At 44.1% G+C, this 72,089-nt stretch overlaps 2 protein-coding genes across 2 annotated transcripts; one reads left to right on the plus strand and one right to left on the minus strand.

Annotated features, from left to right (window-relative positions):
- Positions 1-11,467: 11,467 nt before the first annotated feature.
- On the plus strand, positions 11,468-14,482 carry LOC127334364 (uncharacterized). Its single transcript, XM_051360808.2, has 6 exons — positions 11,468-11,800; positions 12,888-12,991; positions 13,447-13,560; positions 13,794-13,877; positions 13,996-14,079; positions 14,191-14,482. Exons 1-5 carry the CDS (start codon positions 11,596-11,598, stop codon positions 14,050-14,052), a joined length of 564 nt encoding a protein of 187 aa, XP_051216768.1. The 5' UTR covers positions 11,468-11,595; the 3' UTR covers positions 14,053-14,079; positions 14,191-14,482.
- A 215-nt stretch (positions 14,483-14,697) lies between these two features.
- Positions 14,698-24,129, minus strand: LOC127334363 (uncharacterized). Its single transcript, XM_051360807.2, has 6 exons — positions 23,863-24,129; positions 22,861-23,072; positions 22,002-22,283; positions 16,212-16,334; positions 15,107-15,257; positions 14,698-14,973 (listed from the first exon to the last, which is right to left on the minus strand). Exons 1-6 carry the CDS (start codon positions 24,047-24,049, stop codon positions 14,963-14,965), a joined length of 966 nt encoding a protein of 321 aa, XP_051216767.1. The 5' UTR covers positions 24,050-24,129; the 3' UTR covers positions 14,698-14,962.
- Between the last annotated feature and the right edge of the window lie 47,960 nt (positions 24,130-72,089).

Raw genomic sequence — 72,089 nt, forward strand, 5'->3', positions numbered from 1 at the left:
GTCTTACAATGTTGCAGGAGGAAGTTTTCCTTTTCATCGCACGAAAAATCCATTTTCCATTTTCGAGGTGCCGAAAAGGGGGTGTTTTGTGAAGGAACCACAAAATTAAAGTTTCACATTGGTACCAACACATTTTTCAATAATACTAGACCACCTAAGATGGATAATTTCCCAACATGTTTATCTGGAACCTTCCCGTCCACCCCTCGTGAAAAAGACAAATTCCTGCCGAATCGGTAGTAGGCCGGCCAGATTTGAACTGCAGGAACATGATATAATGCTCAAGATTTTTTGTAAAAATATTTATTGGGTTCACAACATGCTATTTCATCAGAGATACACTGAAAGTTTAGCGAAACTCCGCCCCGAGCGAAGGATCTTCATGCCCCGCCGTTTTGAATATAGTTTGAAACGAGCATAAAAAATACAAAAATGATCCAAACAACGCGAAACCTTCGTGTGTTGTCATATTATGTGTCATACTTGCAAGAAAAAATAACAAACTTGGGTAATTGCACACATAACAAAAAAATCCTTCACAATATGGGCTATCGTGTTGGAGGTTTCATGGCATTTAGGTCAAACGACCAATGTTACTGATAGAATCGCCACATAGTTTGTGATAATGTATCCATATTGTGCACACATGTGTATCTTGGGATGTCTTACAATGTTGCAGGAGGAAGTTTTCCTTTTCATCGCACGAAAAATCCATTTTCCATTTTCGAGGTGCCGAAAAGGGGGTGTTTTGTGAAGGAACCACAAAATTAAAGTTTCACATTGATACCAACACATTTTAAAAAAAATAGTAGACCACCTAAGATGGATAATTTCCCAACCTGTGTATCTGGAACCTTCCCGTCCACCCCTCGTGAAAAATAAAAATTCCTGCCGAATCGGGAGGAGCCCGGCCAGATTTGAACTACAGGCACATGATATAATGCTCAATTTTTTTGTAAAAATATTTATTGGGTTCACAACATGCTATTTTATCAGAGATCCAGTGAAAGTTTAGCAAAACTCCGCCCCGAGCGAAGGATATCATGCCCGTCGTTTTGAATATAGTTTGAAACGGGCATCAAAAATTCAAAAATGATCCAAACAACGCGAAAACTTCGCGTGCTGTCATATTATGTGTCATACTTGCAATGAAAAATAATAAACTTGGATAATTTGCACACATCACAAAAATCCTTCACAATATGGGCTATCGTGTTCGAGGTTTCATGGCATTTAGGTCAAACGACCAATGTTACTGATAGAATCGCCACAAATGCTTCACAGTACATGATAATAATACATTATGATCGCTTCGACCGTAACCATGGAGCATCTTCAGCATTTAACACGATGGTTGGGTCAATGTTCACTATGAACGGCGGAATTTCAGCAAACTTATTATAATCTTCTGACATGTCTGTCTTGTCCTCGACTCCCACGATGGTTCTTTTACCTGAAAGAACTATGTGACGCTTTGGCTCATCGGATGAGCTCATTTCCTTATGTTTTCTTTTCTTCGGTCTGGAGGACATGTCCTTCACATAGAAAACCTGAGCCACATCATTGGCTAGGACGAATGGTTCGTCTCTATAACCAAGATTGTTGAGATCCACTGTTGTCATTCCGTACAGCTGGTCTACCTTTACCCCTTTTCCATCCAGCTTGAACCATTTGCACCAAAATAAAGGGACCTTAAAAGAAGGTCCATAGTCAAGTTCCCATATCTCCTCTATGTAACCATAATATGTGTCCTTTTCCCCACTGTTAGTGTTTGTTGCATCAATGCGGACACCACTGTTTGGTTGGTGCTCTTTTTATCTTGGGCGAATGTGTAGAAGATATTTCCATTTATCGCGTACCCCTGGAAAGTCAGTACAGTCGAAGATGGTGACCCGGACAACAAGTACAACTGATCTCCAATATCGTTGTTATTAATGAGATGTGCTCGGAGCCAACCGCCGAATGTCTGCGTATGTTTATGTGTAATCCAGTCTTCAGACTGCCCCGGATATTGGGAGCGTACAATATTCTTGTGTTCAGTGATATACGGGGCCACCAAGATGGAACTTGTAGAACTGTGTAGTGTGCTTGAGTGAAAGAAATCATGTCCCTACATATCATTGATTTCCTTCCTAGCGTGCCTTTTCCACTTAGTCGACCCTCATGTCGCGATTCAGGAACACCAATCGACTTAAGGTCAGGAATAAAGTCAACACAGAACTCAATGACCTCCTCTGTTCCATAGCCCTTGGAGATGCTTCCTTCTGGCCTAGCACGGTTATGAACATATTTCTTTAAGACCCCCATGAACCTCTCGAAGGGGAACATATTGTGTAGAAAGATAGGACCGAGGATGGCAATCTCTTCGACAAGGTGAACCAGGAGATGCGTCATAATATTGAAGAAAGATGGTGGAAACACCAACTCAAAACTAACAAGACATTGCACCACATCCTTCTGTAACCTTGGAAGACTAGCTGGATCGATTACCTTCTGAGATATTGCATTAAGGAATGCACATAGCTTCACAATGGGTATTCGAACATTTTCCGGCAGAAGCCCCCTCAGTGCAACCGGAAGCAACTGCGTCATAATAATGTGGTAGTCATGCGACTTCAGGTTTTGGAATTTTTTCTCCGTCATATTTATAATTCCCTTTATATTTGATGAGAATCCAGACGGCACCTTGATATTGTAAAGAACTTCAAAAAAGATATCCTTCTCTGCTTTGGTAAGAGCGTAGCTGGTAGGACTTAAGCGACTCCCTGTATCCGTCCTGTAATTCTGTTCTTGCTTGTTATTTGGGACATTCATACGATATTGTCCTCCCGTGCTTCTGGTGTATCTTTTGTCTTCCCATACATGCCTAAGAAGCACAGGTTCACGCAAAGATTCTTCGTCATGTGCATCACGTCGATTGAAGAGCGGACCTCTAGGACTTTCCAATAGGGTAGATCCCAAAATAGAGATTTTTTCTTTCACATGGGTGTGTGTCCGGTAACGATGTTATTCGGAACAGATTGACCGCTAGGACCCTTTCCAAAGATTACTTTTATGTCCTTGACCATATCAAGTAAAGCATCACCGGTACGGAGTTCAGGCTTCACCCGGTGATCTGCCTCACCTCCAAAATGATTGCCTTTCTTTCTGACGGGGTGCCTCTTTGGAAGAAATCGACGATGCCCCAGGTACACAACCTTCTTACATTTATTCCAATAGGCACCTTTGGTCTCATCTAAATAGTGCGTGCATGCATTGTATCCCTTGTTTGTCTGTCCTGAAAGGTTACTAAGAGCAGGCCAATCATTGATGGTCACGAAAAGCAACGCTCGTAGGTTAAATGACTCATGTTTGTACTCATCCCATGCATGTACATCTGGTTTGCTCCACAACTGTAAGAGTTCTTCAAATAATGGCCGTAGGTACACATCAATGTCGTTGCCGGGTTGCTTTGGGCCTTTGATGAGCACTGGCATCATAATGAACTTCCGCTTCATGCACAACCAAGGCGGAAGGTTATAGATACATAGAGTTACAGGCCAGGTGCTATGACTGCAGCTCTGCTCCCCAAAAGGATTCATTCCATCTGTACTTAGGCCAAACCTTAAGTTCCTCGCGTCATCTGCAAAATCCGGGAACTCTCTATCGATTGTCCTCCACTGCGACCCATCAGCGGGGTGTCTCAGCATCTCGTCTTTCTTACGGTCTTCTTTGTGCCACCGCAACAACCTGGCATGCTCTTTATTTCTGAACAGACGTTTCAACCGTGGTATTATAGGAGCATACCACATAACCTTGGCAGGAACCCTCTTCCTAGGGGGCTCGCCCTCAACATCACCAGGGTCATCTCGCCTGATCATATACCGCAGTGCAGTGCATACCGGCCATTTTTTCAAATTTTCGTACTCAGCGCGGTAGAGGATGCAGTCATTAATGCATGCATTTATCTTCAGCACCTCTAATCCTAGAGGGCAGAGAACCTTCTTTGTTTCGTACGTACTGTCAGGCAATTCGTTATCCTTGGGAAACCTCCTCTTCATTATTTTCAGTAACTTCTCAAATGGCTTGTCACATATACCAGCCTCTGCCTTCCATTGCAGCATCTCCAGTGTGGCACCGAGCTTTGTGTTGCCATCTTCGCAATTTGGGTATAACTTCTTTTTGTGATCATCTAACATGCCCTTTAACTTTCGCTTCACGTTTTCTGTTTCTGTATCTCTGTGTGCATCAGCGATGGCCTGACGAAGATCATCATCAACGGGCTCATCTGGTGCCTCTTCATCTTCACCTCCTCATGCATCTTCATCTTCATCATGCCATGTTGCAGTATCACCGTAGTTAGGGTACATATCATCATCCTCTTCTTCTTCATCGTCGTCTTCCATCATAACCCCTCTTTCTCCATGCTTGGTCCAACAATTATAGCTGGGCATGAAACCTTTCCAAAGCAGGTGGGAGTGAATGACTTGCCATTCAGGGTATTGCTTTAAGTTCCGGCAATCAACACATGGACAACACATAAAACCATTCGCCTATGGGTTTTCCTGAGCCACACAGATAAATTCTTTCAGGCCCGAAGTAAACTCGGGTAGACGTCGGTCAACGTACATCCATTGCCGCCGGTTCATCTACATTAAATAATTAATTAAGTTTATCAAAAAACTATTACTAAACATCATAATATTTATAAATAGTGGAAATTAGCACCGTACAAATGAAAGGGTAAAGTTGCTTAACCTTGATCGAGGAAAGAAAGAGGAGAAAGCTTAAGTGTCGCTCCGGCACCTCATATAATTTTTGTTTTGTGTAAAATCAAGCGTCATCATTCTCTCAGACATTTCATCGAGCACCTTATGTGCATACCAAAGAGAAGCAAGGTAGCACTCAACACACACACCTTTCTCCTAGAAAAAATGAAGTGAGTTGGCTGGTTGGGGGTGAGCTGAATATATAGGGCAAAGGGTCCTTTTGCACCGGTTCATATTACGAACCGGTGCAAAAGATAGCTCATTTGCACCGGTTCGTAATACGAACCGGTGCAAAAGGTCCCGCGGCTGGCACGTGCCTAGCGACGAACCTTTAGCACCGGTTCGTGTTACGAACCGGTGCAAAATATAGCTCATTTGCACCGGTTCGTAACACGAACCGGTGCTAAAGGTCCCTCGAACGTCCAAAGGGCACGAACCGGTGCTAATGACCCCCTTTAGCACCGGTTCGTGCCAAAATCGGTGCAAAAGCTCTTTGGGGCAAAAAAACGGAAGCCCTAGTTTCTACTAGTGCATACAACCGTGGGTATTTAGTATGTTTAAATAGACATTCGTCAATACCAAATTAACGGTTTGGGGCATTTGCTGAATGACCTAGGTACTTTTTTTCAGAAGTTTGTGCTACCCTACTTTTTAGACTTAAGCATATGTGAAGTTTCAAGTCAAGTCATGTACTCATGTACTACCTCTATTCCTATTTATCGACGGTGAACACCAGCTAACTACACTCATGCGTGTTGTGTCAACTTAATAAGAATGGAGGGAATACACCGTTATACTTTGGGTGCTCATTAAGCACTTAAAATTAATACTCTTAAGGAGGCATATGCTTTGCCCAAACTGGCAGAAATTACATTGCCCCAAGCTGTTAACTCAGTCGCTCACTCACTCACACTCAGAGTCAGCTAGCTTTGCATCGATCAAAGTGGCAAAAATTGACCCCTCGCAGGGCAGAGAAGCAGAGAGGCAGAGCACAAAAGACGCATGATTTTGATGTTTCCTGGGGATCTCTGCTCCGCTGGCGCTGGGCTTGCGTTCTCCTAGAGAAACAAACCATAGTGGCGAGAAAAGATGGGAGCTAGTACTACCCTACGTGGTGAGAGTGAAGTGACCCGGCCGAAAGAATCACCAGCTCCAGCTAACGGCATGAGGAGGAGATGATCGCGTCGCCCGCCCGCGCAAAGGCCTAAAGCTGCATGCCCGCTTTTGGGAGGAGATGACATCACCATGTCAGTGGTGGGATATCTGGGGAGATCCTAATGTTAGGAGCCATGCGCGCACCGCACGTGTTCGTCCCAGAGGATGGGCGGCTCACAGGCCACCTCCATGCATGCATGCTTCAGCCTTCTTCCTTTCGTCGCGTGTCAACGTTTGCATGCGGTAACAAAGGACCTTTTGATGCCTAGGATTTTCAAACAATGAGAGCATCTCCAGCGTCGCGACGCAAACGGATGCTGAGCCACCGTTTTCGTCCGCCGTGACCGGAAATGTGTCGTGCATCATCTCCAGCGGCGCGACGCAAAGTGACCGGGCCGTCCGCGGAGACGCAAATCTGGCCCAAATATGCGCCAGGTTTGCGTATTCACGGACGCTCGGCGGTCGCTTGGAGCGTTCTTCATTTCTTACCCGGTCCCGCATGTCAGGGACAGCGAAATCGACCGCTTCGATTTGCTTCTTGTTCCCCTTCTTTCCTGCCCTAGTGCCGCCCCCACCCCTAGCGCCGCCGTCCGGCCGTAGCGCCGCAGTAGTCGCCGTCGGCTCCGTTCTTGCCGCGCGGGAGAGCAGGAGCGTGCTCCGCCGCGTACCTGCCGGCTGTTTTCGGGTGAAACGCTCCCGGTTGCGCCGCCCTTCGCGCCGCCCACGACTTGTTCGGTAAATTGCGTCGGTAGGTTTCTTACTCGTGTTTTCGGCGCTATCGTGCGCGGCCATTGATCCGCAGTTTGTACCCACGCAGATGGACATGTGGCAGATGTTGGACAAGTTCCGCGCGGAGGTCGTCGACTCCTCTTCCGACGAAGAGTCCAATGAGTCGACGCAAACTTTGGCAACAACTGCGGCCTCCATGATCCACGAGTTCACCTCTAACCCGGGGCCGCAGCACCGGGGATCTGTGAAGGGGCGCTCGAAAAACCTGCCGCGCAACAGAGTGGAAGGGCAGGCCCGCCTCCACAAGGACTACTTTCACCTCACCAATCCGATCTTCCCGGAAAAACTGTTCCGGCGCCGATACAGAATGTCAAGGGACCTGTTCTTGGTCATTCTACGGGCCGTCAGAAACTACTACCCCTACTTTCAATGCAGGCGCGATGCAACAGGTGCGTTAGGCTTCACCTCCTACCAAAAATGCTCCGCGGCTATTCGCATGCTCTCATATGGAATGGCTGCGGATATATTCGATGAGTATCTTCGAATGGGTGAGAGCACCTGCCTTGAGGCCATGTACAGGTTTTGCCGAGCCGTGATTGCCGTGTTCGGAGAGTATTACTGTAGGGAGCCAACTGTTGAGGATACAAAGCGCCTCCTGTCTATCAACGAGTCTAGAGGCTTCCCAGGAATGATTGGCAGCATAGATTGCATGCACTGGCAGTGAAAAAACTGTCCATTTGGATGGCAGGGTGCGTACAGCGGGCATGAGGAGGGAAGAACTGTCATTCTTGAAGCTGTCATATCTCAAGATTTATGGATTTGGCATTCATTTTTTGGCATGGCCGGTTCCAATAATGACATCAATGTGTTGCACCGATCACCGGTTTTCAACCGGCTCATGCAAGGCAAAGCTCCCCTGGTGAGCTATGAGATCAATGGAAATGCATATGACAAGCCATATTATCTTGCTGATGGCATCTACCCTGACTGGGCCACATTGGTGAAGACTGTCCGTAATCCAAACTCCGAGAAGACGAGGCTTGCAGGAAAGATGTGGAGCGCGGATTTGGTGTGCTCCAAGCTCGGTGGGCAATTGTCCGTCACCCGGCAAGAACATGGTCGCTGAAGACCATGCATGAGGTGATGACATGCTGCGTGATCATGCACAACATGATCGTTGAGAACGAGCGTCCTGATGGCCGCAATGAGAACCAATAGGATTTCCAAGGTGAGCTGGTTGCGCTGGAGCTTCATCTTGGCAGGACTATCTACATAGGAATGTAGAAGTCACTGACGAGAACGTCTCCAAACAGCTGCAAACGGATCTGATTAAGCATCAGTGGACATTCGCTGGCCATGAAGATCATGCCTAGAGAAATACTATCTTATTTTCATGTCGACTTTTAAATGTAATAACTATGACTTTGTTGATTTCCTTATTTTTTTGTTTGGAAACTTCATAAATTGATGCAAACGCGAAAATGCGTCGGCCCGCTGGAGCCAGCCCTAGGTGCAAACGGACGCGCAGACAAAAACGGTCTGTCGAGCGTCCGCCGCACGACGCAAACGGACATTTCGGACGTCCGAAATGCGTCGCGCCGCTGGAGATGCCCTGAAAAGTTTACCCTTTGTAAACTCAGTTGTGCCCATGGTTAGGTTCCTTGTGATCATGTGATGCAACCAGCCCATTCAGATTTAAGTTCTAGACTTGTTATGGGTGTGTTTATATTATCTGAATTTATTTCGAGACTTAGATGGTGCTATTTTTTTAGTGGTAGGAACCGAATTATGATATGTGCATATATAATTCTTTAAATAAAGACAAAAGACACCGTCTTAATTCATTGAATAAGGAGCCAGAAGTACAAATATCGCAAAGACCAACGACCTTGCGGCTAACTTGATCGAGTTGAACGTGATGGTTGGCATGGTGCTTTTGTCTCTAAAGGTCCTTGCTTTCCATTCGTTCCAAATAGTCCACCACACTAACATGTGTAGATCGATGTCATGGCCTTCATTCCACCACTATAGCCAAGGACTAAGTTGATCCACCAACTGTGCACATAAGAATTGTATATGGGTGTGCAAGTACGCATGTGTATGTAAAATGTTTCCGACAAAGGGCAATATATCAATATCAAGAAGATTAGAGTACACCCAACACGAGTATCCAATTGCATTTTTTTCTTTCCAGTAACACATGAATTGCACATAAAATTTGGTAACAAGAATTAAGTTAGTTCCAGTTCGACCGAGAACTAGACGCACACTTAGACACTTGGAGCTAGAGCCCTAGAGGACTCTCAAATTTCTTTGGAAATATTTTGAAATAAAGGGCTCCTAAAACTTCAGTCTTTATGTGGTGTTAGGCTGTTAGCCCGTCTAAGTGCAAGTGCCAGATTATCCCCGCATGTCAACGCACTCAAAGGGAGGACGGGCTGATGGAAACGATCGAAGGTTGCAGGGCCTCGGTCAAGCATCAAGGCATGGCGGCACTGGCACTGCTTGAGGTGATTCAGATCTCGCGTATTTGCTCGTTTTCTTGGCAGTCTTACCTCTAGCGAGCTAGCACTTTTGGCATATCGCACAACACTCTTGCTGACAGCCACATGACTGAACTGAAATTCACTGACCACCAATGGTCCTAACCCAATTAGTTAACCAAGGGGGTACCCTTGGCTGGACAAAGTTATGGGGGATAACTGAGAGTAGCATGCAAAATCAGGCTTTTGCTGCGTCACGGTAAAAAAGATGTAAGTGTATAAAAGAGAGAAAGATGGCACAAGATCCAACAAGTGCATCCAAGTGCTACATGGAGAGTGTGTGGGTTTGCTTTATGCGGGAGAAAAAAAGGCTGGGAGACATGGAGCATGTCAGGGCAGAGGCAGAGGCCTGCCCACCATGTATACATGCATGTAAGCTCTACCTTGGTCAGCTTTTTTGGGTCCTTGTGCTCTCCACTAACTACCACAATACTACTCAAAATCCAAATGATAATGCCGCTATCTAATCATCGGTGTCTCCAGGAATAGCACATTTGGTGGTGAGCTCGGGTCAACATGACAACATGCAAAGACTCTCTCCTTTTGGGCAATGATCTGTGTATGATGCTCATCAGCCATCTTCTTCCAGCAGCAAACCCTAGATAGGAGAAGAGAAAGAGAGCTTTGTTTGGCCACGCCCATGCACGCATGATCAAACTCTTAGGACAAAAAGGGGGTTTGCCCTTCTCCTTTCCTTTTCCTTTCACCTCGCCCCTTTGCTTTTGCCCCTTTCATGGAAATCACTGCTTCAAAGGCACCGCTTTGGACACATCCACAGCAAAATTCCTGTATAGGTTCATGTGGGGTGATGTGTTGTCAATGTTTCAAGGGTTCAGGTTGAGGTACAAATGGAACGATAGAGAGTCGCTGACCTTGCACTGTCTCAAGCTTTTCAGTCTATCTGTCATGTATCAACATAGCTATAGAACTGGGCAATAGCATCTGTCATGTATATGGTTTATCTAATCTTGGTTTGCCGCTTTGGCAGACAGCTTCGGATAAACCGCGGTTGCAGTGCCATACATGATGTGCATCGGCGTGTTGGTTATACTATTTCCTCCATCCCAAAGTATAAGATGTCTTGGTAGTATTTCAAATCGTCTTATATTTTTGGAATGGAAGGGGTACGTATTAAGAGATTAAAACATAACAAATATAGGTTCAGAAAGCAAACGGAAATCAGAACTAACGTCTCTGCGGCACATACTAACAGTATCAAACGATTGTTGTATTCCAGTCAGCCACATGCCCACATGGATGTTAAGCTAGCAACCTCGTGCTACTATAACTTAATTAAGAATATGTTTTGAACTAACCATTGCAACTAAGAATATGAAATAAAATATGCAGCTATGGGAAGCCACATGCATCCATGGTAACTAGAGCCGAAGTCGAGATTATCTAATTCAATTGTCAAGAATGTTGATATGATAGTTTCGATCAAGATAATGTTCTTGCATTTAATTTTATTTTATATATACCACAGAAGACGGGCAATCTGTGCCTACACTGCAACAAAGACAAGAAGATTTTATGACATACCACTATGTGATTATATCTCAATGGAGCAATGATTCCTCATAGGCTAGCTAGCAACTTCATACTTGTAGGAGCGGCATGCTTTGGTGAGCAAGCACAACCAACGAAAAAAATCAACTTCATATACTCTTGGGATACACCATCAGTTCCCTAGGTACCAATGTATGATTGTGCAAACTAATCTCTTGTTGCGAGGAGTTAAGCTTGTTCGGCGCTGACATGTGTAGTGCTCCCCTGCGTCCTCTTTTTTCATGTGCTTCATCCTCCTTTTTGGCCCATTTCCTTTGTCTACCACGAGTCTTCCCTTTCTCCTATGTCCTAACCCTCAAGATTATCTTCACCTTTGAAAAACGGCGCAAAATGTCACCTTCATTGATATTTTCATGGCGCGGCGATGGTCAACGGAATGATTATGCTCTCCGGTGAGTGATAGTCAATGGCATAAACCCTAATGCTGAATCTTTTGAATTGGTCTCCATTGTGAGAAAGGAGAAGACAAGCTAATTGACACTCAAATGTTCTCAAAACATAAATAAACCAGATAAAGAATTTGGGCCAGTCTAGACCTACATGTTTCTCATTTTCAGAAAACTATTCCATCACGTTGTTGTGGGCTGTGCACTAAGACCTAGCCCAATTCGGCCGGGCCATCTTTACTCCAACGAAGATAACAAAAGATAACTGCTGAATTGCTGCTAATGGAGCGAAAAACCGTGCAGAGAAAGAAAGTTTTAACGGCTCGTCGGCCTTCCACGAAGAAAGGAGTCCTCCGAGTCCAGACGCAAACCCAAACCAAGCGAAAAATATCCACCGAATCTCTTCTTTTCCCTGCTCGCGGCCGCGGCGACCGGAGGTAGGCAAGGAAGGAATCCAAGCCGACGATGGCGTGCCGAGCCCTCGCGCTCCGCTCCCTGCTCCTCCCCGACCCCCTCCACCACCTGACCCTCCGCGCCGCCGCGTCGGCTCCGGCGGCGCGGTCTCGCTGTGGGCGCCGCCCCCGCCGCGGCCTCCGCTGCTGCTCCAGTGAGAGCGGGGCTGGGGACCCGGGGCAGCCGCCGCAGGAGGCCGTGCTCGAGGCCATCTCAAGTGAGGACCTCCCCCAACCCTCTCCTCACATTTTTCGTTACTCAGTGTCGGTAATATCTTCTCTTAGCTATTAATGGAATAATGGCTTTGCTGTCTGTGGTCATTTCGGTGCTTGCGGGCTCCTTCTCGGCAGAGTTGGGGTGCCCGGAGATTGCTGGTGCTATACGTTAGCTGTATTTGGATGCTTATCAGATTATTAGTATGGAAATACTCGAAGATTTATATTGTTCCTCATGGAATTGGATGAATGTAAGACTTTGTGTTACGGAAGGGGCAAGATATGCTACTAGCAATTATGCGAACTAGTTTCTCTAGCGGTTTACACGGTGTTTGCTTGCGGCCAGCTTATGGGAATAGGTAGGAGTAGATGGTGGCTCGAGGAAGGAGGATGCTTGAGCAAGAAGGATGCGGCGGCATCTGATAGAGTTGAGTAGAGAGCGGATCAGGAGAGATTTTTTGCTTTGGGCGAGCTCGATTTGGATTGGGTTGTTAGCCTTTCTCGATTTGAGTGGTTTTGAGCCTGCAAGTTTCAGGGATGTGTCAATGGGGTACATGGACTTCGTTATTTCGTTTGGAATTGCTATCCACCGGTACTTGCTGGTGCCATATTGGATACGTCTTGTGACACCGATACTTTGCCGGAGTATCATGTAACACAGATTCTAATCATTGCAGCGATTTAATTATTTGTCACCTCCTGATCTTCGAGAGGATACCTTCATTGTACACAATATGGGAAAAATCCATGACAGCTTGATAGAATAATTACTTAATTCGATATAGAGGCTGACCATGGTTCCCATCTTTATATACAAGTGTAAGGCCATACTTGATACTTGGCACCAAAATGAAATTGTTGGATTGAGATGGTTTTATCTGTGAGTGGTCACATTTTTCAGTTTACATAATAACAGACCATCATGCGTGGGCTACATTGCATCCTTAGACCGTTGAGAAATAGTTTGCCCTTTACTGTTTGCTTCTTAAGGGGTGAATTGCAGTGATTGTGAACCCAAAAGTTATTGTCTTGATTATGCCATTATTGCCTTGTTTCCGTTCATTAATAATTTTCTTTTGTTATGAACAGAGGTGGCAATGTCTAAAGGAAGGGTTGCACTCACCACAAATATGGTGATAGGTGGCACTGTCAAAGATGATTCGGGTGATGAATGGCTTAACCTTGATCAGAAGGTAATCCTCTTAATATCCGACATGTCCTATTGGTCATTGTTTTTTTTTTTTTTGAGAACATCCTATTGGTCATTGTTGTTTTTGTGCAAGATGACTTGCAATAGCTTTACAGGGAACAGCTGTATATGAAATCCGCTGCGTACCAAATTTTGTCCAGAAATGTCCCATATATCATTTTTTATGCCAGTGTTGGATCTCTAGGTTTGCTCCTGGTTTAATGAAATTGTAGATTTGGGGAGGCCATATCAAGTTGTTAATGCATACAATAGCCATGCCAGACGTGCATTTTCTCCATGCGTATATCATTAATGGGTGCTCCATGGCAACGCTAATTATGTAGGTGCATATGCATTGCTTTGGTCTCTCAGTTTTCCACCTAATTTTTGCAAAGAACCATGAAACACTAAAATAACTTACTTTAGGCATCCATAATAATCTACTGTTCTATTTCATAGGTGAATTCATATCCCACGGACAGAGGATTTACAGCAATTGGTATTGGAGGTGAAGATTTTGTTCATGCAATGGTTGATGCTGTTGAATCAGTTCTTCAAGAGCCAATTCCCAAGGTTGGTGTTTGCATTTGTTGAAGAAATTCGTTAAGTACAAGTATTGATTAATGAAAATGTTATGCACCGACCTAGATTCAAACGTTTCTCCTATGGTGAAGTGATATTTGTGGCATACTTTAGGGGCTCTTAAACTTCATTGCTTAGATTGCTTCAACGCTTAAGTTCATTGGATATATCTTTTGTTATTTTTAACCTTTCTCGTAATATGGATCTCAACTTGGTTTGTACAGGGCCAAGTAACTCAGAAAATATCTTCGAGGGGGAAATATGTTTCTGTAAAGATTGGACCAATTCGAGTTGTTTCTAGTGAGCAGGTAACATGTTTCTTTAAGATCATGTATATTGTACTTAGCTACTGAGATGTCCAATTATGGAAATCTATTTTTGTTTCGCATGTACCTGATATATGATGAGGCATTGAATGTTGTTCAGGTCCAAGCTGTCTACCGCGCCATGAGAAGAGATAACAGGATGAAATACTTCTTATGAGCTGCAGTTACGCATTCCTTTACACATGTATGTTCAATGGTTATTTCCTTGTAACACCAGCATCCTGTTACACTTGAGTACTGTGCCAAATGAGAAAATTGTGCTGATTCCTGTTCTTTGATCCGTTGTGACATGAAGTTTCCTCCCTGCTGGCTGGAGCTTCCGTGAACTGAAGAGGAGTGGCAATAACATTTTTGTTACACTTTAGCCCAAAGCAGAATTGCTCCATTCCAGACTCCAGATCATGCATACCCTATGGCGCAACGGAATTTTTTCCATTACAGTGTAGTGACCATGTTTACTTCCTATGTATATTAAAGGTGCATGTTATAATTTTGTAATTTGTGGAAACATGTACTAGGAAATATGTGTCCATGGCAGTTTAATGCTCCCAAATTCTCAATACACGTCATTTGAGTTGCTGCCAGAATGATTGATTCCTCCGTCCAGAAACAAATGACTGTTTTTCTGCATTTGCGTGTATCTACACACTAAAGCGCATCTAGATACACTAAAGCGTGTCTAAGTACATATACAAATCTAGATATCCAAATCTTCTTTCCAGAGGGATGGAGTATCATATTGACATTTTTTAACTCTTCTAATGCAGTTGCTCTATAAATACCGTCCAGAACATTTCTGAACTCCCTCAAAGTTCGTTTATTCATTGAAATTAACACCAGGATTCAGGGTTGTCAAAGCCAAAACAGAATGTTTGTTTACATAGCGTTTCACCACACAGCAACAGTTTTGGTAAAACTGTTTGCTTCAAGATGCGATGCAATTGCTCTACATCACTGCCAGCAGTATTAATCTCACTGCTTTAAAAGCAAATGGGTACTGATTATTCGATGGACACCCGAGTACCATTTCCATCTGCATCCTGAGTGCCGAGCAAAAACCTTTTAATTTATGGCTTACCTGTGAAATGCCAACAGAAATAAACATTATAAGTAATGGATAGTGTATTTCCATGTTTATGCGCTGCTCGCCATTTGGGAGTTAAAGCATGTCTACATTGATCAGGGTAAAGGTAGAAATCAGCATGGCTCACCACTTGGCAACGATGGCTGGGTTTGCGAGACACTATACTGTTTGTCTTCCTCGTAATAGCGGTTGAACCCTAGAGTATCCTTGATCTGCTGAAATGATGGCAGGCTGCTAGGTGGGGGTACACCACCAGATTTTATCGCGAGTAGAGCATCCTGCACATCAGAGATTCATGCTTGACTAATAAATATAGTGCTTCACACTCCAAACTGAACAGCTACCTATGGCAACTACTGGCACTGTTACACAATGTCACGTGAATATCTACATGCATTGAAAGATGTTATGTTCCTCCCTAATGCTGTTCCCCTTGTAGTGCTATAGAAGATTTGCATGCAAGGCATCATGAACACGTCTTACACTAGTGTGCTGTGCAAGCTAAACCTCTAAGTTACCAGATATAACTAGAATATTTGTAAAACCATTGAAAACCCTTCAAGGCATGATTTGAGGGCATTACCATCATGGTACCATGCATTTAAATTCGGCTGAAAGCCTGAATAAAAAAAGTTTTCTCTGCATAAATGAAGCTTGACAATTCCTTCACTAAAATAAATATAACAGACTCATCACCTCCCTTGAATAAGCATGATTTTGTCAGGTTGGCAAGTTTGAGTTAGAAGTAGGAGCGGAAAAGGGGTCAGATATTGGTCTTCTCACACCAGATCCCATATCTTTTCTTGGATCCAGAGACCGGTATCAATGCAAATATGTATTGTTTGGGATACAGACATGAGACATGGGACAAGTACACATCAAGTTTGAATTGGTAACAGATAACTTTGCAACATAACGAGGTAGAGTATTATCTATCATACTTCATGATTAACATACAAACGAGACAACAACTTGGAAATCATAAGAGGATATTGGAGAATATGACCGTGAAAATAGCAAGTACTGAACACAATAAATTCCTAACTGGTATTCCAAGGAATAGGTTGTCTTCAGTAGGAAACAATTTAAACATGCTACAAAACACCGGAATCAAAACTACTGTGTGCTTCTGTTCAATAGGCATGCAAGTGATTTCAAGAACTCGGCAGTTAACAGAATAAGATCAGTAATAGTAAAGCATGGCACACACTTCACGTATATAAACGACAAACCTCCATTGCACGCATTGCTACCCCAATTAGGGATAACGGGTAGACTACAAGGCTAAAACCGATCTCCTCAAGTTCAGCAGGGGTCAATATGGGAGTTTTTCCACCACCTTCTAACATGTTTGCCTGCAGAACAAACCACATGGTATAAAATATCGACTACTTACCGCTAGAGAATATAAGCAAACCCACAGGAAAATTAAATAGAAAACAGAACATACGGAAGCAGCCACCATTTGTGCATAAATATTAGCAACAAAAGTAATCAGAAGTGTATGCAGCCAAAGCAACGCATGACATATCCCTCCCATCTTTGTCTCTCTCGCTCTTTCTAGTTTGTAAGCATTTGCATACTTGATAAATATAAGAAAGTACTAAAATAATGATGATGTGAACAAGCCATTTCACTAGACACAACATCAAAATGTAGCCTTTCGTCTAACTACCTCTCGATCTCACTCACGAACTCAGAGGACAGAGACAAAGGTTTTTGTGCTGCGAACGACTTGCAGCTTTTCTGTTTCGTTCTTCCTTTTATTCATCCAAGGACCGATCTTGCTGATCACACGATGCCCAGAACAGACGTGCCATCCCACGTCCGGGCGATCGAGTCATGCGCAAGGATCAGGTCAAACTACCCTATCTGCAGCTGAAAAATAGCTGAACTGCTAACTGAATTCTAACTGAAAAACTCATGACAGAAAGACTACTAACCTGACGCTACTGATGCTAGTGCATCTTATTCAGAGAAGGAAAAAGCTAGAAGGAAAAGGCTAGATTAACCAACAATCTCCTCCTAATCTAGTTTTCTTTCACCTTGACCATGCCGATGTGCTGGCGCAGTTCCTGGAGACGCACTCGCCCAAGCGCCTTGGTCATGATGTCAGATAGTTGGCCGTCGATGCGAACGAACTGAATGTCGATGTCGCCGTTCTCCACGCACTGACGGATGAAATGGTAGCGGATTTGGATGTCTTTGCTCCGGTCGTGGAAGACCGGGTTCCTGGCCAGCGCGATCGCTGACTTGTTGTCGACGCGCAGCTCGGTGATGCCGCCGTCGCGCCCAAGCAGCTCTCCCAGCAGCCGCTTGAGCCAGATGCCCTGGCACGCCGCACCAGTGGCGGCAACGTACTCCGCCTCACAGGTGGAGAGGACGACGATCTTCTGCTTCGTCGCTTGCCAGGAGATGGGACAGCTGCCGTAGTAGAACAGAATCCCCCTGGTGCTCTTCCGATCGTCGATGTCCCCTGCCCAGTCTGCGTCGTTGTAGCCGACGAGACGAGCCTCCTCATCTTGGCGTGTGTAGACGCAGCCCAGCTTCCTGGTTTCGGCGATGTAGCGAAGCAGGTGCTTCACCGCGCTCCAATGTTCGCTGGTGGGAGCCTCCATGAACTTGCTCAAGTAGCTCACCGCGAAGCAAATGTCGGGGCGCGTTGTGTACCAGGTAGCGCAGCCCGCCGCCAGTGCTGCGGTAGAGGGTGGGATCTACTGCCTTCCCGTTCCCCTTCTTGCTCAGCTTCAGGCGCGCCTCCATTAGCGTGGCAGTGGGGTTGCAGTCGCCCATCGACAATCTGTCGAGCAGCTTGTCTGCGTACGCGGCTTGGCTGAGCTGGATGCGGCCGGGCTCGTGGCTCACCTCGATGCCAAGGTAGTAGGAGAGCAGCCCAAGGTCGCTCATCTTGAAGAGATTCATCATCTCCTTCTTGAAGACGACGATCGCCTGCGCGGCGGTGCCGGTGACGATGAGATCGTCAACGTACACCCCGAGAAGCAGCCGCTCCCCATCCTTCTCCCGCGTGTAGACAGCGTGCTCCGATGGGCATTTGACGAAGCCGAGCGCGATGAGGCTCTGGTCCAGCTTCACGTTCCATGCTCGTGGAGCTTGCCGGAGGCCGTACAGCGCCTTGTTCAAGCGCAATACCTTCCCCTCCGATCCGTGCTTGACGAATCCAGGAGGCTGCATCACGTACACTTCCTCCTTGATCTCGCCGTTGAGGAAGGCCAACTTTACGTCGAGGTGGTGGACCTCCCATCTCTGCTGCGCGGCGACGGCGAGCAGGAGGCGCACGGAGTCGAGGCGGGCGACTGGAGCGAAGACTTCGTCGAAGTCAACCCCCTCCTTCTGTAGGTACCCTTTTGCAACGATCCGGGCCTTGAATTTGACGACGTGGCCTTTCTCGTTCTTCTTGGCCTTGTAAACCCATTTTAGTCCAATGGGCTTGTGGCCTGGTGGGACATCGACGAGAGACCAGGTCTCGTTTTCCTCCACAGCGGTCAGCTCTTCCGCCATTGCCCTGCTCCAGCTCGCCTCCTTCAGTGCCTCTCCCACGCTCGACGGTTCTTCAGCCGTGGTGAGGAGCAGCCGCTCTGCAAGTCCAGGAGCTGTGTTACCTGGACCCAGCAAATCGGACATGCGGCGGTACCGGTGCGGCTCGCCACCGTCGCTGGCATCGAGCTGCTCGGGATCAGGTGCCGCTGGAGGTGTGGCGAACTCGATGGAGCGCTCCTCCGTCGCAGGAGGTGGAGGAGGTGTGCGTGGCGATGTCGTTCCTCCCTGGTCGGAGGTATCCCAGTTCACCTCCTCTTCCGATTCGCGTGCAGGCGCTGGTGGTGGGTGTGCAGTCGAACAATTCGACGGTGTGTCCACCGTGTATTCGACCATGAAGTCCTGGGACGGGCTCGTGCCGCCGTCTTTCTCCTCCCAAGCCCAGCTTGCTGTCTCATCAAAGACGACGTCCCGCGTGACGTGGACGCGGCGAGTCGCTGGGTCGTAGACACGATATGCCTTTGACCCAGGCTCGTAGCCGATGAAGACCACCAGCGTGCTCCGGTCGTCGAGCTTGCGGAGGAAGGGGCGTGCGCTCTTGACATGCGCAATGCATCCGAAGACGCGGAAGTGCTCGACGGAAGGCTTCCTCCCGTGCCAGGCCTCGTACGGTGTCCTGCCATCGACGGAGCGGGTGAAGGTGCGGTTCAGCACGTGCACCGCCGTTGTGACTGCTTCTCCCCAGAAGAAGCTAGGCAACTTCTTGGCCTTCATCATGGACCTGGCCATGCCCACCACGGTCTGGTTGCGGCGCTCGACCACGTCGTTTTGCTGCGGTGAGTACGGCGCCGTCAAGTGCCGCTTGACGCCGGTGTCGGCGAAGTGGGCGACGAGCTCGTTCGACGTGAATTCCCCGCCGCGGTCGGTGCGGAGCGTCCGCAGCGTGCACCGTCCCTTAGTCTGCGCCTCGGCCTGGAAGCGCTTGAGGGCGTCGCCGGCCTCGTCCTTCGTCGTCAACAGGATGAGCCACATGAAGCGGCTGTAGTCGTCGACGAGGAGCAAGAAGTACCTGCGTCCTCCAGGTGTTGGTGGCGCGACTGCACCGCACAGGTCGACGTGCACCAGCTCGAGCGGTTGCTCCGCCCTGTACTTGGCCTGCTGCGGGAACGGTGTGCGCCGCTGCTTCCCCGCGAGGCAGGCCTCACGGAGTTCGCCGATGGGCTCGACTGGTGGCAGTCCGCGCACCATGCCCTCCCTGGCCATCTTCTGCAACGCCTCCAGATGGACATGCCCGAACCGTGCGTGCCAGCGCCATGCCGCTGTGTCGAGGCGCATTGCCAGGCACACTGGCATGGCTGGCTGCATCGTCAGCTGATAGAGACGATTAGGGGAGCGCCTCACCTGGACCAGCAGTTGATCGCGACAATCGCGGATCGTCAGCGTGCCGCGCCTGATGTGGATGTCGCAATCGTGTTCGTCGAGCTGCCCGAGGCTCACGACACTGCTCTTCAGCCTGGGGATGAAGTACACGTTGGTGAACGCACGCTGGTGGCTGCCGCTGATGCTGAACGCGATGTCGCCCTTGCCCTTGATCTGCACCACCGATCCGTCGCCGAAGCGCATGTTGCCGGTGACCGATTCGTCGAGGGTAGTGAATGCGGAACGGTTCCCCGTCATGTGGTTTGACGCGCCCGTGTCAAGGTACCACATGGCATCCATGGGCTCATCCGCGCGTCCTGGCACCACCTTGGCGTTCTCCTCGTTCAGGAGGATGAGGGGACACGCTGGTTCGACGTCACTGGCGATCGTTGCAGGTGTGCTTGGCCCAGCCGCAGTGGACACGTCGTCGAGCATGATCTCGGCGAGGAGCATCGCTGGGTCAGCGTCGCCTTCCTCCTGGACAAGGTGAGCTTGCGCCTCCTCGTCCCTCTTCTTCTTGCGGCAATCGCGGGCCCAATGCCCCTTTTTCCCACAGTAGCGGCACTTGTCGTCCTTGGACGGGCCGCCGCCGCGCACGGCGTCCTTGCCGCGGCCGTTCGGGCGGTTCTTGTTCTGCTTGCCACCTGAGCCGGATCCTTCTGATCCGTGCTAGCGGCTGGCAGCGCGTGCGCACCACTCCTCCGTGAGGAGCAGGTGGCCACCGGCGTCTTGGTCTGGCTCGCCACGTCCCTCGGACGCCACCAGACGCCCGCTTAGCTCCTCGATCGTGAGCTCCTTCAGGTCAAGCAAGGTTTCGATCGAGCAAGCCATCTGAGCGTACCTTTTGGGGACGACGCACAGGATCTTGGACACGCCGTCGAGCTCGGAGGTGGTGTCGCCCAGGGACTGCAGCTCGGTGACGAGGCTGGAGACGCGGATGGAGAAGTCCTCGGCGTTTTCCCCGCTCTTGAACGCCAGGTTGTCGAAGTCCTTGCGGAGCTTCTGGCGACGCGCCTCGCGGACGCGATCGACTCTGACGCGCATCGTCTTTATCGTGTCCCAGGCGACCTTGGCGTTGTCCTTTGCAGCGAGGAGCTGCACCATCTCCAACGGCGCCGAGCTCAGGATGGCGCCAAGCGCCTGCCTTTCCTGCCGCTCAGGTGCGTCGTCCGCGTCGACAGCCTCCCACAGGCCCGCGGCCTGGAGCTTGACGCGCATCAGAATCGCCCACTCCGTGTAGTTGGTCTTGGTGAGTGTCGGCCAGGACGTGGAGCCGCCGCTGCCACCGTCCCACACGATCGTCTCCCGCACAACCACCTCGCCGCCACCACTCCTCCTTCCCCTGCTTCGTCCGCGACTTTGCGATCGCACGCGAAGAGGGCTCCTGGCTGCTGCGGCGCTTGCAGCCGCTGCATCTGCCGGTGCTGGAGGTGCCGGCGGTGGAGTCCCAACCATGAGGCGCAAGCTCTGATACAACTTGTAGCCTTTCGTCTAACTACCTCTCGATCTCACTCACGAACTCAGAGGACAGAGACAAAGGTTTTTGTGCTGCGAACGACTTGCAGCTTTTCTGTTTCGTTCTTCCTTTTATTCATCCAAGGACCGATCGTGCTGATCACACGATGCCCACAACAGACGTGCCATCCCACGTCCGAGCGATCGAGTCATGCGCAAGGATCAGGTCAAACTACCCTATCTGCAGCTGAAAAATAGCTGCTAACTGAATTCTAACTGAAAAACTCCTGACAGAAAGACTACTAAGCTGACGCTACTGATGCTAGTGCATCTTATTCAGAGAAGGAAAAAGCTAGAAGGAAAAGGCTAGATTAACCAACACAAAACTTATGCAAGTTAGCTCATCTTATATTCACAATTTCTGTGCATGAGTGTAAGTCATGGCTTCAATTTAATATCTAAAGAATTGCTGGCCAGGGGCATGTCTTCCTTTTTTAGGTATCGTAGTCAAATTCATGAACATACCAGAATGGATTTAAAGGTTAGCAGAATGACAATAAAAATATTATCCTAGGTAATTTGGATGGATGTGGGTGCAATGATAGTCCTTGAATGATCATGTATCTCGAAAAAGCACAAGTAGAACATCTAACCATCTTTGGTACTCCAGGTGCAACCGCACAGAACGCTTTCATCTCTTCTACTGAAGCTAGGGCATCAATAAATAGAACATCTGCTCCAGCATCAGCGAAAGCTTCTACTCTCCATAATGCTTCATCAAGAGAAACTGCTTGACGAGAATCTGTCCTCGCTACAATAACAATGTCAGAGGCACTCTCCTTCCTAGCGTCTATAGCAGCTTTTATGTGCATGACCGCTTCCTCCCTTGAGATGACTTTCCTTCCTTCAGTGTGCCCACATGCTTTTGGCGCGACCTTCAAAAGGTTATACATCATATCATTAGATGAAAAAGTCAAGAGCAGAAAGATTAATCACACAAGTCTTCTAAGCAAATTTCAAAATAAAATGGAACCTCCTGCTCAGCTTAATATTCATAACTTGATTTCGAACACACAAATTATTAAGACAGTAGTCTTTTGAATTATTTAGCGCTCTATGAATTGAAGATCAGAGCATGGCAGGCACTACTTTCAGCAATAAGAACACCTCTGGTTCATATGATAGATATATATATATATATATATATATATATATATATAGTTCTGTACACCCTACAGGCACAAATTGAATATCTTTTTCAAACAAAAATAATAATCAAAGGATTATGAAATTGCTGGACTTCTGAGGAAGTAACTATATATTTTTCAACATCTAGCAGATTTTTGCTGCGAAAAATAAGATCAGGGTTATTTCAAGTTTAAGTCAAGGCAGTTACTTACTACTAAGAGGGATTCATAAGGTTACCCACCACAACACAAAAACATTACAGGATCTTTCAAAAGTAACAGTAGTAACATTGACAACCACAAATGTGGAAAGATCAATTAGTACCTGATCTTCAAGCATAATTCCAGCCAACCCAGCGTTAATATATCCTTTTATGGTTCTCTTGATGTTCATAGAATTTCCGTAACCATTGTCTCCGTCGCCAATCACTGGGACTGATACTGCTTCAGTGATTAGACGACCTTGATCAACCATTTCTCCATAGGAGATTAGACCAACATCTGGCAATCCAAGCCGTGCGGCGGAAACACAGAAACCTGAATGAAGAACATACATATTAGGACTCCAATGTTGAAGTACCTTCAGCAACCACAAAAGGTTACTCTCACAGAACGCTGGAAAATTTCAGTAAGCAAAATGCAATTGCCATCTGGTAATTTGCATACTCGCTGTTTTCATCAACTAATTAAACATAACAGATTTTTTTTGCCAAAAAAATAAACAGAGGTTAAGTGCATTTTAAGTTTTAGGTTGTAGTTAAACACCACATACTATTGCAGCATCTAACCAGAACAATCCTCCCCGGAATAACATTTGCATTCGGACTTTCTGAGCTAGAATCTTGCTGTAAGATTACTCTTCAAGTCATTTTTAACTGTCCATGTAGTTATGTGCATTGTTTTGTCAAGTGTGAGGACGAAAAAATCTGACAGTTTGCTTATCATTATTGAAGTGCAAGTTATATTCATATCAAATTTAGCTCATACAATTTTTTTAGTGGTGATAATAGAGGGGGATATATGGACTATTCCTCCCTCGAGCCTGCAAATAAATTGTGCAATCAAAAGAACAATTTGCATCTTCCAACAGGAAAATGTCAGACTTTGAGTTTGATTGAAACAGTTGAACTGAAACTGTACCGTGTTGATGAGACTGCTCAAAATGCACTTAGATCTACTTAATCAGTTAAGTCAGCTAGTCACAAACCGATCGTCTCAACTGAACTTAAACCTCGCAAGGGTTTTACTGCCACGGCCGCGCACGAACAGAACCGTAGCTACAGAGACCGCGCGAGAAGCTACAAGAGGGCGCAAGGGCATCACGCACCGCCCATGAAGCAGATCGGGAACCCCGCGCGCTCGACGAGGCGGGCGCCGAGCGCGTCGAAGCAGCAGGGCGCCTGGTGCGCGCCCGGAGACGCCAGGATCCGCCGGAGCGCGGCGGCAGGTGACTCCCCTGGCCTGATGCCCCGGGCGCCTTCTTCCGCGGCGAAGTAAGGGGCGCGGCCCGCCATCGCTGCGCGGCGGCGGAGGATGCTGGCGGTGGGGGTGGGATCGGGTCGAGGAGGCAGAGGGAAGCGCGAGAGGACTGAGTGGAGTTGAGCGCGGCGAGGGGAAGAAGTGGGTGGTTGGTGTGCCTCGTCCGGGTCAGCCTCTGTCAACAAGTGGCGAGGGGAAGGGCGCGAGTACCGTCAATTTCTGTTTTTTGTTTTGTTTTTGTTTTTTGAGTGGCACTTTCTGGTATTTCTGTTTTTCAATTTTGTTTTTGAAGATACTTAACTTTTTTATTTGTATTTTTAGATAGGAAAACGTTTGTATTTTTAGATCGTGTTGCGTCCTCTCGGTCGCTAGCGCGCGGCGCGCCCTTCCTCGTGGCAAAGCGTGAGTGAGAGAGCGGGACCCACCGAACCTTATCCTTCCATTCCCAGCTTCTTCTTCCTCATTGAATCGTTTCTCTCTCGCATCCTTCGACACGCGTGCCCTCCCCCATGCCCGCGCCGGGCGATTTACACAAAAATAACCCTTTTGTGAAAGACTAGGAAATATGCCCGCGCGTTGCGGCGGATTGATTTTTTACATGGGAGCTGTCATCGACGATATTTGAGAATATGTTTTTGTTAATTTTGAGGTGTCTAACAGTGTATGAATATCTTAGTATCCTAAATTGCATATTTGCGTATATGTTATTTGTTAACTATGAGGTGTGACAAGGTATTAACTTGTCAATGCCTACGGGTTGTAGACTAGGGTTTAGTTGGAAGTAGAGGGCAAGTAGATCTCGAAGGTTTCAGCCGAAAAGTACTCGACGATTATGAAAACTAGGGTTTGAGAGTCAATGATTCGATGCTTTCTTTGTCCCTCGACTCCCCCTTATATAGGAGGCGGAGCCGAGGGATTCGTGTTGTACAAGTTACAGAGTCCGGGACGGTTTCTAACTCATCCCGCAAGATTACAAATAATGCTTCCTATTACAACTCTAGCTTTCCTTAATAATATCTTGGGCTTCCGAATCTTCTTATTCTTCGGGTAGTGGGCCTTCAGTAAACCCCGGGTACTATCTTCGGCAGGCCCATTGGGAATGCCTATGTCAAGGTGTGTACACTCCATAAATCTAAGTCAGCTAACTTGCCTTTTAACCTTTTTTTACTTACCGGTGTTAGATGTTGTACTTTTGTCAAAAATCAGGAGCAATAAAAAAATGAACAAGAAGCCTTTTTATTATTATTATTACGTATAGGAAAACAATCTTGGATCGGGTGTAAAATAAATATAGCAGATTCAAAGTATAACTGAATTTTGGTGGTATCATTATTTTAGAAGCATGTTGGTTTTTATCCAAATTTCAATCGGTCCAAATGTCCCACTATACAACGATGCTCCACTATCCTAGGGATTGAATCGATTCGTTCAATATGTAAATATCGTTCGATCGGGAACTCGTCAAATGGACCAAAACCTGTGTGGTCGATGCAAATACAATAGGTACGACTTCGGGTGCCATGGGGGGTACAAGTGAACTTCGTGGGTAATTTAATGTTGGACAAAAAATCCCAAGAAACGTTATTTTTATTATATATAATATATAGCAAATATGTCCATGTTTTGCATGCCAAAGAAAGGCAAAGATTTTACCATTTTTGAAATATTATAATCTTGTAAACTTTTTTTTGATTTCACGTGCATTGAAATATCATACCTGAAATTTTGCATCCACCTTAGAAAATAAAATTGATTAAAATATTGGGAAAACAGTTTGCTTCTTTCTGTTGCTACTCATCATTTAAACTTTAAGTTTTGAAGAAATAATATGACAACTCTTACTTATTCCCTCTGTCTTCAAATAAACGTACGTTAGGGCATGTCTTAAGTCAAATTTTATTAATTTTGACCATAAATGCAGTAGCATTTATCACACTAAACTAATATTGTTAGATTCAAATACTCATATATAATGGTATTTTTTTTATAAAAAAATAGTCAAACTTGAGAAATGTTTGAAGAGATCCCGACGTGACAGTATATTCCTTTTAATTATGCTCTGGTCTTCCTTTTTATAATATACATAATAATACATACCCCTCCCTTAATTGCACTGCACACACACGTCTTACGTTTATTTAGGCAACAATCCTTTCCCTTCCCTTTACCTTTTACTTAGGCGATAGTCCTCACGCATCGATGCGGCCAAACATGGCAGAGCCCACACAATACTTTCCATTACAGTTTTCTCCTATCATATCTCCCATGATCGCTACGGCAACCACCCTTATGCTGGCAAAGAGCCGAATTAATTCCTTCCTGATCATGTGATGTTTTATCTTGGTGGCTTGTGAATTCCTCTGGAGCTGACGTATATTAGTTAACAGTAAGATGGAACTACCTAGGCCTCTCTACAGCGATTTGGGAGGCTAAACCGTCCGATTCGACCATCTAACGGTCCTAGACTAGAGACTAATTGTCTAACTCACGTTACCCGCACCTTTCCTCAATCGATCCCGTTAGAAGCCCAGCTTCGTTACAGGGTTTCTACTCCTGAAATCAACTTCAGCCGCACCAGATTGTTTGGGCCGTGAAACGCTCAAACGGGCCTATGAGTGGTGCGGTGAAAGGGGCCTGGCAGTACTGTTCTGCGAGCAGCTGGACGTGCGGCCTCGTTCTATCTTCAGCTTCCCTCTAGAGCCATCGCTCTTCCTCCGCCAGCGCCGCCGTTCGTCGTACGCCCGCTTCCTAGACGAGTAGTTCAACCATTTTCTCAACAGCGGGTGGGTGTGGAGGAGCAAGAAGTGTTGAGTCAGTGGCTTGGTGTCGCAGATGAGGATATCAGGAAGCAGCAGCTGCTGCGGCTTGCCAATGCTAGAGAACACGGGCGCTAGGTTGCTGGTCCTGTTCACTTTTTTTTAATCTCTCTGCATGCACCCTATGTATATTTTTTGTTTAACTTGTGTTTAATAATTTCTCCCATGAATGGTTTCTATATTGTAAAAGTATGTTCTTTGGTAGGAGTACAACCTACTGAAATCACGGAGTAATTGTGCATCTGCTTTATTCCTGGGGCATTCTCACCTATTCGCAAAAAAAAAAAGACTAATTCTTATTCCTCCTATGCACATAGATTTTTGTTGTACATATTGCTGGTTCCAAAAGTTTCTTGGACAATTCTACGATATATGTTGGTTACAGTTAATGATCTGACTATATATCTTCTAAGCTTTTTAGGTTCACGGCATGTCCATCACAATAGATGAATGAATATCTTATACAGCGAGAAACTGCACTAAATGAAAGAGGATTGAAAATATTTCTGGACAATCCCAAGTACCCTGTTGAATGGATCTATTATGAAGGTTGTATGTGTTGTTATAACTAGACATCTTTCATCCCCCATTGTAAAAATAAGTTGTCAAGGAAGTTGCTGAATAATGTGTACATTGTTTCTTGAATCAACATGGATGCAGCCTGTATGATATGGTTACTTGTGCACATTTTTGCTTACCACTTGCATTTATATGAATCGTTAGTGAATTGCATTCTTACATGGAGGTGCTTGTTCTCATGCATGTGGGCTCTTGACCGATGACTTGCATGACATATCTGATGAACATCGGTTTTGTTTCGTGTTCACTACAGAAAGTTTTTCCCAATTACTACTGTTGCCTTCATATATGTACTAACTTTCTGATGTGTTCTTAAATGTCTTATATTGTTTTCTATTTCAGGGGCTGGCAGGCTTTATTTATCTTGTAACATTGTCATTATTTTTATTGCTAGGTGCAGATGATTCCCGAAGCCATTATCAGCAACCAGTTAAACCACTTGCCACTTGGTTATTACAAACTTTATCAGAAGCCCACTTGCTGCATGTGTATGTTATTATATACATTTGTTAGATATATAGTTTTTACTGATCGAAGAAAATTTTAACTGTTAATTCGCTATGTGCACATAATTCCTTCCCTTTGGAAGCACGATGTTCACCATCTAAACAGACCTGGAGTTAGGCTTGTGAATAAGGGTCTTCCCTAGGTACCCATAAGTTTTGTTATCGGTTTAATTACTTTTCATTGAAATTTACATCTCAGATGAAACTGCTGGGCAGGTAAGGACACTTACTCCGCTTATTTGCTCTCACGGTTAAATGAAGCAGCTGTCCCAACCTCATTCACTTTTAGATCATTTGTCCCATTATAAGTTCGAATATGCTTATTTACTATCCGACCTAATTCCAATTGGCTGGAGTTAAAGTACTGCACCTTATTTTGGCTCTACTATATACTCTTTCTGTGCCTATGAAGTAGATTTGAGGCACATACACGTTTTGTATTTAAGTTAAGGCACCAAGTTAATTCCTAGATATGTGTTCAATTCACGTATTATTTCTATTTCTTTTAAAGAAGACAAGAGGCTTTCCACTTGTGATTTTCCTTTTGTCATCTCCATCCATGGATCGATTGAATCTGAACTCAGATAGAACTTTTTAAAAAGAAATGGAGAACTCTTAGTAATTATGTCTTCTTCTGTTAACATGTTCTCTAGGGTACATAGTTATGGCCACGGTTGGCTGCTAAAGGCAGCGATAAGTTGCTTAATGAAGCTAATTTACTGTATCTGTCATCTTGGTATGCAGTTATGTGGGAAATTGCTTATCGTAATTCCATATATAATTGTTGCTTTTCTTGAGCAATTATAAGCTTGCATTGCTCCCTTTCCAGAAAATGTGTGGTGTTGAAGAAAGAAAAAAACTTTCCTTATGGACTCAAGGATTTTCCCCCTCTCGGCTGCATCAAATGCTGGCTTGCTAGGTTTTGTTCTTCCTCTTGGTAGTATCATGTATCCATTGAAAATGACAATGATAATTAGCCAATCATAGCAATAAACAGTATATTTATTTTCAAAATTTCAACGCCCATATTTTACACCTTAATATTTAGAAAAAATACTACCATTATATTCAAAATATGACGGGCGCAGCAACGCGCGCTGTCATGGTCTAGTAAGCAGGTAAGATAATCTGTAATGCAGCGAGGTGGGACTAATCGTTCCTAATGTTTGATCGCTACATGCTGCCGTTTACTCTGGCCGTTTAATACACGGGCCAACCCAGAGAACAAAAGCACATAGCGAGTGCGAGGAAATTCCACAGGAGCAAAGCGGCCCGAACATGAGGGAAGGGTTTCCCCGACCAGAACAAAGAATCGAACAGATTTTCACTTGCCGGTTGCATTAGTTGTTACATGGTGGGAGGACAAATCGGTCCAAAAAAGTGTTGGACCAAGGAAACAATCCTCCCTTTATTATTAGGTATAGAGGTATAGATATAGATATAGAAAAGCACAGACTGACCCTCCGGCGAAACTATTTCACCCATTTAACCCTTTTGTGTGGCGCCCCGCCCATCGGCGCCACACCTCACTGTGTGGCGCCCTTGCGAGCGGGGCCACTCGCCCATCCAACGTGGCGCGGTCGACGCTGATGTGTGCTCGACTCTGACGTGGCAAGATGTGTGGCGACGCTCCCATTGGCGATGCCAAGTGTGGAGCCGATGCCAAGGGCGCCACACATCCACTTATGTGCTCGACTCTGACGTGGCAAGATGTGTGGTGTGGCGCCGATACCAAGGGCGCCACACATCCACTTATGTGTAGCCGCGCGAGCAGCCCGACCCAGCCATTCTCCTCTCTCTATTTCTTCTTCCCTCAAGAAAGGCGGCCGGCTCTCTCTCTCTCTCCCCCCTCAAATCCCTACTCAAATCTCTTGGATTTCGTCAGATCTGCCCGTGGAGATCGTTCCCAACCCGTTTCTTGAGGTAATCTCCTATGTTCTCCTCCTTTTCATCCATTGATTTTGTGTATTTGGTTGAATCTAGATGTGAAACCCTGGGTTGATTTGAGGGTGGATGTGGATTTGGTTGGATGTTAGGGTTGCTGAAGTAGGAGAAATGGTAGTGTGCTAGGTTGTATGGGTAGATTATGTTGATTATGGTAACTAATGAACACATGTAGGTATGTGTTGTTCACATTATGCTAGGGGGTGGAAAGAATTGTTCATGTTCATCATGTGGACAAGGATGCTTTCTTGAAGGGAAACATAGAGCCGAACCCGAAAGAGGTTGACTTGGTGTTTGACATTAGCCCTAGCTTTGCGGAGGTGGTAGCACAAGTGAGGGTTGAGTTGAATTGGAATGAGCCAAATGATGGTGTTGAGCTAGAGGGAAGACATAATGTGGGGTTTGGAATGCACACCCGTTGGAAGACAATGCGTATCAACTCCGAGCAACGTTGGTCATTTACAAGGAGACGGTGGCTACATGTTATGACAATGTTGACTAGGTGTATCAAGTGAATGATCTGGGAGGCACCACACAAGGTGGTGTCCAACACGGAGGCCGGGCTTTCCGTGTGTCCCTAAAGACAAGTGAATGCACATGTAGGAGGCCATCATTGCTTCATTTGGCTTGCTCCCACTTGCTCACAGCGGCACGCACTAGACGTGTGGATTATAATAACCCGCTCACCGTTCGGGAGTCCGAGTTCTCCATCGAAGCTACAAAAAGGACATGGTCTCCAAGGTTTTCTCCCTACTTGGACCAATCACAATGGCCGGAGTATCATGGAGTGCAAGTTTGGCCCGATCCGGAATGGAAGGTTGTGAAACGTGGAAGAAGAAAGACAAAGAGGTATCACGTAGATATGGATAGATGGGATCATTCGGGAAACAAGTTATTCCAAGAGTCTCGCGAGCCAACAAATTGTGGATCATGCAATAGTAAGGGGTACAATAGAAGAAATGTACATCCGGCAAAAAGTCAAAGGGCAATGATGATAGCATAAGCCAACAATCAAGTAGCCAACAAGCTTCAAATCAACCTCCAAGCCAACAAGCTCCAAGCCAACAAGCTCCAAGACAACAAGCCCCACGGCAACAATCTCCAAGGCAACAAGCTCCTTCGCAACAAGGTCCAAGCCAACAAGCTCCAAGGCAACAAGCTCCTTCGCAACAAGCTCCAAGGCAACAAGCTCCAAGGCAACAAGCCCCAAGGCATCAATCACAATGGCGACAAGCTCCAAGGCAACCAAGGATTCATGTAGGGCTTAGTAGAGGTCGACATGGTGGACGTCGGGGTACTAGTATGCTAGGATACCTAGCGGGGCCTTATCCGTATGTGTCTCCAATATATTAATTGTATTGTACTTTCTATTTTCCTATTCCGTGACTAACTTTGGTTTTTTCAATTTTGTTTTCAGGTATAGCAACTCAACCCACCAAGGGGAAGGAGGCGTGGGAGGGCAATGAGAAGGAGGAGTCCGTTTGGGAGGAGGCTGTGAGGATGGTGCGGAAGAGGGAGAAGGAAGAAGTTGCGAGGAAGGAGAAGGAGGAGCACGAGAAGAAGATGGTCGAGCGTGCCTGTACGCAAAGGGAGTATCAGGAATACCTATGGCGCGAGAAGAAGAGGAGAAGCTCCAGGCCGAACGGGACCGTCTATGGAGGGAAAAATTCCAGAGGAACTGGCAACTTGCTCAACTAGCAAGGGGGAGGGCCAATAGGATGCACCTAGAGGAGGTGGCTAAGGAGGCTGAGCGCATAAAGGAGGAAAGAGCTCAAGCGGAAGCTTCAAAGACGGAGGAGCGCCACCATTTCTTCGACTCGATGGTTCAGTTGGCTCGTGACATAAGGGAGAAGGAAGAACTAGCTGAAGAATCTAAGAAGAAGAAGGCGAGGGGGAGGGAGCCTTTGCCACGCAGTGATGTCCGTTTGGCTAGGTTCATGTTGTCAAACCTTTATGTTGTCGAACCTTGATGTTGTGTGAACCTTGATCTTCTCGAACCTTCATGTCGTTGAACCTTATTGTAATTGGAACCTTGATGTCGTCGAACCTTATGTGTTATCTGAACCACTATGTTGTCTTGTACATGTTGTGTGTAATGTTGTATTCAAAACTATTGAAATATGGTAGAAATGTTCATGGTTTAGCACAAGTCAATGTGTGGCGCCCATGGCATAGGCGCCACACTGCACTGTGTGGTGCCCATGTCGTAGGCGCCACACATGTCAACTTATATGTCGAAAACATCCAGGGGCTCCAGACGCTTAGTCCTTAGCCGTTTTGGCGACCCTGTTTGTGTGGCGCCCATGGCATCGGCGCCACACTGAACAATGTGGCACCCATGCCATCGGCGCCACACAAACAGGGTTGCCAAAATGGCTAAGTCCCTGGAGAATTGTCTTACAATATGTTTTGGGCAATTATAAGTGGATGTGTGGCGCCCTTGGCATCGGCGCCACACTTTCATTGTGTGGCGCCGATGGGAGCGGCGCCACACATCCTGCCACGTCAGAGTCGAGCACACATCAGCGTCGACCGCGCCACGTCGGATGGGCTAGTGGCGCCGCTCGCAAGGGCGCCACACAGTGAGGTGTGGCGCCGATGGGAGGGGCGCCACACAAAAGGGTTAGATGGGTGAAATAGTTTCGCCGGAGGGTCAGTCCGTGCTTTTCTTTCACAAAAGGGTTATTTTGTGTAAATCTCCCCCGCGCCGTGAGCCTGCTGATAGCCAAGATCCCGGCCGAGAGCTCAGACCGAATCCTAGCCATGCGCCACGGCCACCGGCCAACGGTGCTGACGGAGCGGGTAGCGGTTCTACCGATGCAAGCGGCTGTACTACAAGCCGGAGTCGACATCGCCGACGACATTGTCGATGTAATGCAAGTTAATGTGTGCGGGTCAGGGGAGGAGAGGAACTTTTCTACAGTACGATGGATGTGTATTTCTTTATTTTATGTGCGGGGGCGTTGACCCTCCCCTCCCCCCAATATAAGGATTATTATCCTTCGCATCGAGCGCCTGACGACCCGAGGGATCGAGGATTTGATCCACTGGGGACGCTCAATGATGTCCTTTTAGATAGCTTATTGTATGCGCCGAGTGACATCAGGTGCTTCCACCTAATGAAAAGGTACTCGGTAAGAACTTTCTAAATAACATTGCTACAATATGCTTAGCACGCCACCAAGTTTCAGTTCAATATTCGATTTCATGGCTCAAGGACAAAACAAGATGAAGTAAATGTTGAAAGTAAACTAAGAGGATTTGTAGTTACATGATTGAATGGAATGAAAGGTTGTTTCTAGGCTTTCGGTCACTAGTGCTAGAGGGGCGAATATATGTGATCTGACCTCATCTTCTAGTCCATGAATACTAGATCAACAACACATTTTAACATGGTGCACTAGATCATACTCCAACCTAGAACCAGATCAATCACTCAAACATGGATGATTAAATAAAACATAGATGCATATATTACTAAGGCCACAACCATGTTCAATCTTACAAATACACAAGCTATGAAGAGAGATGGAGGCGGTGATCGAGACGGTGATAATGCCAGCGCGGATGGCCTAGGGCCGGCGCACGCAGATTGGGGGTGGCGCCTCCTTCTCCTCCTCTTCATCGGATGCATTTATGGTGTGGTGGTGGTGATTAAGCTCTATACATGGAGGTGGCATAATGGCAGGGCTCCACTTTGTGGAGATGTGATAGGATTGTTGACGGCGACTAGGGTTTCCCCCTCCTTATATAGCCTCAAGGAGGTCGGTTTTGCATCTGGGATAACCCCCGCACCAGATATGGCCTTTGGTCCTTCACAAATGTTGTTCGGTTTGACGAAACAGTCTCGAAGGAGGCCCATACGATCATTATTGTACAGTCACGACCGTACCAGTGGTCGTTAAACATCATGGATTCTTGCAGTAATTTGATCGCCATTTAATCATTCAAACTCTGATTGGGGCATGATCTGGCTCAATGGATTCATATGGAAGAGAGCTACAACACCATCGTCTTGAATCTTTATTATATTTTAGATTAAAATTGACCTCCTCATCATGGGAGTCAGCAACACGAGTATTATGCATAGTTCACACATGGGTGACAAGTCCTCTCTCGCTTCTATTCTTGTAGACAATGTTGGGCCTCCAAGTGCAGAGGTTTGTAGAACATCAACAAGTTTCCCTTAAGTGAATCGCCCAAGGTTTATCGAACTCAGGGAGGTAGAGGTCAAAGATATCCCTCTCAAGCAACCTGCAATTACGATACAAGAAGTCTCCTGTGTCCCCAACACATCCAATACACTTGTCAGGTGTATAGGTGCACTAGTTCGGTGAAGAGATAGTGAAATACAAGTAATATGGATGATTATAAGTGGTAATTGCAATCTGAAATAAAAATGGCAGCAACCAAACATGTAGCAGAACTGGTTGTAAATGGTGTTTCAATGCTTAGAAACAAGGCCTAGGGATCTTACTTTCACTAGTGGACACTCTCAACAATGATATCATAATTGAATACATAAACATCATCTCTTCACTATGCTACTCTGAACCACTCTCCGGTTGGATAACGAACACCAATTCACCGCATAGGACTGCAAAAGCACTCCTTAAAGTTTGCTTTCCAAACCTAGGGACACCCCACGCTGTCACTTTGAGCATCAAAAGATAGTACTAAAAAACACCACAATTTCATAGAGACATCCAACTCAAATTATAACTCATGATAAGTATTTCTGTAATCTTTAGCCTAAGAGACACACACGGTGCGCACACTGACACCTTCACACCGTGGGACAAGGTGTCTCCAGAGATCACATAATAAAACCACTTGAGTAGCATAATAGATGAAGAGTAACATCTACTTATTCAACTAGATTACAGAGCTCATGATCACATAAAGATGACACCATGGGAGCGAGAGATAGACTACATAGCTACCGGTAAAGCCCTCAGCCTCGGGGTAGAACTACTCCCTCCTCATCATGGGAGTCAGCAACGGCGATGAAGATGGTGGTGGAGTCTATGGAGATGGCTCCGGGGGCAATGCCCCGTCCCGGCAGGGTACCGGAACAGAGATTTCTGTTCCCCGAAACTTGTCTTCGATGGCGGTGGAGCTACGAAACTTTTCGTGGATGGAGGCTTTGCTGTTTAGGGTTTTCCCAAGGAAGGCAATATATAGGCGGAAGGACGAGGTCGGTGGGCGCCCGAGGGGCCCACACTACCCCTAGGCACGTCCAGGGGGCCACGCCTAGGCATGGTGTGGCCACCTCCTGCCTCTTCTCCGTCTCTGCTTTGGACTCCTTCTTCGTGTCGCAAAAAAGGAGGTTTTATTAGAGATATGCCCAAGAGGCAATAATAAAAGTGTTTATTGTTATATCTTAGTGTTCATGATAAATTTTTACATCCCATGCTATAATTGTATTAATCGGAAACATTAATACTTGTCTGTTTTGTAAACATAAAGGAGTCCCAAGTAAGTCTCTTGTTAAACTAGCTTGTTGATTAATAGATGATCATGGTTTCCTGATCATGAGCATTGGATGTTACTAATAATAAGATCATATCATTAGGTGAATGATGTGATGGACATACACTCATAGTAAGCGTAGCATATGATCAAGTCATTAAGTTCGTTGTGCTTCAAGCTTTAAATATACATAGTCACCTAATCCTTCGACCATGAGATCATGTTAATCACCTACACCAGATGGATGCTTTGATGACACCAAACACTACTTTGTAAATGGGTTGTTATAAAGGTGGAATTAAGTGTTCGGAAGGTATAGGGTTGAGGCACGTGGATCAAGAGTGGGATTTGACCATCCAAATGACAGATAGATATACTCTGGGCCCTCTCGGTGGAATGACATACAATTAGCTTGGAAGCATGTGACTGGCTCACAAGGGATATCAAATCATGGTACGAGTAAAGAGTACTTATCGGTAACGAGGTTGAACTAGGTATGGAGATACCAACGATCAAACTTCGGATAAGTAAAATATCGCGAGACAAAGGGAATTGTTATTTTATGTAAATGGTTCTTTCAATCACGAAGTCACGTTTAATATGTGGGAGCTATTATGGATCTCCAGGTCCCGCTATTAGTTATTGATCGGAGAAGAGTCTTGATCATGTCTGCATAGTTCTCGTACCGTAGGGTGACACACTTAAGGTTTGATGTCGTTTTAAGTAAATATGAAATGTGGAATGGAGCTAGAATGTTGTTCGGAGTCTCGGATGGGACCCGAGACAACACAAGGAGGTTCGGAATGGTCAGGAGAATAAGATTTATATATGGGAAGTCATTCCGGGGTTCGGAAAAAGTCCGGTGTTTTGACCGGAGCTTCTAGAAGGTTTTGGAAGGACCGGAATAGTCCGGAATATTATGGAAGGTTCCGGAAGTGTTCGGGATGACCTGGGCTGTCTAAGGAAGTCCGGAGGGTTTCATAATAGGTGCAACCATGTTGCCTTAAGGGAAAAGGAGTCTTTCCTTAATGCAATTTTGGAATTGGCAAAAGAGTCCGAGTAGGAGTAGGTTTTAGAAACCGGAAACCTGTCGGAACTCAGTCAAATTTGGGAGCAGGTTTATGGACGACTGCGGTGACCCAGCATACCACTGCATGTTGTAGTATACAAGTCGTTGATATGATCTTTGCGAAGGGACTTCTTCACAATTTGCCATATCCCTCAGAGTGGTACAACAGAAACATTGCAGGTCATAACACTCCATACTTTATTACAAACATTGTCTTAACAAGTTGGTATTCTCACAGGTCCTATGAGAACACCCTAAGATACTACTAAAGTACGATTACAACTCATAACAAATATAAAGAGCTCAACAACTTATTTAGGTAAGTTCTACGTTGCTCGGCTCTAGGATGCTAGGGTATGTCACTACTCCTCCACCTCCGTGTCATCTGGTCCGTAGACTATCCCATAGTCTACTCCTTCCACTCCGCCGAGTAGATCGGAGTTCTTTGTAGACCAGCTCGTAACTTCCTTCTGGTGCTCCATCGTTGATGGCCTCCACTTCCGGATCACAGTCTAGCAAGGGTGTCGAAAGAAAGTGAGTACAGGGGTACTCAGCAAGTTCTAAAAGAGTAAAAAGGTGTTTGATGCACTAGCTACGACCATTGATCAGGAAATCTCAGGTCAATGCATGTTTTGCAATCATTTCTTCAAAAGGTTGCTTTTATTATGAAAACTATGCCCGTCAATCTTCACAGGTTGACTAGAACTTCGTGGAGTTCCTTTCCTGCCGCGTTCGCGATTCCTTCCGGAACAAGGAGTGACAGCCACAATTTGATACACTCTGCGAGAGGTGCGTTACTTTTCCCACAAGAGATCTCACCCTTTTTGCCATCCGCGAGGACTTGCCCCGTTCACACTTCCTTTGGTGTGAGGCCAGGTATAAAGATCCAAGCCCACACCGCCTTCTCCGCGACTGCAAACCCACCCTTTTGTCCAACCGTACACCCCCAGTAGACTTCCCCCGATAATACGGCTTTACTCACGATGTACTCCGGACAATCCTTCATAGATGGTAGAGCTTATCATCACTAATGGATGGGGATTTAAAAGGATATCCCTAGCTATTGCGGAAGTGCCTCCAACACCCCACCGGCTCTACCAATCCGTTGGCGTGCAGAAGGGAAAAGATACGGCTGGCTTCCCCAGAGCCATTATAGATCTCATGGTCAACGCGATTTGTACGGCGCTAGAATCACTGGACGGCATTGGTAATTAATCCTAGGGTGATATAACCCATTGCAATGGAACCTCCACCATATCAACACATACCATGGTTCCATTGCCAGCCACATAGTCATATTCATAGTTGGAAACTAACATTTTATTTGCGATGCAGGAATGATAAGTATATAGCTTTGCATTAAAGTAGTAGAAAAATACTCAAGTTGACATGAGCAAGGGTGAACTTGCCTGTGGACTGCGAGATAGTGCAGTTCAATGCAGTTGATGGAACCTGGACCTCGAGTTACGCAGAAGCATCATTGTCCGGTAAGGACAATGTTATAAAATCCAAATAATGCAATCATGGATGTATTACTTTATGTTGGATCCCTTTACCCCGCTGAGTTATATCAATTTAGGGTTGCGTTTAAGATTTATGTCTTCGACAGTAATTTACAATTGATTTAAAAGTATAAATCATTGTAATTCACACAAAGTATAACAATTCAAAGTAAAACTATTTTACTTGATGATTTCCTTAGTCATTCCAAAAATAATTTGAAATTATAGAGTTACCTCTATAGTTTTGGAATAAAAAGGAATATAGTATTTTTCTTGGAAAAATACCCTTTTCAATAGAAATGACTTGGAATATTAGAATTTCATTTTGAAATGTTTGAAAATAAGTATTTGAACTTATTTGAGTTTTTTCCTTGAATTTTTAAATACAAGGAAATAATAGTTTAAAATTCCAAGTTATTATTTAAATTCTGAAAATTCATAATTTTGAATTTGTTTCATAAATTCCATTTCATATTTTATTCTTGTTAAGGTCTATTTTTCATTCATTAATCCAATTTTTAATGGATTTTTAGAGTTGTATTTGATTTATTAAAATTTAGTAAAGTTTTGGCTTTTTATTAAATGTTAAAAGACTAAAATACCCCCCTAGACCCATATTGGGCCCAGCCCAAAAACCTAAGCCCATGGGACAGCCCACTAAGGCTTGCCCCATAGCGGCTCGGTGGCGCCGAACGGGCCACCTCTCTCACTCACTCGGCCCTCTCTCGCTTTTCGTCTCTAACCCTAGCCTCTCGCGACGCTCTGGCGATGGCGTCGCCACCATGGCCGCCGCCTCGCTCCGGCCATCGCCGTGCTCCTCCGCCGTAGCCACCTACCGAACTAGAACCGCCGCGTGCAGATCTATCGATCTGTCAGCGTAGTTTTCCCCTTCTCTTCCTCTCCTGGCGAATCGCCTCCGTTCTGGATCTCGCGGAGATTCGCCTCGACGAACCCCGGCGAGCGCTCGTCCTCGCCGACGATGGGTGTGCTCCTGGGGTTGACCTGGCGCGGGTGCTGCTCGCAGTACTCGTGCCGTCGCCTCAGGTGCATCTGCTACGGTGGTGCTGGTTCGTGTTTGGGTTCGCCGGCGTAACGTCGGCGCCTACCCTGGACTCGCAGCTGTTAGGGCCGCGCGAGCACTGCCTCGCCATGCCCTAGCCTCTGCTTCCAGGCGCAAGTAAGTGTTTCATCTCCTCCTTCTCTTCTGTGCGCCTCCCTTGCCACTGTTCTTCTTCCTCCTCATGCTCTGTTGCTCTCTGGTGATCCTGTGATCACGCAGAGCCATGCTATTGCTGCGCAATCTTCCTGTGCTTCTGTTTACTGCAAGCTCATGGCCAAATTACCGATTCTTTAGATCTTGCATCTGCTGCTTTGCTTGCTATTCATGCTGTGCTTGCTTCTCTGCTGCTCCTAGCATGCTCTGTACTTGCCATGCTCTACTGTGCTTGCTCAAAAGCTAGCTATGCCATGCTATGCTTGATTGTGGCTTGCTTATTCTTACTGGTATATCATGCTTGCTTGTCTAGGTGTATAGGTGATGCATCAGTGACACTTGTGTGTGTGCCAGTGGTGCCTGTGATCTGCTTCAGTGCTATCTATGCAAGCCAATGATCCATTGGATCATTCCTTGCTTGTTGGCTAACTTCCCTGTGTAGCTTGGCTTGCTATAATTGATCCATTTGATCAATTCAATGTCAGTGATGGCTTACTGATTAATACTGTGGCTAAGTGATTCAATTTCCTTGTGATGCTGATGCTCAAGCATCACTATGATGTTGCTTACTTGTGCTGTTGCTCATCTTAGCTACCTAGACTTGCTCTAGTGGCTATGGATTAAACTGTGTTGCCTTATATTATGTTGCTGTCAGTATTAAGCATGGATCTGTGATAAATTCATGCTTGTATTAATTAAATTATGATGAACTGCTTATGCAGTAATGATTTAAATGACTTGCTTGCAAATGATTTGGCTGTTCATGATTATCTGGCAAGCAATTGAATCTGAATCCATTCCTGGATAATGATGTGCTATGTTTGGCTTCATTTTAGTTGATGCTAAGTGTGATGTGACCTCAGTGGCCTTGCTCTTGATTGGTTGCTCACCTAAATAGTTGGATCTTGTGGCTACTCAACCTTTGCTTGCATATTTGGGAATCATCCTTGAGATGAATGCCAATATGCTTGCCTGATGAAAATCTAGGGTTACTGATGGTTCATAGCTTAGGATTTACTGTGTAGTCTTAGCTGCTAATCCTTGCAATTCATCTACTAGTGCTATCTGTGCATGTGATCTGGCTAGTGTGTGCATCTGTGCATGTGTGCTAGTTTCTGTGTACAAGATCTGTACCTAGATGCTTTTCTATTTTCAGTAGCTTTTTGACTGGCAGTAATCCTTGGTGAAAACCAAGTGATGATCTACCCATATGAGCATCTGCTCATTCCCATGCTTATTTCATGCATATGTGATGGATCAAATCCATTGGATCTATCCAGGTATTTGGTATACCTTGTTCCAGCTCCTAGTGTGAAATATTTGGTTGATGCAGACTTGGGGTTTCTGTGCTCAGCCCTTCACCTCCAATCTCTGGTTGAGCTTCTTAGGTCACCATGATTCCTGGTGGCTAAGTTGGTTGTGTTGGTTTCTGTTCTTGGTTATGAACTGGATGAACTGTGCTTGTTCTTGCTTCACCCTTACCTAGTGATTTGCAAATGTGGTCGACTGTCATGGTTCTAGGGTTTGTGTGCTATTTATATGGCCTCTACTTCTTCCCTGGCCATGACACACAGGCTCATTTACTTTATGACTCATCCTTTGCCTTGCCTTGCTGTTGCTTGCCTAGCAACAGCCTTCATATGGTGAAACTTGAGCCCCTGTGGCTTGCTCAGTGCTGGTCTGCCTATGTCTATCTTGTGCTGTCCAGAATTTTGGACAAGCACAAGTGTGCTGTGACAGTTTCACTGTCCAAACTGAACTTTGTGTTATTTTGCTAACTGTCCAAACTGAACTTTGTGTTAACACTTGTATTATGGCTAGTTCTTGTTCTCTGTTTTTGTTTTGCAGGGTTGAATAATGCTATGGCCAGAAGATCATCCTCAAGCCACTTAGTTTAGGTTTAGTTTAGAATTAAACTTGTAATTTTTCTTTTTCCTTTATATTGATAATTATGTCTCAATTCTTGTATCAAGAATATTGTAAAGACCTTGTATATGTGTTGTATATCAATAAAGCTCAAGTTTTGGTTTATGAGCTTTGTATAATGTAATGTTTGTATTCTTGATTAAATATTGTATTTGATATTCACTTTGAATTTCAAAGTGATTTGAATTTTATATCTTGTGTTTGAATTCTAGATTCATTGTTTATATGGTGTGATGTTTATAGTTAATTGTTTAACACTTATCAAATGCAAACATTCCCCAAAGTAACAAGTTACAAAAGAGATCATGTCGAAATTTCCCTAACTCACATTGCCTAACCCTAAGTGCAAAATGAGAGAGAACCTCGATCCCTCTTAGGTTTAGTTGCAATAAGGCGCGAAAATTTCCCCCGTTTTGCGATGAAATGCATATCCCATTTCTAAATCTACCCTTCGTTGTTCCTATGTTCTGGGTTGTTACAGCCTCTCCCCCTTAACAGAAACTTCGTCCCGAAGTTAAGATTGGTACCTGAACATCTCGGGGTACGACTTCCTTAATTCTTCTTCCGTCTCCCAAGTTGCTTCTCGCTCAGGATGATGTTGCCATTGAACTTTGCAGTATTTGATTGCTCTGTTTCTTAGCTTCTTCCACTGTACTTCTAAGATCTTTTCCGGTCTTTCCACATAAGTTAGGTCAGATTGCAATTCTATTTCTTCATATGTAATGGGATCATCCGGTGCCTTCAAACACTTTCTGAGTTGTGAAACATAAAACACATTATGAACTTGACTTAGTTGTGCCGGTAACTCCAACTCAAAAGCTGTTCCTCGATTCTGACTGAGTATCTTAAATGGTCCAATATATCGAGGACTTAACTTTCCTTTCACTCCGAACCTCTTAAGTCCTTTCATTGGGCTAACCTTTAAATAAACCATATCTCCCACTTTCGGTTCCCAATCTCTTCTCTTTAAGTCGGCGTAACTCTTCTGACGACTCTGAGCTATTTTGAGTCTATCCCGGATCACCTCGATGACTTCTTGTCTCTCCTTAATGTAGTCCGGTGTAAACTCCTTGTTTTCTCCGGTTTCAAACCAACAAATTGGTGATCGACACTTTCTTCCGTACAATGCTTCGTACGGTGCCATCTGGATGCTACTCTGATAACTATTGTTATATGAGAACTCCGCTAAAGGTAAATGGTCCTCCCATGAGCCTCCAAAGTTCAGAGCACAAGCTCTAAGTATGTCTTCAAGTATCTGATTGGTTCTTTCGGTTTGTCCTCCGGTTTGTGGATGATATGCTGTACTGAAATCCAATTTGGATCCCAAAGCTTCTTGTAGTCGTTTCCAGAATGCTGATGTGAAAATTGAACCTCTATCTGAGACTATCTTCTTTGGTACTCCATGCTTACTCACAATCTCCTTCACATATATATCCACAAGCTTTTCTGCAGTGTCTTTTGTGTTTACGGCTATGAAATGAGCACTCTTGGTAAGTCTGTCCACTATTACCCATATCATATCCTTCTTCTTACTAGTCATTGGTAGACCAGTAACAAAATCCATTCCGATTTCATCCCATTTCCATTCCGGTATCTCTAGTGGTTTGAGTAATCCCGCAGGACTCTGATGTTCTGCCTTCACTCGTTGACATGTATGACATTCCGAGACATATTGTGCTATTTCTCTTTTCATGTTGTTCCACCAGAACATCTCCTTCAAATCCATATACATCTTAGTACTTCCTGGATGTATGGAATAAAGGGTTTCATGTGCTTCCTTTAATATGATTGACTTCACTTCTGGATCATCTGGTACACAGATCCTTTTCTGGAAGTATAATGAATCAAAATCCCCTAGATGGAATTCCGATAGTCTTCCTTCACCAATCCTCTTGATTTCCTCTTGTATGAACAAATCATCCGCTTGCTTCCGGATAATCTCATATTTCAAATCTGAATACATCTCATCCATAATCCTCATGGTTGCTATACTTCCCTTATCATCACCTTGAATAAACAAAATCTGAGCCTCCTCTAGCTCTTTCCGAAGTTCCTTTGGAATCTCCCATTCCGTAGGTTGATTCTCCGTACTCTTCCTACTTAGGGCATCTGCTACTACATTAGCTTTGCACGTGTATAGTTGATCTTAAGGTCGTAATCCTTAATCAACTCTAACCATCTCTTCTGCCTCATGTTTAATTCCTTCTGAGTGAAGAAATATTTCAAACTTTTGTGATCGGTGTATAACTCACACTTGGATCCATATAGAAATTGTCTCCAACTCTTCGAGCATACACAAGCTGCCGCTAACTCTAGATCATGTACTTTGGGGTAGTTGTGTTCATGGGGTTTCAACTGTCTTGATCCATAAGCTATTACCTTCCGATCTTGCATAAGAACACATCCAAGTCCATTCTTGGAAGCATCACAATACACCGTGTAATCCTTTCCAGGTTCAGGAACTGCTAACACTGGTGTTGTGGTTAACTTATCTTTGAGTGTTTGGAGGCTGGCTTCACACTCATCAGTCCACACAAATGGAGTATTTTTCTTGAGTAACTTGGTCATTGGTCCTGCAATCTTCGAAAATCCCTCTATGAATCTCCGATAATAGCCTGCCATACCAAGAAATCCTCGTATTTCCTTAGCATTTTTAGGTGATTTCCATTCCAATACGGACTGAACCTTGCTTGGATTCACCGCTATGCCTTCTTTGGTTATGACATGTCCAAGAAATTCAACACTATCTAACCAAAATTTGCACTTGCTAAACTTCGCATATAGCTGATGTTCCCTCAAAGTTTGCAGAACTATCTTCAAATGCTTGGCATGTTCTTCTTTATCTTTAGAATAGATTAGAATATCATCTATGAACACTATCACAAACTTGTCCAAGTACTTCATGAATATCTTGTTCATCAAATTCATGAAAATTGCTGGTGCATTTGTTAGTCCAAATGGTACATCCTCCTTCTTGATCTTGATTTGATGGTATCCTGACCTTAAATCTATCTTCGAGAAGACTCCCGCTCCTTGAACTTGATCAAAAAGGTCTTGGATTCTAGGTAAAGGATACTTGTTCTTGATAGTTACATTGTTCAAATTTCTGTAATCTCCACACATTCTCTTTCCTCCATCTCTTTTATCCACAAAAATAACTGGTGTACCCCATGGTGACACACTTTCTTGAATGAATCCCTTTTGTTCTAACTCATCAATCTGAGCTTTCAGTTCCACTAATTCCTTTGGCCCCATCTTATATGGTGGTTGTGCTATTGGTGCTGTGCCTGGAATCAGATCGATTGTGAATTCAATCTCCCTATCGGGTGGCATCCCCGGTAGTTCCTTAGGAAATACATCCTTAAACTCATTTACTACAGGAATATCTTCAATTCTCACCTCCTTCAGGCTATTTAGTTCCAATCCGATCTCCAACTCACTGTACTTATCTCCTTGGAACACTATTCGACCTCCGATGGAGTTGCGAAGTGATACTGTTTTGTCTCCACAGTTAATCACCGCTCCATTTTCTGTCAACCAATCCATTCCTAGGATGACTGATATGTCCTTCATGGGTATGATGAATAGGTCCGCGAAATACACACAGTCACAAATGGTTAGGACTTGTGCTTCTTTCACGTGGGTTACTAAGATCGTTCCCCCCGCGGATAGAACAGTTATAGGAGTTTCTAACTTAGAACATCTAAGCCCGAATTTTTCCACAAACTCCAATGCAAGAAATGATGTGGTTGCTCCAGTATCAAATAATACTTTGCCAGGATGAGTAAGAATGCTTAGCGTACCTAAGACTGTTTGATCCGACTCTTCCGCTTGTTCCAAAGATGTGCAGTTCAGCTTTCCATAAGGCTTTCCCCTCTTGTTGTTGTTGTTGTTGTTGTAGTTGCGGTTGCTGTTGTTGTTGTTGTTGTTGTTGTTGTTGTTGTTGTTGTTGCGGTTGTTGTTGTTATTGTTGTTGTTGTTTCCACCTCATCCTCCAGAGCTCTGTCCGCTCCAGGACGCCTTGTTTGGACAATCCGGCTTGATGTGTCCTTCCTTCCCACAACCATAACAAATGATTCTGGGTTTCTGACAATCCTTCTGCAAATGACCTCTCAGGCCACAATTATTGCAGATGATCTGGTTGATTGGATTCTGACTCTGACCTCCCCGGTTGTATTGATTACCAGTAGTAGGTCGATATCGGGGTTTGAAACTCCGATCAGGTGTTGGTTTACTGATTGGGTACTTCCTTGGCTCGATACGAGCCCTCTTCCTTCTGTCCTCCTGGACTTGCTGATAATCATCCTCGAAAGTGATTGCCGAGTCAATCAGTTCCTGGAATTCGGCGGTCCGTGCCAACCTTAGTTGCATCTTCATGTATGGATTCATGCCTTTCATGAACCGCTTCTTCCGCTTCTCCTCTGTATCTACATCCTCAGGTGCATACCTGGATAACCTGTTGAAATCCCGAACATACTGCATGATGGGTGCGATTACGTAAATAGTTCGTCAAATTCCCTCTTCTTCAGCTCCACCACACTGTCCGGAACATGAGCATCCCGGAACTTCTTCTTGAACTCCTCCCAGGTGAACACCTTAAAAGGAGGGTGTCCTGCTACAAGATACTCCCAAAATGACGCTGATGGTCCTGACAACAGATAAGTGGTATATCTGATCTTCTCCTCATCGTTGCAACCAACGGTTTTCAGCTTCCTTTCCGTATCCATAAGCCAATCTTCAGCGTCCATTGGTTCTGGAGCTGATGTAAACGGTAGTGGTCTTGCATTTTGGAAGTCCGATAGAGTTACTCCCTTGCCTTCATTACCCCTATCATTGATGACGTGGGTAAAGAAATCTTGCATGTTCTTGCTCTAGCTTTCCTGGTAACGCCTCCTATCTTCCTCCATTGACCTCATATACTGTTGGAAGTCTGGGTGCATCATTGGGTGTGGTGGTGGTGGTGCATTCTCTGCTCTAGCTGCTGCATCTGCCTCCTCTTTTTGTCTTGCTTCCCGCTCTCTGCGAGCCTCTTCGGTTTCTACTAACGCCATTTCCCCCTAGTCCTGTAACAAAGAGCGATTACTCATAATTACACCATGCAAATGCTTTCTGAGCTCAACTCAATGCCCAGAACTAGTCACACAATGAAATCAAGAAGCAAATACAAAACAAACATTTATTATGCATATACTTTGTATAATACATAACACACTCACAAACTTATATTACATGTTGTACATATAAACCACTTATTTGGCTCAAAGCCCAAGCCAACGGGAATTTAAAATACGCTCTATTACAATACCACCTAGATTACTTTATTCTTCCTCGGAGCTCTACTCCTCGTCATCATAGCTCGCCTCCGCGTACATCCCTGGGGTCCATCCGGTACAGCGGTTTGTCCTCCGAACACCGTCCGGAATGAAGGTTCTTCCCGTAGGTATGTAGTCTGAATCAGACGAAGTGCCGAGACAGAGATCTGTCATGCCAAAGTAACTAGATAAAGACTCATATACATCCCCAGTGGGATACAGCTCATCTTCTCCTGTCATCCATGGAGGATTCCTATTCACTTGACCCCTCATCTTCTTCTTCTTCTTTTTCTTGGTTCCAGAACTCTCACCTACGACGTACTGGGATGTTTTGGGTAACCCCATCTCCAAATCTAAAGAAATGGAGTTGGTGTCTTTCTCTTCGTGCCCAAAACTTTGGTTAACATTCTGGTTAACCGCGCCTCCTTCACCCTCTGACTCACAAGTGATGGGTTCTCCTTCATCTCCAAATGGTTCCCCGAAATGCCAACCAGTCGAATTCTCGATTGGTGACTCCGAGCAGTTTAGGTTCCTGGAATCATCTCCCCCATATCCAGACTCATATGATGCTGACACATGTGGATAATGTGGAACAAAGTTGGGTGTGAGTGGATCTTTATGGGATAACTGGTCACTCAAATCTACATAGCTGTCTAGGCTAAAGAAAGGTGTAGTATGTTGTGGTTGTGCCCTCAAATCACGCATCCGAGTTTGGACTTTATCAGGGTCCGTGAACTCAGCTAGCATGTGGTCAATCTCACCTCTCATCTTCATGTGTAAAAGGTACATCATGGTCAATAAAGACTTACAGCTATCCATGTGCTTGTCTTTGCAGCCTTCAGGACTTACGTGTGCTAACACCAAATGATTCAGAGTGGGATCCTCATCTTCCTCGGCATGAGGTATATGAGAAAACTCTGAACATAGCGATTCTCTTGACTTATGCTTCATGATCTCAAGGATTGCCTTGAATAGGCCCATGTGGTCGGCTGTGGTGATAGTTTTGGCGTCTCCGTATCGCAATATACGACTCATCGCCAGTTTTTCCCAGTTGGACCGATACTCTGCACTTGGCTAGGATTTCCCCATCATAGTAGGTATACTTGATAACAGGTATCCGTGGATCACAATGAAGTTCCTTCAGCATCCCACACAGGATAGCTGTTATTGGTCCATCATAATCACCAAGCCATCCCTCAACCTTCCTCAAAGTCCTTTTAGGAAAAGTGTTCGCCATTATGCCTGTATACAAAAGCAGAATATTAGTAGTGATAATGCATCATAATAGCTATAATAAAGAATTATCGCACTAAAATATATGGTTTTGCTATTCTCAAGTGAATAATCACCATATTTCTAGAGAATCCTTTACTATTTCTACTAGACTCCTACAGGTTTCTTCCCTATACTAGGTTTTTCCAACCTAAGGTCGCAACATTTGCTACGATACCAGTGCGGTGACCCGACATACCACTGCATGTTGTACTATACAAGTCGTTGATATGATCTTTGCGAAGGGACTTCTTCACAATTTGCCATATCCCTCAGAGTGGTACAACAGAAACATTGCAGGTCATAACACTCCATACTTTATTACAAACATTGTTTTAACAAGTTGGTATTCTCACAGGTCCTATGAGAACACCCTAAGATACTACTAAAGTACGATTACAACTCATAACAAATATAAAGAGCTCAACAACTTATTTAGGTAAGTTCTACGTTGCTCGGCTCTAGGATGCTAGGGTATGTCACTACTCCTCCACCTCCGTGTCATCTGGTCCGTAGACTATCCCATAGTCTACTCCTTCCACTCCGCCGGTAAGATCAGGTTCTTTGTAGACCAGCTCGTAACTTCCTTCTGGTGCTCCATCGTTGATGGCCTCCACTTCCGGATCACAGTCTAGCAAGGGTGTCGAAAGAAAGTGAGTACAGGGGTACTCAGCAAGTTCTAAAAGAGTAAAAAGGTGTTTGATGCACTAGCTACGACCATTGATCAGGAAATCTCAGGTCAATGCATGTTTTGCAATCATTTCTTCAAAAGGTTGCTTTTATTATGAAAACTATGCCCGTCAATCTTCACAGGTTGACTAGAACTTCGTGGAGTTCCTTTCCTGCCGCGTTCGCAGTTCCCTTCCCGGAACAAGGAGTGACAGCCACAATTTGATACACTCTGCAGAGGTGCGTTACTTTTCCCACAAGAGATCTCACCCTTTTTGCCATCCGCAGGGACTTGCCCCCGTTCACACTTCCTTTGGTGTGAGGCCAGGTATAAAGATCCAAGCCCACACCGCCTTCTCCGCGACTGCAAACCCACCCTTTTGTCCAACCGTACACCCCCAGTAGACTTCCCCCGATAATACGGCTTTACTCACGGTGTACTCCGGACAATCCTTCATAGATGGTAGAGCTTATCATCACTAATGGATGGGGATTTAAAAGGATATCCCAACCTATTGCGGAAGTGCCTCCAACACCCCACCGGCTCTACCAATCCGTTGGCGTGGCGTCGGGACAAGATACGGCTGGCTTCCCCAGAGCCATTATAGATCTCATGGTCAACGCGATTTGTACGGCGCTAGAATCACTGGACGGCATTGGTAATTAATCCTAGGGTGATATAACCCATTGCAATGGAACCTCCACCATATCAACACATACCATGGTTCCATTGCCAGCCACATAGTCATATTCATAGTTGGAAAGTAACATTTTATTTGCGATGCAGGAATGATAAGTATATAGCTTTACATTAAAGTAGTAGAAAAATACTCAAGTTGACATGAGCAAGGGTGAACTTGCCTGTGGACTGCGAGATAGTGCAGTTCAATGCAGTTGATGGAACCTGGACCTCGGGTTCTGTAAGAAGCATCATTGTCCGGTAAGGACAATGTTATAAAATCCAAATAATGCAATCATGGATGTATTACTTTATGTTGGATCCCTTTACCCCGCTGAGTTATATCAATTTAGGGTTGCGTTTAAGATTTATGTCTTCGACAGTAATTTACAATTGATTTAAAAGTATAAATCATTGTAATTCACACAAAGTATAACAATTCAAAGTAAAACTATTTTACTTGATGATTTCCTTAGTCATTCCAAAAATAATTTGAAATTATAGAGTTACCTCTATAGTTTTGGAATAAAAAGGAATATAGTATTTTTCTTGGAAAAATACCCTTTTCAATAGAAATGACTTGGAATATTAGAATTTCATTTTGAAATGTTTGAAAATAAGTATTTGAACTTATTTGAGATTTTTCCTTGAATTTTTAAATACAAGGAAATAATAGTTTAAAATTCCAAGTTATTATTTAAATTCTGAAAATTCATAATTTTGAATTTGTTTCATAAATTCCATTTCATATTTTATTCTTGTTAAGGTTTATTTTTCATTCATTAATCTAATTTTTAATGGATTTTTAGAGTTGTATTTGATTTATTAAAATTTAGTAAAGTTTTGGCTTTTTATTAAATGTTAAAAGACTAAAATACCCCCCTGGACCCATATTGGGCCCAGCCCAATAACCTAAGCCCATGGGACAGCCCACTAAGGCTTGCCCCATAGCGGCTCGGTGGCGCCGAACGGGCCACCTCTCTCACTCACTCGGCCCTCTCTCGCTTTTCGTCTCTAACCCTAGCCTCTCGCGACGCTCTGGCGATGGCGTCGCCGCCATGGCCGCCGCCTCGCTCCGGCCATCGCCGTGCTCCTCCGCCGAAGCCACCTACCGAACTAGAACCGCCGCGTGCAGATCTATCGATCTGTCCGCGTAGTTTTCCCCTTCTCTTCCTCTCCTGGCGAATCGCCTCCGTTCTGGATCTCGCGGAGATTCGCCTCGACGAACCCCGGCGAGCGCTCGTCCTCACCGACGATGGGTGTGCTCCTGGGGTTGACCTGGCGCGGGTGCTGCTCGCAGTACTCGTGCCGTCGCCTCAGGTGCATCTGCTACGGTGGTGCTGGTTCGTGTTTGGGTTCGCCGGCGTAACGTCGGCGCCTACCCTGGACTCGCAGCTGTTAGGGCCGCGCGAGCACTGCCTCGCCATGCCCTAGCCTCTGCTTCCAGGTGCAAGTAAGTGTTTCATCTCCTCCTTCTCTTCTGTGCGCCTCCCTTGCCACTGTTCTTCTTCCTCCTCATGCTCTGTTGCTCTCTGGTGATCCTGTGATCACGCAGAGCCATGCTATTGCTGCGCAATCTTCCTGTGCTTCTGTTTACTGCAAGCTCATGGCCAAATTACCAGTTACTGGTACTGGCACATGCTGCTTTGCTTGCTATTCATGCTGTGCTTGCTTCTCTGCTGCTCCTAGCATGCTCTGTACTTGCCATGCTCTACTATGCTTGCTCAAAAGCTAGCTATGCCATGCTATGCTTGATTGTGGCTTGCTTTTTCTTACTGGTATATCATGCTTGCTTGTCTAGGTGTATAGGTGATGCATCAGTGACACTTGTGTGTGTGCCAGTGGTGCCTGTGATCTGCTTCAGTGCTATCTATGCAAGCCAATGATCCATTGGATCATTCCTTGCTTGTTGGCTAACTTCCCTGTGTAGCTTGGCTTGCTATAATTGATCCATTTGATCAATTCAATGTCAGTGATGGCTTACTGATTAATACTGTGGCTAAGTGATTCAATTTCCTTGTGATGCTGATGCTCAAGCATCACTATGATGTTGCTTACTTGTGCTGTTGCTCATCTTAGCTACCTAGACTTGCTCTAGTGGCTATGGATTAAACTGTGTTGCCTTATATTATGTTGCTGTCAGTATTAAGCATGGATCTGTGATAAATTCATGCTTGTATTAATTAAATTATGATGAACTGCTTATGCAGTAATGATTTAAATGACTTGCTTGCAAATGATTTGGCTGTTCATGATTATCTGGCAAGCAATTGAATCTGAATCCATTCCTGGATAATGATGTGCTATGTTTGGCTTCATTTTAGTTGATGCTAAGTGTGATGTGACCTCAGTGGCCTTGCTCTTGATTGGCTGCTCACCTAAATAGTTGGATCTTGTGGCTACTCAACCTTTGCTTGCATATTTGGGAATCATCCTTGAGATGAATGCCAATATGCTTGCCTGATGAAAATCTAGGGTTACTGATGGTTCATAGCTTAGGATTTACTGTGTAGTCTTAGCTGCTAATCCTTGCAATTCATCTACTGGTGCTATCTGTGCATGTGATCTGGCTAGTGTGTGCATCTGTGCATGTGTGCTAGTTTCTGTGTACAAGATCTGTACCTAGATGCTTTTCTATTTTTAGTAGCTTTTTGACTGGCAGTAATCCTTGGTGAAAACCAAGTGATGATCTACCCATATGAGCATCTGCTCATTCCCATGCTTATTTCATGCATATGTGATGGATCAAATCCATTGGATCTGTCCAGGTATTTGGTATACCTTGTTCCAGCTCCTAGTGTGAAATATTTGGTTGATGCAGACTTGGGGTTTCTGTGCTCAGCCCTTCACCTCCAATCTTTGGTTGATCTTCTCAGGTCACCATGATTCCTGGTGGCTAAGTTGGTTGTGTTGGTTTCTGTTCTTGGTTATGAACTGGATGAACTGTGCTCGTTCTTGCTTCACCCTTACCTGGTGATTTGCAAATGTGGTCGACTGTCATGGTTCTAGGGTTTGTGTGCTATTTATATGGCCTCTACTTCTTCCCTGGCCATGACACACAGGCTCATTTACTTTATGACTCATCCTTTGCCTTGCCTTGCTGTTGCTTGCCTAGCAACAGCCTTCATATGGTGAAACTTGAGCCCCTGTGGCTTGCTTAGTGCTGGTCTGCCTATGTCTATCTTGTGCTGTCCAGAATTTTGGACAAGCACAAGTGTGTCATGTGGCAGTTTCAACTTGTCCAAACTGAACTTTGTGTTATTTTGCTAACTGTCCAAACTGAACTTTGTGTTAACACTTGTATTCTGGCTAGTTCTTGTTCTCTGTTTTTGTTTTGCAGGGTTGAATAATGCTATGGCCAGAAGATCATCCTCAAGCCACTTAGTTTAGGTTTAGTTTAGAATTAAACTTGTAATTTTTCTTTTTTCCTTTATATTGATAATTATGTCTCAATTCTTGTATCAAGAATATTGTAAAGACCTTGTATATGTGTTGTATATCAATAAAGCTCAAGTTTTGGTTTATGAGCTTTGTATAATGTAATGTTTGTATTCTTGATTAAATATTGTATTTGATATTCACTTTGAATTTCAAAGTGATTTGAATTTTATATCTTGTGTTTGAATTCTAGATTCATTGTTTATATGGTGTGATGTTTATAGTTAATTGTTTAACACTTATCAAATGCAAACATTCCCCAAAGTAACAAGTTACAAAAGAGATCATGTCGAAATTTCCCTAACTCACATTGCCTAACCCTAAGTGCAAAATGAGAGAGAACCTCGATCCCTCTTAGGTTTAGTTGCAATAAGGCGCGAAAATTTCCCCCGTTTTGCGATGAAATGCACATCCCATTTCTAAATCTACCCTTCGTTGTTCCTATGTTCTGGGTTGTTACAACGACCCAAGGGGCATGGCCACCTATTTAAAGGGACCAAGGGGCACCCCAAGGGCACCTCAAGTCGCAGGCCCAGCTCCCCAAGTCGCAACACCACCCTGCGCCTAAACCCTAGCCGCCCCTCTCCTCCCTCCTCAATCTGCGCCGGCTTGGCGAAGCCCTGTAGAAAATTCTCCTCCACAACCACCATGCCGTCGTGCTGCTAGGATTCCACGGAGATCTACTACATCCGCTGCCCGCTGGAATGGGGAGAAGGACGCTGTCATCAACACCGAACGTGTGATCGAGTGCGGAGGTGCTGCCCGATTGTGGCACCGTCAAGATCTTCTACGCACTTTTGCAAGCGGCAAGTGATCGACTACATCCACCACGAGGTTTATCTTGTTAATGCTTAGTGATATTTGAGGGTATGTTGATCTTCACCTCGTTCCTAGCATCTACTATATTAGATCTTGACTTGTTTTTCATTCTTGCGGTAGGGATTTTTTTGTTTTGTATGCTATGAATCCCTACAATGGTATGAGAGCCATGTCTATGCATAGATTGGTTGAACGAGTAGAACACAATGGTTTTGTGGGCGTTGATGCTTTTGTTGTCTCTTGTTATGTGTACTTTGCATCTTGCGGGATGGTGGGATGAAGCGGCATGGGCTAACTTTACATGACCGCGTTCATGAGACCTGCTCCACGCTTGATATGCAACGTGTATTGCATAAGTGGCTTTGCGGGTGTCAGTTTCTCTCTCCATAGTTAAGATTCAATTTACAATTTCAATTGACAACACTTGTATCAGCGTTGTGGTTCATGTTCGTCGGTAGATTGGATCTTACTCGAAAACCCTAAACCACGTAAAATATGCAAACCAAATTAGAGGCGTCTAACTTGTTTTTGCAGGGTTTGGTGATGTGATATGGCCATGATGTGATGATGAATATGTATGAGATTATCATTGTTGTATTGTAGCAACAGGCAAGAGCCTTATGGTTGTCTTTATATTTCATGTAGTAGTATTATTTCAAAGTAGTTGTAATAGTTGCTACACATGGTGGACAACCATGTAGATGGCGCCATTGACCTTGACGCTACGCCAACAATGATGGAGATCATGCCCGTTGATGATGGAGATCATATCCGTGCTTTGGAGATGAAGATCCAATGCGCAAAGATAAAAGGGCCATACCATATCACATTATGAATTGCATGTGATGTTAACCCTCTTTTATGCATCTTATATTGCTTAGATCGCGACGGTAGCATTATAAGATGATCCCTCTCACTAAAAATCAAGATAATAAAGTGTTCATCCTTACTTAGCACCGTTGGTAAGACTCGTTGTTTCGAAGCATGCCGTGATGGTCGGGTCTGATAGACTCAACGTGTGCATACAACGGGTGCAAGCCAGATTTGCACATGCGGAAACTAGGGTTTGACTTGACGAGCCTAGCATGTACAGACATGGCCTCGGAACACGGCAGACCGAAAGGTTAAGCATGAATCATATAGATGATATGATGAACATGTTGATGTTCGCCATTGAAACTACATTATCTCACGTGATGATCGGACTTGGTGTAGTGGATTTGGTTCGTGTAATCATTAAGACAATGCGAGGAATATTGTTTTGAGTGGGAGTTCACCTAGTTAATTTTAAGAATTAATAGTAAACTCAATTTATCCTGAACAAAGTCCAAATTGTATTTGAATTAATTTTGTAGAATTGGCATCTGTTTTCTCCTTTGCGCTAGGCTTATAATTGAGATAGAACCCATGTTAAATCTGACTAGTAACTTTACTGACTGGTACCGTATCGTTAAAGAATCAAGAAATAATTAAGTCCTATTGCAAACTTTTGGTAATCCTCAAATTTCTGTTTCGAAAAGCAATGGTTTCAATTAGTATCTCAAATTATCTTGTCTCCATGAAACTTGATGTTCAAATCCGTTTGAAAAGTAAGGAGCTGAAAAGTTTGTTTTCAGAAATAAGCAAGGTGTGAGATATGTGTGATATCTAAGACCTTATTACAAGATAATAGAATATTGGGATTTCTATTTCCGTGCCCTCGGGTCCTTAGTTGTGCTCATTTTTCCTCAGCCACTTAGTTTTTCTCAGTTTTCCCCAAGCCCTTGTCTGAAACCTCACAAGGAGCTCGGACGGGAGGAATCCCGTTAAGTTGACCGGTAGTGGGGCCGCTGTTGGTGCCCCGCAGTGGACACGCCTCCACTTATCCAGATTATCGTGGGACACACAACTTGTCCACGCTAGCGCGTCGGACCCACGGCTTACCCAGGTGACCGTTGCAAAATGGGAGCCCGAGCCAGCCCCGCGCCCGTGCCCGTGCCATTGCTTCCCCTTTCTTTCCCCGCGCCCCATTGCTCTTCTTCTCCGCCAGCGGCAGCCCTTCTCCGGCAGGCGGGTGATGTCTAGTTTCTCTCCGACCTCCCGATCTTCATGGCCGTAGTATGGACCCGTGCCTTTGACAAGATGCCCTGACTGCCCACACCAGGAGCCTCTGAAGCGGTCGATCTGTAAGACGGACAACAACGGCAACCGTGTACGTGAGTTCCTTGCATGCGAGAGCTTGCCATATAGAGATGGGGATAAGATTAGATCTCGCTCCAATTTCTCTCGGTTTTCTTGTTATTCCCTCGAATTTGGGATTTAGGGTTCACGTTGTTGTTTTCAGATCCTGAAGAAATGCAGGCATTTCGAGTGGATCGATGTGTACGTTCAGAGGCTTCAATTGCAGGAATCAATTGGCGCTATTGGGGAGCGCAATTTGGGAGGGGGTACTTGCTGTAGAGAATGCGACAGACAGAGGAGCCGTTCCGATTAGGGCCCTTCCGATTATGCCTAATGCTCCTGATACATTGCAAACGTATCTATAATTTTTGATGGTCTGATACGTCTCCGACGTATCGATAATTTCTTATGTTCCATGCCACATTATTGATGATATCTACATGTTTTATGCACATTTTATGTCATATTCGTGTATTTTCTGGAACTAACCTATTAACAAGATGCCGAAGAGCCAGTTGCTGTTTTCTGCTGTTTTTGGTTTCAGAAATCCTAGTAACGAAATATTCTCGGAATTGGACGAAATCAACGCCCAGGGTCCTATTTTGCCACGAAGCTTCCAGAAGACCGAAGAGGAGACGAAGTGGGGCCACGAGGTGGCGACACCCTAGGGCGGCGCGGCCCCTGCCCTGGCCGCGCGGCCCTATGGTGTGGGCCCCTCGTGCCGCCTCCTGACCTGCCCTTCCGCCTACTTAAATCCTCCGTCGCGAAACCCCCAGTACCGAGAGCCACGATACGGAAAACCTTCCAGAGACGCCGCCGCCGCCAATCCTATCTCGGGGGATTCAGGAGATCGCCTCCGGCACCCTGCCGGAGAGGGGAATCATCTCCCGGAGGACTCTACGCCGCCATGGTCGCCTCCGGAGTGATGTGTGAGTAGTCTACCCCTGGACTATGGGTCCATAGCAGTAGCTAGATGGTTGTCTTCTCCCCATTGTGCTTAATTGTCGGATCTTGTGAGCTGCCTAACATGATCAAGATCATCTATCTGTAATTCTATATGTTGCGTTTGTTGGGATCCGATGAATAGAGAATCCTTGTTATGTTGATTATCAAAGTTATGTCTATGTGTTGTTTATGATCTTGCATGCTCTCCGTTACTCGTAGATGCTCTGGCCAAGTAGATGCTTGTAACTCCAAGAGGGAGTATTTATGCTCGATAGTGGGTTCATGTCTCCGTGAATGCAGGGAAGTGACAGAAATCTCTAAGATTATGGATGTGCTGTTGCCACTAGGGATAAAACATTAGTGCTATGTTCGAGGATATAGTCACTGATTACATTACGCGCAATACTTAATGCAATTGTCTGTTGTTAGCAACTTAATACTGGAGGGGGTTCGGATGATAACCTGAAGGTGGACTTTTTAGGCATAGATGCATGCTGGATAGCGGTCTATGTACTTTGTCGTAATGCCCAATTAAATCTCACAATACTCATCATAATATGTATGTGCATGGTCATGCCCTCTTTATTTGTCAATTGCCCAACTGTAATTTGTTCACCCAACATGCTGTTTATCTTATGGGAGAGACACCTCTAGTGAACTGTGGACCCCGGTCCAATTCTCTATACTGAAATACAATCTACTGCAATACTGTTCTACTGTTTTCTGCAAACAATTATCATCCACACTATACATCTAATCCTTTGTTACAGCAAGCCGGTGAGATTGACAACCTCACTGTTTCATTGGGGCAAAGTACTTTGGTTGTGTTGTGCAGGTTCCACGTTGGCGCCGGAATCCCTGGTGTTGCGCCACACTACATCCCGCCGCCATCAACCTTCAACGTGCTTCTTGGCTCCTACTGGTTCGATAAACCTTGGTTTCATACTGAGGGAAAACTTGCCGCTGTACGCATCACACCTTCCTCTTGGGGTTCCCAACGGACGCGTGCTGTACGCGTATCAAGCTCTTTTTCTGGCGCCGTTGCCGGGGAGATCAAGACACGCTGCAAGGGGAGTCTCCACTTCCCAATCTCTTTACTTTGTTTTTGTCTTGCTTAGTTTTATTTACTACTTTGTTTGCTGCACTAAATCAAAATACAAAAAAATTAGTTGCTAGTTTTACTTTATTTGCTATCTTGTTTGTTATATCAAAAACACAAAAAAATTAGTTACTTGCATTTACTTTATCTAGTTTGCTTTATTTACTGTTGCTAAAATGGCCACCCCTGAAAATACCAAGTTGTGTGACTTCACAACCACAAATAATAATGATTTCTTATGCACACCTATTGCTCCACCTGCTACTACAGCAGAATTCTTTGAAATTAAACCTGCTTTACTGAATCTTATGCGAGAGCAATTTTCTGGTGTTAGTTCTGATGATGCTGCTGCCCATCTTAATAATTTTGTTGAACTATGTGAAATGCAAAAGTATAAGGATGTAGATGGTGACATTATAAAATTAAAATTGTTCCCTTTCTCATTAAGAGGAAGAGCTAAAGATTGGTTGCTATCTCTGCCTAAGAATAGTATTGATTCATGGACTAAATGCAAGGATGCTTTTATTGGTAGATATTATCCCCCTGCTAAAATTATATCTTTGAGGAGTAGCATAATGAATTTTAAACAATTAGATACTGAACATGTTGCACAAGCATGGGAAAGAATGAAATCTCTGGTTAAAAATTGCCCAACCCATGGACTGACTACTTGGATGATCATCCAAACCTTCTATGCAGGACTAAATTTTTCTTCACGGAATTTATTGGATTCAGCTGCTGGAGGTACCTTTATGTCCATCACTCTTGGTGAAGCAACAAAGCTTCTTGATAATATGATGATCAACTACTCTGAATGGCACACGGAAAGAGCTCCACAAGGTGAGAAGGTAAATTCTGTCGAAGAAACCTCTTCCTTGAGTGATAAGATTGATGCTATTATGTCTATGCTTGTGAATGATAGGACTAATGTTGATCCTAATAATGTTCCGTTAGCTTCATTGGTTGCACAAGAAGAACATGTTGATGTAAACTTCATTAAAAATAATAACTTCAACAACAATGCTTACCGGAACAATTCTAGTAACAACTATAGGCCATATCCTTATAATAATGGCAACGACTATGGTAATTCTTATGGGAATTATTACAATAATAATAGGAACACACCCCCTGGACTTGAAGCCATGCTTAAAGAATTTATTAGTACACAAACTGCTTTTAACAAATCTGTTGAAGAAAAGCTTGGGAAAATTGATATACTTGCTTCTAAAGTCGATAGTCTTGCTGCTGATGTAGATCTTTTGAAATCGAAAGTTATGCCTAATAGGGATATTGAAAATAAAATTACTACTACAGCAAATGCCATCCAAGTTAGAATTAATGAGAATATAAGATTGATGGCTGAACTGCGTGCTAGGTGGGATAGAGAAGAAAATGAAAAACTAGCTAAAGAGAAGAATGTAGCTAAAGTTTGGACTATTACCACGACTAGTAATGCTAATGCTACACATGTTGCTGCACCTCCTACTACTAATAATAAAAGAATTGGTGTTAGCAATGTTTCCACTTCTAATGCAAAGCGCGAGAAACTGCTCAAATCGCTAAAAGCTAAAGCCCGTGATAAAACTGCTGAAATTTTTTCCAACATTGGGGATGATGATCCCATTGCTTTAGATTATAATGGTTTGAATTTTGATGATTGCCACATCTCTGAAGTTATAAAGTTCTTGCAAAAACTTGCTAAAAGTCCTAATGCTAGTGCTATAAATTTGGCTTTCACGCAACATATTACAAATGCTCTCATAAAAGCTAGAGAAGAGAAACTAGAGCGCGAAGCCTCTATTCTTAAAAAGCTAGAGGATGGTTGGGAGCCCATCATTAAGATGAAGGTTAAAGATTTTGATTGTAATGCTTTATGTGATCTTGGTGCAAGTATTTCTGTTATGCCTAAGAAATTTTTAATATGCTTGACTTGCCACCGCTGAAAAATTGTTATTTGGATGTTAATCTTGCTGATCATTCTACAAAGAAACCTTTGGGGAAAGTTGATAATGTTCGCATTACCGTTAACAATAACCTTGTCCCCGTTGATTTTGTTGTCTTGGATATTGAATGCAATGCATCTTGTCCCATTATATTGGGAAGACCTTTTCTTCGAACTGTTGGTGCTATCATTGATATGAAGAAAGGTAATATTAAATATCAATTTCCTCTCAAGAAAGGTATGGAACACTTCCCTAGAAAGAGAATGAAGTTACCTTTTGATTCTATTATTAGAACAAATTATGATGTTGACACTTCGTCTCTTGATAATACTTGATACACACTTTCTGCGCCTAGCTGAAAGGCGTTAAAGAAAAGCGCTTATGGGAGACAACCCATGGTTTTTACTACAGTACTTTGTTTTTATTTTGTGTCTTGGAAGTTGTTTACTACTGTACCAACCTCTCCTTATCTTAGTTTAGTGTTTTGTTGTGCCAGGTAAAGTTGTTGATAGAAAAGTTCATACTAGATTTGGATTACTGCGCAGAAACAGATTTCTTTGCTGTCACGAATCTGGGCTGTTTTCTCTGTAGGTAACTCAGAAAATTATGCCAATTTACGTGAGTGATCCTCAGATATGTACGCAACTTTCATTCAATTTGAGCATTTTCATTTGAGCAAGTCTGGTTCCTCGATAAAATTCGTCAATACAAACTGTTCTGTTTTGACAGATTCTGCCTTTTATTTCGCATTGCCTCTTTTGCTATGTTGGATGAATTTCTTTGATCCATTAATGTCCAGTAGCTTTATGCAATGTCCAGAAGTGTTAAGAATGATTGTGTCACCTCTGAACATGTTAATTTTTATTGTCGCTAACCCTCTAATGAGTTGTTCTAAGTTTGGTGTGGAGGAAGTTTTGAAGGATCAAGAGAGGAGTATGATGCAACATGATCAAGGAGAGTGAAAGCTCTAAGCTTGGGGATGCCCCGGTGGTTCACCCCTGCATATTCTAAGAAGACTCAAGCATCTAAGCTTGGGGATGCCCAAGGCATCCCCTTCTTCATCGACAACATTATCAGGTTCCTCCCCTGAAACTATATTTTTATTCCATCACATCTTATGTGCTTTGCTTGGAGCGTCGGTTTGTTTTTGTTTTTTTTTGTTTGAATAAAATGGATCCTAGCATTCACTTTGTGGGAGAGAGACACGCTCCGCTGTATCATATGGACAAGTATGTCCTTAGTTTCTACTCATAGTATTCATGGCGAAGTTTCTTCTTCGTTAAATTGTTATATGGTTGAAATTGGAAAATGATACATGTAGTAAATTGCTATAATGTCTTGGGTAATGTGATACTTGGCAATTGTTGTGCTCATGTTTAAGCTCTTGCATCATATACTTTGCACCTATTAATGAAGAAATACATAGAGCATGCTAAAATTTGGTTTGCATATTTGGTTTCTCTAAGGTCTAGATAATTTCTAGTATTGAGTTTGAACAACAAGGAAGACAGTGTAGAGTCTTATAATGTTTACAATATGTATTTTATGTGAGTTTTTGCTGCACCGGTTCATCCTTGTGTTTGTTTCAAATAGCCTTGCTAGCCTAAACCTTGTATCGAGAGGGAATACTTCTCATGCATCCAAAATACTTGAGCCAACCACTACGCCATTTGTGTCCACCATACCTACCTACTACATGGTATTTTCCGCCATTCCAAAGTAAATTGCTTGAGTGCTACCTTTAAAATTCCATCATTCACCTTTGCAATATATAGCTCATGGGACAAATAGCTTAAAAACTATTGTGGTATTGAATATGTACTTATGCACTTTATCTCTTATTAAGTTGCTTGTTGTGCGATAACCATGTTCACTGGGGACGCCATCAACTACTCTTTGTTGAATTTCATGTGAGTTGCTATGCATGTTCGTCTTGTCTGAAGTAAGAGAGATCTACCACCTTATGGTTAAGCATGCATATTGTTAGAGAAGAACATTGGGCCGCTAACTAAAGCCATGATCCATGGTGGAAGTTTCAGTTTTGGACATATATCCTCAATCTCATATGAGAAAATTATTAATTCTTGCTACATGCTTATGCATAAAAGAGGAGTCCATTATCTGTTGTCTATGTTGTCCCGGTATGGATGTCTAAGTTGAGAATAATCAATAGCGAGAAATCCAATGCGAGCTTTCTCCTTAGACCTTTGTACAGGCGGCATAGAGGTACCCCTTTGTGACACTTGGTTAAAACATGTGCATTGTGATGATCCGGTAGTCCAAGCTAATTAGGACAAGGTGCGGGCACTATTAGTATACTATGCATGAGGCTTGCAACTTGTAAGATATAATTTACATGATACATAGGCTTTATTACTACCGTTGACAAAATTGTTTCATGTTTTCAAAATCAAAGCTCTAGCACAAATATAGCAATCGATGCTTTTCCTCTATGGAGGACCATTCTTTTACTTTCATTGTTGAGTCAGTTCACCTATTTCTCTCCACCTCAAGAAGCAAACACTTGTGTGAACTGTGCATTGATTCCTACATACTTGCATATTGCACTTATTATATTACTCTATGTTGACAATTATCCATGAGATATACATGTTACAAGTTGAAAGCAACCGCTGAAACTTAATCTTCCTTTGTGTTGCTTCAATGCCTTTACTTTGAATTATTGCTTTATGAGTTAACTCTTATGCAAGACTTATTGATGCTTGTCTTAAAGTACTAATCATGAAAAGTCTTTGCTATATGATTCACTTGTTTACTCATGTCATATACATTGTTTTGATCGCTGCATTCACTACATATGCTTTACAAATAGTATGATCAAGGTTATGATGGCATGTCACTCCAGAAATTATCTTTGTTATCGTTTTACCTGCTCGGGACGAGCAGAACTAAGCTTGGGGATGCTGATACGTCTCCGACGTATCGATAATTTCTTATGTTCCATGCCACATTATTGATGATATCTACATGTTTTATGCACATTTTATGTCATATTCGTGCATTTTCTGGAACTAACCTATTAACAAGATGCCGAAGAGCCGATTCTTTGTTTTCTGCTGTTTTTGGTTTCAGAAATCCTAGTAACGAAATATTCTCGGAATTGGATGAAATCAACGCCCAGGGTCCTATTTTCCCACGAAGCTTCCAGAAGACCGAAGAGGAGACGAAGTGGGGCCACGAGGTGGCGACACCCTAGGGCGGCGCGGCCCCTGCCCTGGCCGCGCGGCCCTATGGTGTGGGCCCCTCGTGCCGCCTCCTGACCTGCCCTTCCGCCTACTTAAAGCCTCCGTCGCGAAACCCCCAGTACCGAGAGCCACGATACGGAAAACGTTCCAGAGAAGCCGCCGCCGCCAATCCCATCTCGGGGGATTCAGGAGATCGCTTCCGGCACCCTGCCGGAGAGGGGAATCATCTCCCGGAGGACTCTACGCCGCCATGGTCGCCTCCGGAGTGATGTGTGAGTAGTCTACCCCTGGACTATGGGTCCATAGCAGTAGTTAGATGGTTGTCTTCTCCCCATTGTGCTTAATTGTCGGATCTTGTGAGCTGCCTAACATGATCAAGATCATCTATCTGTAATTCTATATGTTGCGTTTGTTGGGATCCGATGAATAGAGAATCCTTGTTATGTTGATTATCAAAGTTATGTCTATGTGTTGTTTATGATCTTGCATGCTCTCCGTTACTCGTAGATGCTCTGGCCAAGTAGATGCTTGTAACTCCAAGAGGGAGTATTTATGCTCGATAGTGGGTTCATGTCTCCGTGAATCTGGGGAAGTGACAGAAATCTCTAAGATTATGGATGTGCTGTTGCCACTAGGGATAAAACATTAGTGCTATGTTCGAGGATATAGTCACTGATTACATTACGCGCAATACTTAATGCAATTGTCTGTTGTTAGCAACTTAATACTGGAGGGGGTTCGGATGATAACCTGAAGGTGGACTTTTTAGGCATAGATGCATGCTGGATAGCGGTCTATGTACTTTGTCGTAATGCCCAATTAAATCTCACAATACTCATCATAATATGTATGTGCATGGTCATGCCCTCTTTATTTGTCAATTGCCCAACTGTAATTTGTTCACCCAACATGTTGTTTATCTTATGGGAGAGACACCTCTAGTGAACTGTGGACCCCGGTCCAATTCTCTATACTGAAATACAATCTCTTGCACATCTTGTTCTACTGTTTTCTGCAAACAATCATCATCCACACTATACATCTAATCCTTTGTTACAGCAAGCCGGTGAGATTGACAACCTCACTGTTTCGTTGGGGCAAAGTACTTTGGTTGTGTTGTGCAGGTTCCACGTTGGCGCCGGAATCCCTGGTGTTGCGCCGCACTACATCCCGCCGCCATCAACCTTCAACGTGCTTCTTGGCTCCTACTAGTTCGATAAACCTTGGTTTCATACTGAGGGAAAACTTGCCGCTGTACGCATCACACCTTCCTCTTGGGGTTCCCAACGGACGCGTGCTGTACGCGTATCATGGTCCATGCTTGTTTTTCACCAATTCCAACATGTTTTATAGGCACTTTGTATCATATTATGTCATTATTTGGACTAACCTATTAACAAGTGCCACAGTGCAAGTTTCTGTTTATTATATATGTCTGTTTATTGCAGAAATAGTACAAAAATGAAAGTGCTCGGAAAAATCTGGAAAATTCACAAAAATATCTTATTCACCAGAAGACTTCGGGAGCCAGAAGGGGAGTGGCGGGAGAGCCACAGGGTGGCTATACATGGGCCAGGCGCGGCCTGGGCCCTGGCCGCCCTGCCCCGTGTATTCCCCCCTCGAGCACCGCCTCGCGTCGCCTCTTCGCCTATAAGAAGCTCCTGACACTAAAAGTTACGGGGCGTAACTTTTCCGTGGAAGAACAGCTCCGTACCCGCCGTCATCGCCGAAACCAAGTTTCGGGGGACAGAACTCCGTTCCGGCACCCTGCCGGAGCGGGGAAGTGCCCCCGGAGCCATCACCATCGAATCCACCGCCATCTCCATCGCCGTTGCTGACTCCTATGATGAGGAGGGAGTAGTTCACCCCCGGGGCTGAGGGGCCGTACCGCTATGTGGTTTCTCTCTCTCGTGATATGATCTTTTATGTGATCGTGAGCTTTGTAATCTAGATGTTGTTGCGCTACTCTAGTGTTTTATCATATGAACTTTGGGGTCAGCGTGATCGCGGTATGTGATACGTCTCTAATGTATCTATGATTTCTTATGTTCCATGCTACTTTTATGATGATGCTCACATGTTTTATACACACTTTAAATCATTTATACGCATTTTCCGGCACTAACCTATTGACAAGATGCCGAAGAGCCAGTTGTTGTTTTCTGCTGTTTTTGGTTTCAGAAATCCTACAAAGGAAATATTCTCGGAATTGGATGAAATCAACGCCTAGGGTCTTATTTTTCCACGGAGCTTCCAGAAGACCGAAGAGCATACGAAGTGGGGCCACGAGGCGCTGCCACCATAGGGCCGCGCGGCCAGGGAGGGGCCCGCGCCGCCCTATGGTGTGGGGCCCTCGTGCCTCCTCCGACGCTGCCCTTCCGCCTATTTATTCCCTCCGTTGCGAAAACCCTATTACTGAGAGCCACGATACGGAAAACCTTCCAGAGACGCCGCCGCCAATCCCATCTCGGGGGATTCAGGAGATCGCCTCCGGCACCCTGCCGGAGAGGGGAATCATCTCCCAGAGGACTCTTCATCACCATGATCACCTCCGGATTGATGTGTGAGTAGTTCACCCCTGGACTATGGGTCCATAGCAATAGCTAGATGGTTGTCTTCTCCTCATTGTGCTATCATGTTAGATCTTGTGAGCTGCCTGTCATGATCAAGATCATCTATTTGTAATGCTAGATGTTGTGTTTGTTGGGATCCGATGAATATGGAATACTATGTCAAGTTGATTATAGATCTATCATATATGTGTTGTTTATGATCTTGCATGCTCTCCGTTGCTCGTATACGCTCTGGCCAAGTTGATACTTGTAACTCCAAGAGGGAGTATTTATGCTCGATAGTGGGTTCATGCCTCCATTGAATCTGGGACAGTGACAGAAAGTTCTAAGGTTGTGGATTTGTTGTTGCCACTAGGGATAAAACATCGATGTTTTGTCTAAGGATATTTGTGTTGATTACATTACGCACCATACTTAATGCAATTGTCTGTTGTTTGCAACTTAATACTGGAAGGGGTGCGGATGCTAACCCGAAGGTGGACTTTTTAGGCATAGATGCATGCTGGATAGCGGTCTATGTACTTTGTCGTAATGCCCGATTAAATCTCATAGTAGTCATCATGATATGTATGTGCATTGTTATGCCCTCTTTATTTGTCAATTGCCCAACTGTAATTTGTTCACCCAATATGCTATTTCTTATTGGAGAGACACCACTAGTGAACTGTGGACCCCGGTCCATTCTTTTACATCTGAATACAATCTACTGCAATCATTGTTCTCTACTGAGGGAAAACTTGCTGCTGTACGCATCACACCTTCCTCTTGGGGTTCCCAACGGGCGTGTGCTTTACGCGTCAACAAGCTCTTTTTCTGGCGCCGTTGCCGGGGAGATCAAGACACGCTGCAAGGGGAGTCTCTCACTTCCAATCTCTTTACTTTGTTTTTGTCTTGCTTTACTTTATTTTATTTACTGCTTTGTTTGCTTTCTTATATCAAAATACAAAAAATAGTTACTTGCTTTACTTTATTTAATGTCTTGTTTGCGTTCCCTATATTAAAAACACAGAAAAATTAGTTACTAGCATTTACTTTATTTAGTTTGCTTTATTTACTACTGCTAAAATGAGTAATCCTGAAGTTGAAGTTCGTTCGTTTAAGCAACAGTGGAGAATGTTTAAAAGATGCTTGGTATAGAATTAGTGATGCTCATAATAGGTGCACTAAGAAACACTCAACTATTATCCTACTTAGGAATTTTTATGTTGGTATCTCTAGCTGGAATAGGTATGTTCTTGATACTCTCGCGGGAGGTAATTTCCTAGGCACTCCTGCTTTAGAAGCTAGTTGCATAATTGAGAGTCTAGTTGGAATACCACCTGTTAATGAAGTTAAAATTGAAATCTCTCTTGAAGATGTCATGAAAAAGTTGGAGACCATAGAGCAAAATCTTCCAAGTATTAAGACTAAATTGGGAATATTACTTAATAGCACTGATAAACTTGATAAATCTCTAGGTGGAATTAATGAGAGAATTGCCGTCTTAGAAGCTTGTGCTACTCATGATAATCAAACCCATAGGATTAGTGAACTTGAAGAAGCTATGGGAACCTTGGGTTCAACTTTTTCTTCTCTTAAGTTTAAGGAGAAAGCTTATGTGGGTAAGGAGCAAAAGTTCATGTATGTCTCTAAGGTGCCTAAGCCAAAAAACTATTATAGGCCTAAAATTGACAAAGCCCTTAGTACCACTATGGATGATGGAACATCTAAGATACCTATTGTGACAAGTTGTGAAAATTATGATGTTGATGCTTCATCTCTCGATAATACTTTATTCACACTTTCTGCGCCTAGCTGAAAGGCGTTAAAGAAAAGCGCTTATGGGAGACAACCCATTATTTTAATTCTGCACTTTTGTTTTATATTTGAGTCTTGGAAGTTGTTACTACTGTAGAAACCTCTCCTTATCTTTATTTTATTACATTTGTGTGCCAAGTAAAGTCTTTGATAGTAAAGATGATACTAGATTTGGCTTACTGCGCAGAAACAGATTTCTTGTTGTCACGAATTTGAGTAGCATTCTCTGTAGGTAACTTAGAAAAATCTGCCAGTTTACGTGAGTGATCCTCAGATATGTACGAAACTTTCATTCAATTTGAGTATTTTCATCTGAGCAAGTCTAGTGCCCCAGAAAAATTCGTCTTTACGGACTGTTCTGTTTTGACAGATTCTGCCTTTTATTTCGCATTGCCTGTTTTGCTATGTTTGATGGATTTATTTGTTCCATTAACTTTCAGTAGCTTTGTGCAATGTCCAGAAGTGTTAAGAATGATTATGTCACCTCTGAATATGTGAATTTTTGATTATGCACTAACCCTCTAATGAGTTTGTTTTGAGTTTGGTGTGGAGGAAGTTTTCAAGGATCAAGAGAGGAGGATGATACAATATGATCAAGAAGAGTGAAAACTCTAAGCTTGGGGATGCCCCCGTGGTTCATCCCTGCATATTTCAAGAAGACTCAAGCATCTAAGCTTGGGGATGCCCAAGGCATCCCCTTCTTCATCGACAACTTATCAGGTCACCTCTAGTGAAACTATATTTTTATTCCGTCACATCTTATGTGCTTTACTTGGAGCGTCTGTATTTTTTTATTTTTGTTTTTGTTTGAATAAAATCGGATCCTAGCATTCTTTGTGTGGGAGAGAGACACGCTCCACTGTTGCATATGAACACATGTGTTCTTAGCTTTACTCTTAATGTTCATGGCGAAGGTTGAAACTGCTTCGTTAATTGCTATTTGGTTGGAAACAGAAAATGCTTCATGTGGTAATTGGTATAATGTCTTGAATAATTTGATACTTGGCAATTGTTGTGCTCAAATAGATCATGTTTAAGCTCTTGCATCATGTACTTTGCACCTATTAATGAAGAAATACCATAGAGCTTGTTGACATTTGGTTTGCATGATTGGTCTCTCTAAAGTCTAGATATTTTTTGGTTAGGTGTTTGAACAACAAGGAAGACAGTGTAGAGTCTTATAATGCTTGCAATATGTTCTTATGTAAGTTTTGTTGTACCGGTTCATACTTGTGTTTGCTTCAAACAACCTTGCTAGCCGAAGCCTTGTATTGAGAGGGATTACTTCTTGTGCATCCAAAATCCTTGAGCCAAAAACTATGCCATTTGTGTCCACCATACCTACCTACTACATGGTATTTCTCTGCCATTCCAAAGTAAATTGCTTGAGTGCTACCTTTAAAATTTCATTCCTTTGTCTTTGAAATATATAGCTCATGGGAAAAATAGCTTAAAAACTATTGTGATGAAGAATATGTCGCTTATGTATCTTATTTCTTATAAGTTGCTTGTTGAGCGGTAACCATGTTTCCGGGGACGCCATCAACCATTACTTTGTTGAATATCATGTGAGTTGCTATGCATGTTCGTCTTGTCTGAAGTAAGGGTGATTTATCACGATCAAATGGTTTGAGTATGCATATTGTTAGAGAAGAACATTGGGCCGCTAACTAAAGCCATGAACCATGGTGGAAGTTTCAGTTTGGACATCAATCCTCAATCTCATATGAGAATATTATCTGTTGTTGAATGCTTATGCATTAAAGAGGAGTCCATTATTTGTTTTCTATGTTGTCCCGGTATGGATGTCTAAGTTGAGAATAATCAAAAGCGAGAAATCCAATGCGAACTTTCTCCTTAGACCTTTGTACAGGCGGCATAGAGGTACCCCTTTGTGACACTTGGTTGAAACATATGCTATGCAATGATAATCCATGTAAATCCAAGCTAATTAGGACAAGGTGCGAGCACTATTGGTATTCTATGCATGAGGCTTGCAACTTATAGGATGTCTTATACATAACACATATGAATTATTACTACCGTTGACAAAATTGTTTCTATGTTTTCAAAATAAAAGCTCTAGCACAAATATAGCAATCCATGCTTCCCTCTGCGAAGGGCCTTTCTTTTACTTTTATGTTGAGTCAGTTTACCTACTTCTTTCTGTCTTAGAAGCAAACACTTGTGTCAAATGTGTGCATCGATTCCTACATATTTGCTTATTTGCATTCATGATATTACTTTGTGTTGACAATTATCCATGAGATAAACATGTTGAAGTTGAAAGCAACCGCTGAAACTTATATCTTCCTTTGTGTTGCTTCAAAGCTTTCTACTAAGAATCTATTGCTTTATGAGTTAACACCTATGCAAGTCTTATTGATGCTTGTCTTGAAAGTACTATTCATGAAAAGTCTTTGTTATATGATTCAGTTGTTTATTCATTGTCCTTACCATTGCTTCAAATCACTTCATTCATCTCATATGCTTTACAATAGTATTGATCAAGATTATGATAGCATGTCACTTCAGAAATTATCCTTGTTATCATTCACCTACTCGAGGGCGAGTAGGAACTAAGCTTGGGGATGCTTGATACGTCTCTAACGTATCTATAATTTCTTATGTTCTATGCTACTTTTATGATGATACTCACATGTTTTATACACACTTTACATCATTTATACGCATTTTCCGGCACTAACCTATTGACAAGATGCCGAAGAGCAAGTTGCTGTTTTCTGCTGTTTTTGGTTTCAGAAATCCTACAAAGGAAATATTCTTGGAATTGGACGAAATCAACGCCCAGGGTCTTATTTTTCCACGGAGCTTCCAGAAGACCGAAGAGCATACGAAGTGGGGCCACGAGGCGCCGCCACCATAGGGCCGTGCGGCCAGGGAGGGCCCCGCGCCGCCCTATGGTGTAGGGCCCTCGTGCCTCCTCCGACGCTGCCCTTCCTCCTATTTATTCCCTCAGTCGCGAAAACCCTATTACCGAGAGCCACGATACGGAAAACCTTCCAGAGACGCCGCCGCCGCCAATCCCATCTCGGGGGATTCAGGAGATCGCCTCTGGCACCCTGCCGGAGAGGGGAATCATCTCCCAGAGGACTCTTCATCACCATGATCGCCTCCGGATTGATGTGTGAGTAGTTCACCCCTGGACTATGGGTCCATAGCAGTAGCTAGATGGTTGTCTTCTCCTCATTGTGCTATCATGTTAGATCTTGTGAGCTGCCTATCATGATCAAGATCATCTATTTGTAATGCTACATGTTGTGTTTGTTGGGATCCGATGAATATGGAATACTATGTCAAGTTGATTATCAATCTATCATATATGTGTTGTTTATGATCTTGCATGCTCTCCGTTGCTAGTAGACGCTCTGGCCAAGTTGATACTTGTAACTCCAAGAGGGAGTATTTATGCTCGATAGTGGGTTCATGCCTCCATTGAATGCAGGACGATGTGTGAGAAAGTTCTAAGGTTGTGGATGTGCTGTTGCCAATAGGGATAAAACATCGATGCTTTGTCTAAAGATATTTGTGTTGATTACATTACGCACCATACTTAATGCAATTGTCTGTTGTTTGCAACTTAATACTGGAAGGGGTGCGGATGCTAACCCGAAGGTGGACTTTTTGGCATAGATGCATGCTGGATAGCGGTCTATGTACTTTGTCGTAATGCCCGATTAAATCTCATAGTAGTCATCATGATATGTATGTGCATTGTTATGCCCTCTTTATTTGTCAATTGCCCAACTGTAATTTGTTCACCCAACATGCTATTTCTTATTGGAGAGACACCACTAGTGAACTGTGGACCCCGGTCCATTCTTTTACTTCTGAATACAATCTATTGCAATCATTGTTCTCTACTGTTCTTTGCAAACAAACATCATTTTCCACACAATACATTTAATCATTTGTTTACAGCAAGCCGGTGAGATTGACGACCTCACTGTTAAGTTGGGGCAAAGTATTTGGATTGTGTTGTGTAGGTTCCACGTTGGCGCCGGAATCCCTGGTGTTGCGCCGCACTACACTCCGTCACTAACAACCTTCACGTGTTCCTTGACTCCTACTGGTTCAATAACCTTGGTTTCTTACTAACGGAAAACTTGCTGCTGTACGCATCACACCTTCCTCTTGGGGTTCCCAACGGGCGTGTGCTTTACGCATCAACAGTATGTACCGTGTGTGGCTCCCTTATGAATTGTGTAATGTTATTTCCTCCTATGAATGCTCAAAGTGACAGCGTGGGGTGTTCATGGTATTTGGGGCTGCATCTTGAGGTGTGCTTTTATAGCCCATGCACCATATGTTTGTGTTCTTTATCCAACAAGAAAGTGTTTCGTAGTAGCATGATGAAGTGCTTATATTTATATCTAATTATGATTGCATTTTTGAGAGTGCCACTGGTAAAAGTATGATCCCTGGGCCTTGTTTCCAAATATTACATCACACTCCTTAGTGCCAACGAAGCTCTTTTCTAGCACCGTTCGTTTATTGTTTTACTTCATGTTTACTTGTTGCATATTTATATTATCACTCATATTCATACATACCACCTGTGTTTTACTATCTCTTCGCCAAACTAGTGCATATATACATTTGACAAGTGTATCAGGTGTGTTGGGGACACAAGAGACTTTTTGCATCTTAATTGCAGGGTTGCTTGAGAGGGATATCTTTGACCTCTACCTCCCTGAGTTCGATAAACCTTGGGTGATTCACTTAAGGGAAACTTGCTGCTGTTCTACAAACCTCTGCTCTTGGAGGCCCAACACTGTCTACATGAATAGGAGTGTGTGTAGACATCAGCTCCCAATGCAGAACTGGTGGAAGTGAAAGGAGAACTGAAAAAATGAACAAGCAGTTAAGGCGGCTGATCGAGTTGAAGAAGCAAGCTAATCTGATGGCTGGTTGTTTTTTTGTTGTATAATTGCGATCGGATTATTATCATTGCTTATCAGGCGCTAGAAGTTGTTACAAGGGATCCATTGTTACAAATCCATTATTCAGTTACATGTACTTGTAGTTGTTTTCAAAGTTAGTGTGTACATTCACCGAAATTACCAAAAAAAATAAAAATACGTGTTAGGGAATATAGGAATGCTAAAGATA

Source organism: Lolium perenne, chromosome 2, assembly GCF_019359855.2.
Source record: "Lolium perenne isolate Kyuss_39 chromosome 2, Kyuss_2.0, whole genome shotgun sequence".
NCBI classification, from domain to species: Eukaryota; Viridiplantae; Streptophyta; class Magnoliopsida; order Poales; family Poaceae; genus Lolium; species Lolium perenne.

Bases quoted from the DNA above. Each gene is read 5' to 3' on its own strand.
- LOC127334364 (XM_051360808.2), top strand. From the start codon at position 11,596: ATGGCGTGCCGAGCCCTCGCGCTCCGCTCCCTGCTCCTCCCCGACCCC. The intron at 11,801-12,887 runs GTGAGGACCTCC...TGTTATGAACAG, and splicing joins CGTGCTCGAGGCCATCTCAA to AGGTGGCAATGTCTAAAGGA. The intron at 13,561-13,793 runs GTTGGTGTTTGC...TGGTTTGTACAG, and splicing joins TTCAAGAGCCAATTCCCAAG to GGCCAAGTAACTCAGAAAAT.
- LOC127334363 (XM_051360807.2), bottom strand. From the start codon at position 24,049: ATGGCGGGCCGCGCCCCTTACTTCGCCGCGGAAGAAGGCGCCCGGGGC. The intron at 23,073-23,862 runs GTGCGTGATGCC...TTCTTCATTCAG, and splicing joins CCCGATCTGCTTCATGGGCG to GTTTCTGTGTTTCCGCCGCA. The intron at 22,284-22,860 runs GTACTAATTGAT...AACCTTTTGAAG, and splicing joins GAATTATGCTTGAAGATCAG to GTCGCGCCAAAAGCATGTGG.